This window comes from Mus caroli, unplaced genomic scaffold, assembly GCF_978045245.1.
Source record: "Mus caroli unplaced genomic scaffold, Mus_caroli_1 scaffold_8, whole genome shotgun sequence".
NCBI classification, from domain to species: domain Eukaryota; kingdom Metazoa; phylum Chordata; class Mammalia; order Rodentia; family Muridae; genus Mus; species Mus caroli.
The window spans coordinates 66,899,342-66,960,279 of record NW_028227263.1 but is presented as its reverse complement, the minus strand read 5'-3'; the positions used below and the strand labels follow the sequence as shown (position 1 = coordinate 66,960,279).

Below are 60,938 nucleotides of genomic sequence, written 5' to 3'. Positions count from 1 at the left end.
CTGAGGTTTCACAACGGTCTCCCATGCACCTTGCCCAGCCATTCTGAATGGGAACCTGTCATGACAGGTAAAGGTACAGGTGTGGACATGCTGAGTGACAAACTCAGATGCAGAAAAACCCATTCAGTGTAAGAGTGTGGATCCTGGCAAAGCCAAGACACTCCAAACCTGTAAGGCAGCTCTGCACGGAGAGCAGCCTGTGAAGCTGTGCATCTTGCAAGGGCTTACAGTGTGTTTGTGTATAAACGCGCAGACTCCTCGAGGCTCACTGGGTGCAGTCATATGTCCTTCAACTGTAAGGATACGGTCTCCAAACTTGATACAGGCAGCTTGGTCACTATGCAGAATGCAGTGGCATAAACTGAGGTCGCCACAGCTTTACCCTGTTGGACACACTGTTTGCTGTACTGTTACCATGTAGTACCTAACTGCATACAATAATATGCTAGGGGAGGCAGGTCTGGGTTCACATTTCTTAACTTTTCACAAGGAGACTCTGTCTGTATATTACTGAGGGGAAAAAATGTAAGCTTTCTTTTCTTCTTTTAGTTTTTATTTACATGTACAATCGATTGTTGTTGTTTTTAATGAGTGAGGAAGACATAAGCAGAAGACTCAGGAGTTCAAGGCCATCCTCAGGTACATAGAAAGTTTGAGGCCAACCTGCGCCACATGAGACCTTATGTTAAAAACACAAAACAAACAAAACCCAGCCAGACATGGTGGCACGCACCTGTACTCCCAGCAGTTGAGACTTCAAATGGAGCGGGGAGGCACAAGGCCCGTGAAGGCTGCACAAGATGCTGTTGTAGACCAACTGGCCAACCCACAGAAAGCACCTAAGGAAGGGTGCGGAGTCTGGGAGCCTCTGTGTGCCCAGGCACTGGCACAGCTGGCCAGCAGAGGTGGAGCTGCATTTAGTGGGATGCAGAGGTGTGGCCACAGCGCTTCTCTTTGTGTTTTCTTACTTTTCTGCAAAGTCTATCTATGTGTGAGTTTAGCAAAAGAAAGAGGATGGAGGGCTGGTGAGATGGCTCAGTGGGTAAGAGCACCCAATTGTTCTTCTGAAGGTCCAGAGTTCAAATCCCAGCAACCACATGGTGGCTCACAACCATCCGTAGTGAGATCTGACGCCCTCTTCTGGAGTGTCTGAAGACAGCTACAGTGTACTTACATATAATAAATAAATCTTTAAAAAAAAAGAAAGAAAGAAAAAAAAGAAAGAGGATGGAGAAGAGAAGAGAGGTGAGGTGAGAGAAGAAAAGAGCGGTCCCTGCGGTCCCTGCCATCCCTGCCGTACGCTGGATGGACACCTCCCCTTCCCCCCCCCCCCCCGTCCCTCCCTCTCCCTTGCAGCACTGGCAGATGCCCAGTGCACGCTCACCTCCCACTTCACAGATGCTGCAGGTGAGACTGAAACCTGGACTGTGCTGGCCAGGGATTAGGAGTTGCCTCCATTAGGCCTTGTTGCCCTGTCCAGCTTAGCCTTCTGATCAGAGGGAAGCAGAGAGTGGGCTCCAGGCCCCAGCTATGGACCAGCTCCTGTGATGTCTGTGACCCCAGCCCCTCCCCAGCCAACAGCACCCTTTCACACCTTCAACACATATGCACTGGTTCTGGCCCAGGCCTGGCTCCAGTCAGTGCCCAGTGTGAACACAGTGTCCTCTTTCCCTTCCAGCCACATCCCACTGCCTGCCTGAGATCAAACTCGAGCACATCATCTCCCACCTCTCTGCACCCCATCCTGGGGTTCCAGTATCCCTTGCCCTACCCAGCCAGCCCCAGACTCCTGGGTCTGTCTCATGCTTTTCCTTTTGTCAGCAACCCCTCCTTCTTCTATATGTAGGAAATACACAATTTCAGACCCTCCCTTAACACAGAGCCTTGCCCTAATTGCCTTCTCTGATTTTCTGGGGCACCTTGCACATCAGGTCAGCTGACCTCTCAGTCCTTCCCCGCCCCCCCCGCCCTCCCCCCCCCCCCCACTCAAGAGCAGGCCACTTGTCCCTTAGCCCTAGCCCTAGTGTAATAAATAGCCTATAAATCAAAGCTAGTGGGTAAGAATCTGGCTCTAGCTGCCTTACATGAGAGATGGCACCTCCACGGGCAAGAACAGCACTGTGGATTTGAACTCAGAAGTGCAAAGTGCTCAAGACAGGCACTTCTGAGGCCCTGCAAGGAGAAACTCAGATCCTGGGGCTTCTTTGTGCCTTGCCCTGTGGCTGTCAGTTTCTGGGGCTCCCTGTGGTACTCTGCCAGACAAAACCTTGTCAACAGGCATCCTTGGGAGTGCCCAGCATCAAGCATCAGTCTCAGGGCCAGATGGGCTGACTCAGACCCATGGAGACCCTCCATTTCTGGTCCAGGGACACAACCCTGCCTTTACTCTGGCTCCTGCCCCAAGTATTCTCTGGGACTTTGAGGAGCCTCTGCCGGCTGTTTTGGAGGCCCTTGCACACTCCAGTTCCCAAGTTAACACCTTCTGCCCTGAGGGAGGCGGCCTTCGTGTCAACAGGCAGCCAGAAGGTGTGAAGGCAGCCAGTGCCTGGCTCAGGGGGAGCCCAGGCTGGCCCCCTCCACTGGCCAGTAATGAGAATACCACCCAGCCCTGCAGCCCCTGCCCACCTGCTCATGCTGTGCCCTTCTGCCCTCCTTTCCCACAGCCTGACACCCTGGGCCAGGGGACTCCTGGGAGAAGGCAGAGAAGCCAGACCTGTGGTCAGAGGCCGGGCTGTAATATGGCCTCATCTTCCTGGATCTGTCCCTAACTATGCACAGCCATTAAGGGCAGGTTGGGTCAGATACCTTACCTATTAGCCTCACCACACCACATACACACACACACACACACTACCCAGTGTCCTCTCTCTGGCTCTGGGCCTCTTCTCTAGGGGAAGCTCAGAGACTCCAGACCCACAAGTGTACTCTGTGGACTTGTCAGGGGCCAAAGCAGTCATCTACCCAGCTTTGCACACACCCCTCTCATGACCATCAGGGTCAGGCCACTGATTCTTTCATAAGGCAGCTGGAGGCAAGAGGATGAGTGTAACATTAGGACCACTTCCTACTCTTAGAGAGGACCTTGGTTCACTTCCCAGGCCCCAGAAGTTAGCTTACAACTGTCAAAACTGAAGGCACAGATGGTTGTGAGCCAATTGCAGGTGCTGGGAACTGAATTCCAGGCCTCTCGGGGATCACCAACACGTGCTCTGAACCACTGAGTCATTTCTGCAAGTCCTCTGTAAGGTTTCTTTGTGTGTGTGTGTTTGTTTGTGTTTGTTTTTTGTTTTCGAGACAGGGTTTCTCTCTGTAGTCCTGGCTATCCTGGAACTCACTTTGTAGACCAGGCTGGCCTTGAACTCAGAATTATGCCTGCCTCTGCCTCCCAAGTGCTGGGATTAAAGGCGTGCACCACACCCAGCTTTTTTTTTTTGGGGGGGGGGTGAGGTTTCTTTTTCTGAGGTAGACCTTTACTCTATAGCCCAGGCTGACCTAGAACTAAGAACACAGGCTGGACTGGCATCAAAACTTTACCATTCTAGGCTTCGGTCTCCCAAGTGCTAGGATTGCAGGTCTGAGCTGCCATGCCTTTTCCTATTGGACTGAATACCCATACCTAGTTCTCTAGTGACCCACTAGAGCCCCTCATCTAGCCTCCCTTCCCTGAGCAAGGGCTTGTCTCCAGGCTCATCCACTGTGGCCTCTGGTTTCGCCCCTTACTGCCTGGGTAGCAGCAGCTCCACCTCTTTGGGTGAAGGCCGTGGCATCTTGCCAATTCAAGCACAGCTTGGAGTTTGCATTCCATGCTGACAGCCTTCCCAAAAGTACTGCCTGCCGGAAGCCTCCTGAGCCTGAACCTTCACAAGGGTGCATGTGGTTCTGGCCACCCCACCTTATTACAGCTGATGGGGGCAGGTCAGCTTGTCTCGATGGCTTTGGGTTCTGGCTGGTAGCCATCACTGGGTATGGGTCTCACTCTAAATTAGATCATGCCATATCTTACCTCAAGATCCTAACCTGTCAGTGCCGGGGCTGCAGAGCCTGCGGCCTATTGCTGAGACTTGTTCCAGGTGAACATGTCCCCATCATCTTCCAGAACACTAACTCTGATTTGTATTCACTTGACCAAGCTTCACCCAGCTGACTTGGCTCCTCTCTGTCAATGAGGAAGGCCAAACACAGCCTCGAAATGCCAGCTGAACATGGTGATTTATTTTCTTTAACAGTAAAGAAATTCACAAGCACTCCATGCTGCTGTCAAAGACAGGGGTTTCTTTTGCCTCCCACATCCTCCCTGTGTGGTGTTGCACTGGGATTTTAGGACGATGGCTCAGGTTGCAGTCATTGCATAAGGCAGGATGGCAGCGGCAGAGTCTTGACGTATTTCCCAGGCCTGGAGTGAGAAGTATACCTGCAATACGAGCCAGGCAGGAGACGGAGGCAGGAGAATCACAAGTTTGAGTCCAACCTAGGCAACACAGTAAGAACCTGGATTTTGTTTGTTCTATTTTAAAGCTCTCCCAGAAGACCTAACCAATGAAAGCCACTAAGATCTAGCTGGACTTTCAATATGCAGAAGAAACCAGGCTATAGGCCTTGCCAAAACCCATAGCCACACAGCTCCCGTGATTAAGGAAATAGGAGCCAGAGGTTGGAACAGAGGCAGGATGGGCAATGAGCAGGGTGCGTACTCCTGAATGAAGCCCACGCACCTATCAATTCTGCTGGCCTGATCTAGCCTCTTCTCCCTCCATCACAGGAAGGGGAGAACCTATGCGTCCAGGACCCTGAGGTCCAGACTCCAACTTCCTTAGCCACAGCACAGCAGGGCAGACACAAGACGAGAGGGCAAGACTCAGCCCTAACTTGCTTGTGGAGCAGATTCCCATGCAGTAAATACCTGACTTAGGCACACCTGCATTGGAAGGAACACTTCAGGGCTCAGGAAAGCGGTAGGTTTTTCTGATACCTGTGGGTCAGAACCCCGCTCCCAGCAAGAAGTAGTTATGAGTCTCCGTTTCTGGTCTGGCCTGATCTGGTCTGGTTGGCCAGCACCTACAGATCTGCATGAAGCTCAGGTGACCACAGGACCAAGAATGTCCCCATTCTGGCTTCACAGAGGAAAATGGGCTGGGCCCTCCCACATCAATTACTAATTAATAAAGTGCCCTTCAGGCTTGTTAGCAGCCCAATCTTATGCAGGCATCTACTTATTTGAGGGTCCTTCTTCTCAAATGACTTTAGTTTGTGTCATGTTAACATAAGCTATACAGCGCAAGGATGTTGGGGGGATGGCTGCAGATGGGTTGCAAGCATGAAGACCTGAGATCCACATCCAGGAGGCCATAACAGTTCTGAAGAGAAGACAGAATCTGCTCCCAGCATGCTGTTCTGGGAAGGATGGTCAGTCAGAAAGACTCTCAGGGCTGCTGTGGCCTGTTGATATGGCTTGAGTATGTCCCCACAAGTTCCTGAGTTAGAACTTGAGTTCTGTCTATGGCAATGTTGAGGTGATACAGAAACTGATTCTGTTTGGCATCTACTTGTAATGCTAACACTTGAGAAACTGAGGCAGAATCAGTCCCAAGTTCAAAGCCAACCTGGGCTCTATGCATGAAGATGGTGGGGACTTTTAAGGGATATTGGAGGTGGCTGGGTTGCCCTTAAGAGGATATGTTCTCACAGAGCCCCAGTCAGTTCCTACCAGAGACAGTTGTCACAAAAAGGGCAAAATTGCCAAGAGCGGTGGTTGGCGCAGGCCTTTAATCCCACTTGGGAGGCAGAGGCAGAGATCAGCAGATCCCAGTGTTCATGGCCAGCCTGATCTACATAGTGAGACCCTGTCTAAAGGTGGGGGGGGGGCACTTAAAAAAATAAATTATCTTTTAGAAAATTAAAAAAGAAAAAGAAAAACAGGAAAAAGAGGAGTTTGTTTTGTTGTTTGGCTTTCAGCACTGGGGATAAAACCCGGGTTGTGGCACATGCTAGGCAAGTGGTCGACCACTGAGTTCCCGTTCAACCCCAGGAGGTGGGAATTAAAATGCAGGGAATCTCCCAGCAAATGAAGCAATGAGCTAAATGAAGAGATGTAAATAGAGAAAATAGAACTCGTGTGGAAATTCAATTCAAACACAGAGTGAGAGGCCTAGTTACACAAAGAAAAAGAAAAAAAGAAAGAAAAGGCTGGACGTGGTGATGCACACCTTTCAGCCTGGTCTACACAGAAAGTTCCAAGACGCCTGGAACATTCCAGAACATAACAGAGAGACCTTGCCTCAAAAAAAGAGAAGAAATTAATGTCTTGTGGCTCTGGGGGCTGGGACACTCCAAAGCACAATGCTGACATCCAGCCTCACCCATGGCCGAAGCCAGCACATGCCAAGGCCGAGTGAGCAAGTGTGAGAGCTTGCCATTTTGAGAGTAGAGCCATCATGGCCCATCACCTCCCAAAGGCTCCCCTGCCCTTGGCACTGCTGAGCTGGGGCATAGGAGTTCCCGGGGATTGACCCAAAGCCTAGTAAGTACTGTGCACTTCCCAAGGAGACCTGAGCTCATGAGTTCACATGGCTGCAGCCTCTGAGCTAGACCAAGGGCAACCACCCAGGGCGGTGACTCTGGAGAGTCACAGGGCCTTTAGTCACAGACCTGTCAGGTTTCCATTTCTCACAGTGAAATGCTTATTTGGTTATGTAATTAAGTTAATTTTTTTAAGTGATAACATTTACAAAGCACTGTTTACTCCAGGCTGTGCCAGTAAAGTCCATTCTTGAAAACTATTTTTTTTTTTTAAGAAAATAGTATTTCTCTTTGTAGCCCAGGCTGTCCTGGAACTTGCTCTGTAGCCCAGGCTGGCTTCGAGCTCACAGATTTGCCTGCCTCTGACTCCCTAGTGCTGGGAGGTTTCTTGAAAACTTTTTAAAAATTAATTTATTTATAAATAATAAATGATCTCGTGCATGTATGTACACCACATGTGCCCGTTGGATCCACTAGAATTCAGGTTACTGATGGCTGTGAGCCACCATGGGACCTGGGACTCGAACCCAGGTCCTTTGCAAGAGCAACAAGTGTTCTTAACCACTGAGCCATCTTTCCAGTCCTCTAAAGTATCCTTGTCATACTCACCTCGACTGATATTTTAGATTACCTTACCCTTCTGCTCAAAAGTCACAAAGGCTCCCCCGTGGCCTTGAGAGTAAACCCAACTCAGCCTGATTCCAGACGTGCCTGGCCCTCCCACCTCCAGGACTTTCCCTTCTGGAATGTTCTCCATGCCCCCTCTCCCTAATGAAACGATGCTCTTGGTTCAAGACCCAGCTGGACCTGCTCAGCCTTGGTGGCTAAGGCCTGACTGCGCCAAAAGCTCATTTAACCCTTAGCTTTCTGTCCTGGAGATGATGCAGGGTATGGGTGCCTTTGCAATTGCAGTTGATGCTCAGGAGAGCCTGTCCTTGGCAGGTTTTATTACCTCAGCTGTTTCTCACAGAAGTTCTGGGAGCAGATGCCATACTTAGCTGTTTTGCTAACCAGGACAAGCTCAGGCAGGCTAAGGGCCCTGCACATAATAAGCAAGTGTGTGCCCATAAACACTTTGAAACGTTAGTGCCTGGGTTTGATCTGTTTTAGTTTTTTGAGACAGGGTTTCATGTAGCCCAGGCTGGCCTCAAACTTCTAACGACTTGAACTCCTGATCCTCTGGCCTCTACCTCCCAAGGGCTTGGATTATAGCCATGAGTGGTCACCGGTGGCAGTACTGGGTTTTTTGTTTGTTTGTTTGTTTGATTGATTGACTTTCTTTTCTGGAACAAGTTCTTGTTGGGTACAGGTTGACCTCACCTCCCTCCAATTCTCCTGCTTCAGTCTGCCAAGTGCTAAATTACTGGTATATGGACCACACTTGTATCAGTCCCTTCTTTATAAAGTGTAGGCACAATGAAAGCCCATAGCAAGCGCTTTCAGGATTATTCCGGGGGGGCGGGGGGGGCAGAAGTCATTCTGTGCAGCAATTCCTACTGAGATGAGCTCAAAGAAATTAGGTGGCTTCAAGGTGACACAAAGCTTCAAGTTGGCTTTGGCATCCACCTCCTTCCATTTCCACTTCCCAGCCTGGAACCCTCCAGGCTGCTGGGTTCCATTTTTAGTGAGTACAGATACTGTGGTCAGTGAGAGTTTCTAAGTGTATACAGCAAATTAGCTAATGGGGGAACCTGAGGAAGTCCCACTGTGCTAGTCGGAACCAGCACAGGCATAGCCCATTAAAGGCTAATGATGAAGGGTGGCCACTCTGTAAGTGAACCAGAGGCACAGGATGGACATTCAGGTACCCAGCAGCCATCAACCGTGGTGGTGGGTTCGGGTGTATTCACCCTGCAGTAGCAGGGCGGAGTGAGGGTGGGGGCTCGGTGAGAAGCTTAGCAACTCCATCCAGATGTGAATTGTCTCTCCCACACTTCCCGGCAGCAGGGGCCTCCATTAGAGCCTTCGAGGGGTCAGAATCCACACCTCTGCAAATGGGCCCGCTTTCCCAGGGCCCCCCTGCCCAGACCTTCCCTGGGCTCTGTGGGTTTTGACACCTCTCTGCAACCTGGCAGGGGACCACCTCACACCTTTAGTCCAGATAAAAGCTAGGACCTGGAGGTGACCGGTCCAGCTTCCCAGAGTCACACCAGCCATGGCCCAGTCGCCTCCTCCTCAGAGCCTCCAGGGTCTTGACCACTGGGTCTTCTCCCAGGGCTGGGGCTGGGCTCAGCAATCGGACTCTACGTCTCCGGCCTCGTCCTCAGATTCGTCCGGTTCCTGCCCTTGCTACGTCACCCGTCGGTCCTCGGAGCCCGCGGGCGCGGCCCGCAGCGCGCGCACTACCCAGGCCGTCCCGACGGCGCCCCGACGAGCGCGCCCCGCACCGGCAGGCGGACAGCGGCAGAGCGCCAGCGAGCGCGAGAAGCTGCGCATGCGCACACTCGCCCGCGCACTGCAAGAACTGCGCCGCTTCTTGCCGCCGTCGGTGGCACCTGCAGGCCAGAGCCTGACCAAGATCGAGACGCTGCGCCTGGCCATCCGCTACATCGGCCACCTGTCGGCCCTGCTGGGCCTCAGCGAGGACAGTTTGCGGCGCAGGCGCCGACGGAGTGCGGACGCCGCGTTCTCTCACCGATGCCCTCAGTGCCCCGACGGTAGCAGCCCCTCACAGGCTCAGATGCTTGGTCCTGGCCTGGGATCAGCCATGAGTAGTGGGGTATCTTGGGGTTGCCCGCCTGCTTGTCCTGGACCTCTGATTTCACCTGAAAACCTTGGGAGCAGGATCTCCAACGTGGATCCCTGGGTGACACCTCCTTATTGTCCCCAAATACAGTCACCCTTACACCAGTCCCTAGAAAGAGCGGTTAATACCTCCCACTGGGCACCACCCCAAGCATGTCCTGGCATGCAGATGTCCCCAGAGCCTAGGAACAAGACTGGACACTGGACCCAATCCACTGAACCTGCAGAGCTGACTAAAGTGTATCAGGTAGGTCCTAGGACCCCTGCCATTTTCCATGGATTCAGTTGGAACTAAAGTGGATGGTCTCTCGTTTGTACAGGGTCTCCTACTCTTCCGGTCCCAGGTTATCCAATGAAGGGATAGATGGAAATAGCCTTATTGACACCTGTAGGAGAAGAGATGAGGCCCTGGGAAGTTATAGCCACTGCCATAATTGCCACCTCTGCTGTGCAACAGTCACCACAGCTTGGTGAAGAGAGGATGGCCCTGGGACTTACACAGAGGCCAGGGTGGAAGGCGAGGGCCTTCTCTAGCAGGAAGTTCTAAGTTCAGTGCATGAGTGAGGCCCAGGGGTATTGGCAGCACCTCCTAAATAGATCCTTCTGGAAGTGATGACCTGAGTGTTTTCTTTGAGATTCGTTCATCCATAAATGACTTGTGGTCCATAAAAAATTATAGCAATGACTAGGTTTTACCAAGCACTCGCTGTTTGCTTTGTACTTTACCTGTATCTGATTATACAGCTCTATGATGCGTTATGATGCTAATGCAGCACTATAAAGTACTAGCACCCCATTTTACAGGTGGGAAAACTGACATGAAGAAACTTCTCATAGCAGAGCTAGGATTTGAAAGTTGGCAGTGGGTCCCCAGAACCAGGGTCCTTGATTTCTATGGTCCACTGTATGGGTTCCCCTGAGGCTATGCAGGCAGCACCAGCTACACTGGGGAACCAGCTACACTGGGGAAAGAGCCAGGTTTGAAATCTCCAGTCAGTGACCATGTCATACACCCTTCCTGTTTCTCTTGCAGAGTCTTTCTGTGTCTCCAGAACCCTGCCTGTCCCTGGGAAGCCCACTTCTCCTGCCCCGCCCATCATGCCAGAGACTACAGCCTCAGCCTCAGTGGAGCTGCTGGGGCCACGATGCAGAGGTGCTCTCCACCTCTGAGGATCAGGGTTCCAGCCCTGCCCTCCAGCTTCCTATGGCCAGCCCCACCCCCAGCTCAGGCCTGCAGCTCAGTGGCTGTCCTGAACTTTGGCAGGAAGACCTGGAAGGACCCCCACTGAATATTTTCTACTAATATGGCCTTACCTGCACCCTGCGGTGTGGATTTGGGCTGCCTTGGAAGTGCCTTTATCTGCTCTTCTGTGACATTTTGAGGTCTGCTTAGCTATGGCCCCCCCTTTCCCAGATGACCCCTTTCATGGAAACAGTGTCTGGGGCAGACAAACATTGGGTACCTCCACTGTTTTGAGAGGGCTGAGACAAGACACCCCCCGCCTCTAGGTATCTTCTAGAGCAGTGGTTCTCAACCTTGCTAAGGCTGTGACCCTTTAATACATACAGTTCCTCATGGTGTGGTAACCCCCCAACCATAAAATTATCTTATTGCTACTTCATAACTATAAGTTTGCTACTGTTATAAATCATAATGTAAATCTCTGTGTTTTCTGGTGGTTTTAGGTGACCCCTGTGAAAGGGTCGCTCCATACCCCACCCCCCCAGGGGTCATAACCTACAGGTTGAGAACTACTATTCGAAAGGCTCAGCACTCTGCAGAGCACAGGCTGAGCTGCTCTGAGTACGGGGTGGCCTGAGTGTGGAGGACAAAGGAGGTCCATGTCCTGCTTGCTGGAGACAGCTGGCCAGAATCGTATATGCTGGTTTTTATAACTGTTTTATTATTAAAGAGAAGAAAACCAACAAAAACTTGTTTGCTTCTGGTTTTTCTTAAATTGATATATGTTTCCTTGCCTTTTTTTAAAGGGAAAGGTTTTTCTGTTGAGCAGATAAGAAATCTGCCACTCCAGCCCTTCTGCAATCTAAGCCTGCCAAGGTTGATGTGGGCCTCAGAGGTCACTTTGACAATGTTTGCTGTACCTGACTGGGCACAGGGGCACAGGGCCAGGAGCTGCACCTGGCCTACAGTGATAGGTGGCTGTCTTACTCAGGGTTTCTATTCCTGGACAAAACATCATAACCAAGAAGCAAGTTGGGGAGGAAAGGGTTTATTCAGCTTACACTTCCATACTGCTGTTCATCACTGAGGAAGTCAGGACTGGAGCTCAAACAGGTCAGGAAGCAGGAACTGATGCAGAGGCCATGGAGGGATGTTCCTTACTGGCTTGCTCAGCCTGCTCTCTTATAGAACCCAAGACTACCAGCCCAGAGATGGTCCCACCCACAAGGGGCCCTTCCCCCTGGATCACTAATTGAGAAAATGCCTTACAGCTGGATGGCATGAAGGCATTTCCCCAACTGAAGCTCCTTTCTCTGTGATAACTCCAGCTGTGTCAAGTTGACACAAAAAACCAGCCAGCACATTGGCTGAGCCTTGAGGGTGTGTGTATGTGCAGTCATGAGCAAGCATGGGGACACTAGATGCCCAGACACGTGGGCTGTAGGGCTCTTTCACAGTTATAAGAACAGTGGTGCTAGGCACCTTTAACAGCAGCACTCCGGAGACAGAGCTAGGTAGCTCTCTGTGTTGAGGCCAGCCTGGTCTACATATGGAGTTCCTTCCCAGGGAACCAGGGCTGCACAGAAAGAGCCAGGTTGTCAAAAAAAAAAAAAGAAAGAAAGAAAGAAAGAAAGAAAGAAAGAAAGAAAGAAAGAAAGAAAGAAAGAAAGAAAGGAAGGAAGAAAGGAAGAAAGGAAAAAAGGAAGAAAGGAAGAAAGGAAGAAAGAGAAAAGAAAAGAAAAACAACCAAACCAAAAAAACAAAAAACAAAAAAAAAAAAAAAACATTTTTCTTACTTGTTTTGTTTCAAATGATGCTGAGTCACCCCTCCCAGCTAGGCCCAGTTTTAGTTTTGTGGACTGCTATGACAAATGCCACCAACTGGGTAGCTTGAAGGACAGAGACTTACATTAGTTCTAGACACTGGAAGCCCAAGACCAGAGCAAAGGCAGGTTTAGCTATTTCCTCACTTACCTTGCAGAAACCCTCCTCCTCCTCCTCCTTTTATCTGTGTAATAATAATCTCATACGGGAATACCAGTCCTGCTAAGTAAGTAAGTGTGTGTGTGTGTGTGTGTGTGTGTGTGTGTGTGTGTGTTGCATGTGAGTGTGCACGTGCTCACACGCTCACATGTGGAGTCCAGAGTAAGGCCTAAGGATCTCTTCCTCTATCACCACACTTCACCTTAACTGCCTTGAGCTAGAGTCACTTCTCACTGAACCAGAAGCTCACTGTTTGGATTCGCCTGACTGGCCATCTCAGGATCACTGTCTACGCCTCTCAATGCTGGGGCAGCAGACACACCTAGCCACTCCTAGAGGTCTTCTGTTGTGTCTTATTTTGGTTTTTACAAGAGTCCTGGGGATTCTCCTGCTTGGAGAGCAAGCACCCTGACAGTCATTTCCCCAGTCCCTCCTCCCCATTCAATCTTAAAATAACTTTCCCCAAAGTCAGTCCCATCCTGAGGTACTAGACTGAACTTGCTTTCTGTCACTGTAATTAAATTAGAAAGAGAACATTATTCTTGGCTCGTGGTTCTGGAGGCTCCAGCGGTTCCAGTCTAGATCAAGTTGCTTTTAATTTTATGGAAACAAGGATGCGTGGCAGATCAGAGCACTCACTCTCAGAACCCAAAGAGAAGGAGCCTGGGGTCCTCCAGCAAGGTCTCACCTTCCAGTGGTACCATCCCGGGTACCAAGAGGGCAAGGGCACATGCAAGGTCGAAATCAGAGCAAGGGGCTTCTATTTGAGCTTTAAGGAACCTCATTCATCCTGATGCTAAGTGCCAGAGGAAATTACTCCCCATTAATCAGGCCAATTATAGGGAGACCCATAATCAGTGCCTGGGTTCTAAATACAAAATGTAAAGATGAGGATTGCACATGGGGAACCATTTCGTTCTTCAGTTACTAGACCATCAGTCCTGTTGCTTCGTCTTCAGTAAGCCTAACAGGCTCTGGGAAAAGGAAATGGTGATCTATTTGCAGCTGATGTTTTGAGTTGGTTGGGGGAAGAGACTGAGAGTTGAAGAGGGAATATCAAAGGAGGCAAGATTAAATGGAACCTTGTAAGATCGTGATGAGGGACTCAACTTCCTTCCTGGGTAGCAGATTCTCGGACTGAGGGTTGGCTCAGTTGGTATGGTGCTCGCCTCACATGCAGGAGGCTGAATTCAATCCCCAATACCACATAAAACTGGACATGGTGGTAATTCCTGCAGGGGGAGAGGATGGAGGCAGGAGGGTCACGCTCAGCCACATAGCAAATTCAAGGCCATCGTGGGATGCATCAGACTCTGGATCAAGAACGAGTCACCAAAACACCCTAGGTGGAGAAAGGAAGGGAGGAAGTTATTGGTTCCCTGGCCAGGATCTTGGTCATACATGGGAGTCTGTCATGTGTGAGGACCCTTGCCCTATGTCACAGCCCATTGTCTGTTGACCTACTGAGCCTCCATTTCCCCCTCTCCTAAAGGGAAAACTGACTTAGGTGATTATCACAGACCCGTTCTTTTTTCTCACCTGTTAGAAGTGATCTACTTCCAACTTCAGGGTCTGACAGTCCCTAGAGACTGTCACTCACTCATCCTGAGAAGATGAGAAGACTCCACAGTGTGTGTGAGTGTATGTGCACACAATACACATATATACACACATAGACACATATACACATAGACACACATACACATAGACACACATATACACACACATACACCTAGGCACACACACAGGCCCCACTTATTCCAGTGCACTGAAATCATCTCGTCCTTACTGAGGAACTGGGGGTGAACTTTGAAACTCACAAATTTTTTTTTGTTTGTTTTTTGTTTTTTGTTTTTTTTGTTTTTCGAGACAGGGTTTCTCTGTGTAGCCCTGGCTGTCTTGGAACTCACTTTGTAGACCAGGCTGGCCTCGAACTCAGAAATCCACCTGCCTCTGCCTCCCGAGTGCTGGGATTAAAGGCGTGCGCCACCACGCCCGGCACAAATTTTCTTTTGAGGATGTTTCTTCAAATGTGACATGGAGCTCATAACAGACTTCACCTGCCCTTCAGGGTGCCTATATTTGGCACATGGTGACTGCTCAAGAAATAGAATCTTTGCCGGGCGGTGGTGGCGCATGCCTTTAATCCCAGCACTTGGGGGGCAGAGGCAGGCAGATTTCTGAGTTCAAGGCCAGCCTGGTCTACAAAGTGAGTTCCAGGACAGCCAGGGCTATACAGAGAAACTCTGACTCCAAACAAACAAACAAACAAATGGAATCTTTGAGCGTGGGCTCAGCCCCTATGACCCAGTCAGGTGGCTTCCAAACTCAATTGGGTCTTGAACCACCCGACACAGCGTCCAGCTTAGAGAGGGACTTGGAGGTCCAGATGGGGTTGGCTGCAACTGTTCTTCCTCACATGTAAATTTTCCAGTTGAGGAAAGAGAACAACTTCCCATAGCTCTCAGCAAGATGTGGGTATCCCGCCTGTGACCAGTCTGCTGCTCCCTGCTTCCCAACAGGATGCAGGTGTTCATGGTGGTCTCATTAGATTTGATCCCAAGGCAGAACCAAACAAGTGCCAAAGCTTCCTACGATTCATATTTTCATAGGGCAAGCTCCCAAAGCAATGGAGGGAGGTGTTCCCTGCTACAGTCCTCAGCACTGAGGACCCATAGGGTGGTGGGGAGAGGACCCACCTACCAGCTACAACAAGATATGAGCATCTTCTGGAGTTCGGCAGCCTCAGTTTCCAGTTCCTTTCCATGTGTTCACCACCTGTGGGGACCATGCACCCCAATCAACCCAACCAATCACCTGGCTAGCCAGCCTGATGCTCCTGGTGTAGCAAGAGCCACCTCAAGTAACTGCCTCACAGTCCTGCCTCACAGACCTGTAATGCCTCTCTGTGCCCACACCCATCCCTTGACTTTGAGTTTCATGCAGACTGCCCTGAACTACATCTCAAAGCAGCAAGAATGGCAATGTCGCTGCCTGTCTGGATGACTGGGGAGCCTTTTATCATCTTTAGAAGAGGAGTACTGCCTGAATACTCTTATGGCCCTGCAAAAAGATACCATGCTAGCTCTATATGCTGGCAGTTGAAGCTTGGAGCAGCAGGCATGATTGGCTCAGAATCGAGGCTGCACTAAAGGTTAACCCAGCCAGGTTCATCCCTAACCTTCAGATGCTATTAGGAGACCACTGGGGCTGCTGTCTATTGGAGGCATCTTCATCCCTGCTGGCAAGGAGGCGTTCATTTTCCTGGCAGGCAGAGGCTGGATGGGCAGTTGGCAGCCTGCATCCTAGTTAGTCTCTGCTCTGTGACCCTGGCCAAGCTCCCGTGGACAGGCTTTTGGCTCTGGGTATCTGAGCAGCATCTCAGGGACTAGTGTTCTCTGGCCACACAGGGCCTTATGAGTGCCAGTATTTTAAGGAGTTTGTAGGTGTGAGTGTCACAGACTCTAGCTCAGCTCCAAGTAAAGGATAGTTTACCACTAGCCTGCAATGATAGAGCCAGAGGCCAGCTCCTGTGCTCTCAGGCCTGTGTGACTGTGTAGCTCTCCAGAGTCTAGTATGCATTAGGCTTGATCCACAGCACTGAAAAGGTTCAATTAAAAACAGAACAAAACACCTGAGATTAAGATGGTCTATGATCATTTACCATCAGCTAGGAAAGAGGGTGCAGGTAGAATTCCCTCTCAATCTCTGTCCCTCTCTCTGTCTCTCTGTCTCTGTCTCTGTCTCTGTCTCTCTCTCCTAAGCCAATTCTCCCCTCTGATATCCACAGAGCCCAGAACCCACCAGGGACCCAAAATGGTGAGACTCACCCCTCCCCCTGCAGAACGCCAGAAGGTCAAGTGCTAGCCATGGCTGCTGGGTACTGGCGACAGGAAGGGTGGATGCTGGAGTGGAGGAGCCCGGAGATTTAATCTAGGGCAGCCCAGGGAGCCTCCGGCAGGCCCTCCTCACCAAGGCTGGATACAGGATCTTGCCCTCCCTTGCCTTTTGATATGCAGATAGAAGGGGAGAAGTTGGGAGCTTTCCTGGCCCCAGTACCTGATCACCCCCTTCTCACTTGGGAAGAAGGGCTGCCTGGAGCCAGATGGGGCTAGGAATGGTGGTACTTGCCTCTCAAGGGTAGACCACATGTGTAAAGTGTCACAGCCATATTGTCCACTAGAAATGGAGAGAGAGCGGTAAAACCATCCCAGCTGCTTGGCACATGCAGCAAAGCTGAGCGGACTGCTGCAATGACCGTCTTTCTATCTCTAACCTTTGCATTTTGGTCTCTGCCTGCTGCGTTCCTGGGGACTGTCTGCATTATGAGAAAACTTATGTCTGAGTCTTCTTAGGAAAAAAATCCTAAAATTAACTTTATTTGGCCCCTATTTGGAAGTTTTCCTTATGGCCTGGAGATCACTGAGCACAGGTAAACACACAACTCTATGAGGAATCTTCTTGGGGCATCTGCCCCTGAGCAAACTCAAAGGGCATCGTTGGTGCTGGGCAAAGAAAGACGACTGACAAACCCTGACTAGCCAGGAGAGACGGTTACAGATTTAAGGCTTCCCTGTACCATATGCTTACAGCTTTCTGAAAATGTAGTTTACAGATAGAGGGCCCTAAAGGCGACATCCTGGAGGAATAGAATTCAGTAAATTAGATAGATTTATTACAATAAACTTTTCCTACTTTATAGTGTAAATGATGAAACATTGTAAGAGAAGTTAGGTATTAGTCTTTGCTATTTATGAAAAGATGAATCCAGATACGTTCTATTTGTCTGGAGTGCTTTAAGACTGCATACACTGCCAGGCTACAAGCAGGCTGTCATGTAATAGATGTGTTTGTTTTGGAGCATTTATTCTTTAGATTCTTTAAGTTGGAGTTATGGGGCTAATAATAAGAATAAGATCTGTTCTGTTTGTATTTTCTAATTGTAACCGAATTTGTAACCCTGGACATATAATGAAAAGCTAGACATATGCTCTGCAGCACTTGGATAATAGTCTCTTTGTTCTGCGAAACTTGTATAAAAAACCACCTCGTTGCTAGTCAGTCAGATTAGAGGATAAAAAAAGGTCTGATTGCTAGTCAGAGCCACAGAAGCAGCCTGATTGATACCAAGTGAGAACTGCGAATTTCCCCTGACCTGACCATCGCCTGACTTCCTCCCTCCCCTCCAATCACAGATTCCTTATCTCCTCTGCTGAGGCTCCGTCAGCAAGGACCTTCTGACAGGGGTGGAGAAGGAAGGCACAGGAAGTCAAGGTCACTCTTAGTTAGCTACACAGCAAGTGGAGGCCAGCTTGGGCTACATATAGAGTTCTAGGCCATCCAGGGCTTTGAAAAAAAATTCCAGTTGGGAAGTAATATTTGTGGGTAATCATTGGTGTCCCAAGATCACCAGTCAAGGCGGAGACTGGGTGAGCTTTCTACAACCAGGCTCTGACAGTATTTTTGCCCGGGGGGGGGGGGGGGGGGGGCACACACCTGACTCTTCACGTGGGCCCCCAGAGTAAGAAGAGAGTATCCCTGCCTGTCTTCTGCATCTTTTTGCCTAAAGCTATCAGACCAGAGGCTGGAGAGATGGCTCAGTCAGTAAAGAGCCCACCTCACAAACATGGAGATCTGTGCTCTGAACCTCAGCACCCACGTACAAAGCTGGTTACAGTGGCGCATGCGCGTCAGTAACTCCAGCTCTGCAAGGTGGTGACAGGAGAGTCAGCAGGGCTCAGCAGGCGAGCTCTCACAAAAAAGAAATAAGTCGGTGGCTGGTGGGAGAGGAAGACACCTGATGCTGAATACCCCTGGCCTCCACACGCATGTATACACATGCAGAGACATGTGTGCTCACAGACACCACACCCGGGTGCCAACAGAAGAATTAGGAGGACATTGAGCAGCTTTGCAAGCCTGGTGACCTGAGTTTGATCCCCTGGAACCCGAGTAAAAGCAGAAGCAGAGAACCAGCTGCATGAAGTCACCCTCCACAGGAGGGTCCGGCTTGTGAGCCACCCCCCACCTCCACTTTGAAAACTCCTTTGGGTTAGATTACTGAACTCTGCCCATAGGAACACTAACTACACAAAAACTGGGGGATGTCTGGACATTTTCATCTCTCTTCAGGGCTGAGAACACAGAGAGCAAAAGAGGCACTTTACCCTCAGCTTTTTTACAGTGTCCCATTCCAGACCCCTAAGAGGGCATCACAAACTATCCTGTCACTGTCTGTCCTAAACCTGCGGTCACAGGCAGCGCCTCAAAGACCATCAGTGTATAAGGGGATCAGCCCTTACACAGAACCAGCTTGCCCCTCTCAAGCAGAAAGGGCTTTGTGGATCTCCTTGAAGAACCAAAACAAGAGCCCCTCAGACCACACCTAGACTAAGACTGCTTGGCCGTTTCCCTCGGGCCTGTGGCCCCAGTTCATTTTGATTCACTTATGCCAAAAGCTTGTGTCAGAGATAGAGTTGGAAGTCGCTGGCCCCTTTGCCTGCCCCTCCAGTGTGCTTGTTGTGTTTAAGATTCTCCCTCCCTCCCTCCCTCCCCTCCCTCCCCTCCCTCCCTCCCTTCCTCCCTCCTCAGATAGGGTTTCCCTAGGGCTCCAACTCCTAGTCCTTCTGCCTCTGTGTGCTGGGAACAAGACTGACTGTACTGCTCTGCCTAGCTTGCTCATCTTTTTAACTTGCAAGCAGAGCCCAGCCTGGTGTTGGGACCGACAGAATTGTGGACTTTTGCTCTAAGGTTCTGGTGATCGCTTCATTTGCTAGCCCACCCCCGTGGGGCGGGGGCGGGGGAGGCAATAGGTATCACGCACAGGAGGCTGTCTACAGCACCAGCCGCTCCCAAACTCTCCTGTCCCAGTGCCTTGTTTGCCTCTAACCCTCAGCCCAATCCTTCTGTCACTCTGGAACCTGGTGAGGGGGTGCATGCCTTTGGTCATGACCTCAGTAGAGGTTTGGGGCCTCTACTGTACTGCCTTCTTCCATTATCCTAGGTGCCCGTCCCTCTTTGACACAATAGGAGGCCCACAGCCAGCACTCTGACATTTGGTAAGGTGGATGCTTCCCGAGACCCAGCTCTTACCATCCCGTTCCTCATACCCAACTCCCAACAACCAGTAAACTTGCAGCCTGACACTGTATGGGACAGGAAGGCATCCTCCTTCCTCCCCTCCCCACATGCCCTCCCCCCCGTCCCCCCCTCCCCCCCAGTTCCCCATCTCAGCTTCCCTAACCATTGTGGTAATCTAATGCTCCCACTGAGTGACAAGTCTGGTAGCTCATTTTAGAAATTCTTTATTTACATTTTTCTCTTAAAAATATATATAGATCTTGTGCCCTGTTGATTCTTTGGTTCTGGATCTCGTGGGGGTGGGTGTGGGGGTGGGGGTGGGGGGCGGGGATAGTAAAGCATTCAGGGAGTCTCTTTCCAGGCTGCCCTTTGTCCAGTAAATCTAGCCTCAGAGCTCGGCTTCCCTGAGATCAGCCCCAGAGGCCTGGGCCTGGGGCAGAGTTGGCATGAGGGTGCAAGAACTGGGAGGTTTCCGGCAGCCTGACAGTTAGGAGCTAGGCTGGCTCCACAGACTGGAGACTTCATCCTTGAGAGTAGGATGCTGGTGTCTGGAGCTCTGAGGACAGAGACCCTGCACAGGCTGCTGAGATAGTAAGAGGTGTCACACCGGGATAAGTGGTTCTCAGAACCAGGAACTAACTGCTGTTCTCTGTGAACCACTTGAATACCACATCTTTGTTCTCCTTCACCCAGTCGATGTTGGCCCTCGTCTTCTCCAGGGCTTGCTCCAGAGCCCGAGTGCCGGTGCCAAAGCCTGTGGCTGAGTTATCCGCTTTAAACTGCTCCAGCTGTTTAGGAAACCAAAGCATCAGATCTGAGCTGGTTCTCCAACTCAACCCTGAGAAGAGGGGCTCTTCCCAGCCCTCTGACTCTCACCCCACTCACAGGCCCCTGAAGGGGGGGCATATCTTGCTCCCCGGATAAAGGGCTCAATCCTTCACCTCTCTTTGGGGTCAAGTGCTCACCTACCGGGAAGTTGTGAAGCCACAGCCGCAAGTGGGATCTGCTCAGAGGGTATTGGGCTTTATTATGCAATATCTCAATAAGTTAGGCCTGCGTTTCACCTGAAGCAGCTCACCCCAGCAATGAGCCAATGAGATAGGCACCCACATGGGAGCCACAACTGTGGACATTTCTGAACCTCAGAGGATGGCGTTGCTTCCGTGACTCAGTGGTTTTTTACAAAATGTACCAGTAAGGGTGCTGCTTGGGGGTGGAGCACTTGCTAAGATGATGGAGACCCTGGGTTCCGCTCTCATCAACAGTGAAGTGGCGTAACAAGTACAGGGAGAGGGCCTGTACTCTGTGAAAACTGAAAGCACTATCAGACCTCAGGCTGAGCTACAGCTCAGTTTGCCCAGCATGTGGAGCCCTCCTCCATTCCATCCCCAGCACCAGAAAAACAAAAGGAAACTGGTTAGAGCTAACGATCCAGCAAGACTTCATAATATAGAACCAGCGGACAACATCAACTGTACTCCTAAGGACAGCAATGAAAACCAGGGAAGGCAGAGAAGTTTTCACTTTTAACAGCATCAAAAAATTACGTCTACACAAGTGAATTCCAGGCCAGCCAGAGCCACATAGTGAGACCCTGTCTTAAAACATAAAATAATTAAATAAAAGGCGTAGAGGGGTACAGGTAGGTGCTGATCTGCTTGCTGCAACAGCAAGGCCCTGAGTTGAAGCCCTAGCATTGCAAACACATTTTTTTAAAACAAATTGTCCTACTCCGGGCGGTGGTGGCGCACGCCTTTAATCCCAGCACTTGGGAGGCAGAGGCAGGAGGATTTCTGAGTTCGAGGCCAGCCTGGTCTACAAAGTGAGTTCCAGGACAGCGAGGGCTATACAGAGAAACCCTGTCTCGAAAAAGCCAAGAAAAAAAAATTGTCCTACATGTACAAAAATATCAATAAAACTCTTTAAAACACACAGGTATTGGAGCTGGAGAGATGGCTCAGCAGTTAAGAGCACTGACTGCTCTTCTAGAGGTCTTGAGTTCAATTCCCAGCAATCACATGGTGACTCACAACCATCTGTAATGGGATCTGATGACTTCTTCTGGTGTGTCTGAAGACAGCTACAGTGTACTCATATACATAAATTAAATAAATTTTTAAAAAACATTTAAAAAACCCACAGGTATAAAACTATATGATACCCAAGTGTAAGCAAGGGAAAATAACACATTTTTCTGCAAGTGGGAAGCCGAGGCAGGGCGATTACTGAATGAGAAGAAAATGTTTGCAGGTCATGCATCTATCTCAAAACACACACACACCTTCGCACAACCTTCATACAACACACACCTTCGCACAACTTTCTTACAACACACGCCTTCGCACAACCCAGCGATGGAAAGGCAGAAGCTCAATTTAAAACCAGAGAAAAGACGGGAATAGAAGTTATTCCAGTGATATGCAAACAGCCAGCAAGCTCCTGTCCTTAGTCATCCATACACTGCCCAAGGACCCTGAGAAACTGGAACTGGCCTCACTGAAGGCAGGAATGTTGCAGTAGTGCATTTGCTCGGGGTAATGGAGAACTTCTGTCCTGGTTCCTCCCAGCCCCATGGGCCCAGACGAGAGACTCAGACTCCAATTATTCTTACATATACCTTTGCTGTATAGCTAGGCTCTTCTCTGACCAGATCATAACTTATTATAACCCATTTACTCTAATCTCCATTCTACCACGTGTCTGAATCTTCATATCTCCCTTGCCTAACTCTCTCTCAGCATTCTCCCTGCCTCCCGCCTTCTGTTCTACCCTTCCCTATAGGCTGTAGGTTTTTTAATTGACAGGCAATGCATCCATGCAGTACAGGAGATATTCTGTCTACAGGACAAAATTTTAGCCGTCTCTTTAAAAGGTTAAATGTGGAGTGAACAATTGAGTGACAATTCCTCTCCCAGCCATATGGCCAGGAGGAAAGGAAACAAAAAATATGCAGGAATGCTCACAGCAGCACTGTCCGTAACAGCTCAAAATGGGAAGAACTGAAGTGTCCATCAGCTGATGAGTTTGGATAAAGAAGTTGTGGTATATCTAGACAATGGAATACTACTCAGCCATACAAAGCAACAAATCTTTTAAACCTTAGGCGCTACGTGAAGCCAGACACAAACAGGCCACATATTACAGAAGTCCATCCCAACTCACAGAATTTACGATTCTATTTTATGAAATGGAAAGATAAAGTAGATTAGTGGTTGCCAGCCAGGGGCTAGGGAAATGGAACAAATATGAGAAGAGATGGCTAGCAGCTGCACGCTTTCTCTGGAGCGTGGGCGACAAAGATCTGTTGTCCAATCTTGCAAAAATACTAAAAAGCACTTAACATGGTAATGCTTAGGGTACGTGAATTGTAACTCGGTTTTCTTTTTTTTTTTTTTTTTTCTGAAAGGAATCTAGGCACACAATCCTAGTTACTTCAGAGACTCGGGCAGGAGGAGTGCTAGAGCCCAGGAGTGCAGGCTCACTCTAGGCTATCGATGAATAAATACAGTTTTAAAGTTCCAAGGTTTTAAAAATGGAATCATTAATATCTACAAAGTCTCTCAGTCCTTGTTCCAAGAGTAGAAGCCACCACCTTCAATGGGGAAAACCAGACAGAGCCCAGGGCGTGGAGAGGCCTGGCTACTTACCTGCTGCAGCTCGAACTCAGAGGAGAAGCGCCGGGTCACTCCCTGGATGAGATTGGCAAAGGAGAAAGATCCTCCGCCGTAACTGTGAGGTGCGGGGAGATGGACATGAGCAGGGGCCAAGACCCAAGGGACTCTCTCTGCGGGTGTCAGGAAACTATAGCACCCCACAACCATTCTGTGAGGGAGACCTAAGGAGACAAATCCCAGAACCCCAAGAGACCCTCCCAGGACATGCAGGAGGCAAGTCTTGAACACAGCTCAGGCTGTAGGTCCCTGACTCCTTGTCCCTGGACACAGTTTTCTTTCTAAATGGGAAAGCTCAGCACGGGGATGGGGAGATGTATGGGTCACCCCAGCACACCCAGTCTCAGCCTTTAATAGTTCAACACTCCAATCAGACTCACTTCTCAAACAGTTTCTTCCAGTTGCTTCGGACAAAGTCCCAAACCAGAGGGTGCCCTGCCACGTTGCTGGCAATGCTGATGATGGTGGAGGTGGTGTCCTGCTTCCGGATGTAGTCCGGGTTCAGAGTGTAACTCAGGTACCTGTGGGCAGCAGGCCGAGGGTATGGGCCACTTGAGGACCACAGTCCCGGGATACAGGGTTGGGAGCCTGATGTCTCACACACACAATCTCTGCCTCTCACATCACTCAGCATCCCCCTTGATGTGTGAAGAGTTGTGGGGCGCTTGATACTACCTCCCCTCTGGAGGTGGGAAACTGAGTCACCTACACAGGGTCACAGGGTCGCTGGTCATGCAAGTGTGTGCTACCCAAGGACCTCTCTTGAGAGCAGATAAAAGAAGGAAGGAATTCCTGTCCTCCCAGCCCTCACGCCAGGTAAAGTGGCCGCGCCTCACTCTGATGATGAAGAAGTCTCAACTGAACTGTTTCTCACGAACACTGATGGAGCAAAGAATATGATTCTTACGTGTTTGGGGGTCATGGGTGTCCTGTAGAATCGGGAGCAATGCCTAGCTATAGTCTCTGGAACTTTGCAGGTCTGGACTATGAAAAGGCTACCAGGGTGGAAGGAGACCTCACCCAGGAGTGGGAGACCCTGCTGTGAGGCTCAAAACAGAGCCCACAGCAGTTAAGAGTTAGGGATCTGGCCCTGACCCTGACCCTGCCTTAGTCACATACTAAGCCTATGAACAACTAATTATTTTGCCTCTGAGCCTCCCTGTCCTCACCATCACGAGGCTAAGAAGCCCGTAGGAAGAGGAGCATGGCATGTGGGTGGGGCCAGGCTGAGTCTGTGGGTGGGGCCAGGTCCTCACCTGTTCAAAATCCACACATCTTTGCTACAGGCCAAGGCTGACCGGAGTTTGTCCGCTTCGTTCACCAGAGTTGCGGTCCGGAACTGTTCCCAAGCAAAGTTCCACTCTTCCTCGCCACCAAAAGCAATGGCATTGCAGTAGACAGTAGACCGAAGGTTGGGGTGGATCCTGGAGCGGCAAGGAATGGGGAGCAAGGAGTTGCCTATGACTGGCCTGGGGCTCTATTTAGGCCAAGGGGCAGGTGAGGACAGGCAGGGGAGGCACGGAGGGAATACTCACATGTTATTATTAGGGTTTTTCATCCACTGACTATAAAGCTCAACGACCAGGTCCCTACACTCTTTGAGACCACTGGAACAGGCGGTGCTGATGGCGTTAACTTCATTGTACCTGTCCCAGGGGTGACATGTGGTTAGTACGTTCTGACCAGACTCCCACCAAGACTGTCCTCTTAACACAACCAGGGGCCTAATTACTAAGGCTCTGTGATCCACTTGACCCTTTGGGACATTTCCTATTCTTTTCCTGCCATTGGCCTGCACTTTCTTGGTTCCCAAGGCAGCTTTCCGTTGGGCTTTCCGTTTGAGTCTTTGTTAATAAAGTCAGGAGTGAGGATGTAGTTCATTTCGTAGATGTTTGTAGTGTTCAGGAAGCCCTGGGTCTGATCCCAGCCTTGTATAAACTGCGTGTGGTGGTGCACACCTGTAATCCTACCACGGGAGAGGCTGAGGTAGGGGGATCAAAACTTCCAGGGCAGCCTGAGCTACCTAAGACCCTGTGACAAAGAAACTCACAAAACTCAAAAGAAACCAGGAGAGCCCACAGGCCAGGTAGACTTTCAAGGCAGGGTCCCAGGTTTCTAGGTGGGGTCTCTCCTTGGCTGGTGGCCAGGCATTGAAAGTTCCAGAGGGGAACACTGCCGGGTGGTGTTCTCAGCCCTTAGGTCCTATGGGTCCTCCAAAGCCACACAAGGCATCGCACTTACTGCTCCATCAGCGTTGGAGGACGATTGACCCAGTTGTTGGTTCTATTTTGGAAGTAGAAGAAGAGAGGCGTGACTTGCTTCTTCAGATACCTCTGTGGAAAGAACATAAGAGTCGTGTCAAGGGGCCCAGGCTGACCTGCATGGGTGGGCAGCCTCTCCGTAAGCATGAGTGGGGGCTGGCAGGCAGGGAGAAGTCAGGGTGTGTCCAAGGCCAGCCCCTCCAATCTAGGTTACAGGTGACTGAATTGGTGTCTTTTCTCCTCAAAGACAGACTGACTCAATCCCAACCCTCTTTGTCCCCCCATCATTGCTTCCGACTATAATGCCAGGTCTCCTCCATGATCTTACTGTGAGAAATCTAGGAAACACGGGCAGGCAGAGGGTGGACCCAGACCAGCAATGTCATCCCTCTTACCCTTGCATCCTTTCTTGGCTTGCCTCTAATTCTGTGTGCTTTTTTTTTTTTTTAACCTAATCTCACATCAGCCTCATGCTGTCATTAAATTAAACTTTTTTTTTTCAGCTTCTGATTTGACTTTTGTAACAAACTGAAGTCATTATCCAATGGCAAGAGGAACTGGCCTCTCCCCTCCTCAAGAACATGTCAGTAGCAGTGGCTGTGACAAACACAGGACAACTGGGAAGTGAGATGGGAGATTGGCTCAGTCTGGCAGAGATGAAGAATTTGATTTGCCACCAAGCTTCTGCAGAAAAGGGCTTTGCTAGCCAGACGGTGGTGGCACACACCTTTAATTCCAGCACTCTGGAGGTAGAGGCAGGTGGATCTTTGAGTTTGAGGCTAGCCTGGTCTACAGAGCGAGTTCTAGGATAGCTAGAGAAAACCTGTCTTGAAAAAAGCAAAAATAAAAAGAGAGAGAACAAGACTTGCTCTAGGGAGGTTCAGAATGTGAGGGCACGGGGAAGGCCGGGGCTGTGGGTAGGCTGGAATCCAAGTCTGCCAGTCCAACTCTGGCCTGGCCCCTGTGTCCAGTGGCAGCTTGCCCTTGTTCACAGGAGGTGCTGGACCAGAGAAGCTGGGGGTGCTAGGCACTACACATGATGAGAAGGGTTACAAGGAGGTCAGAGGTGGAGGTTCCATCAGTTCCCACTGACCCTGAGAGTGGGCACTGCCAGCTTTACTACACACAACAGAGGCCAGGCACACCAGATACCAGACGATCTTGAGAGAATACCCAAGACCTATGAATATCTATTTGATTTCCTTTTCTTTTTCTTTTCTCTTTTCTTCCTTCCTTTTTCATAGTTTTAAAAACTTCTGAGCTGGGCGTGGTGGCGCATGCCTTTAATCCCAGCACTTGGGAGGCAGAGGCAAGCGGATCTCTGAGTTCGAGGCCAGCCTGGTCTACAGAGTGAGTTCCAGGATAGCCGGGCTACACAGAGAAACCCTGTCTCAAAAAACCAAAAAACAAAACAAAAACAAACAAAACAAAACAAAACAAAACAAAACAAAAAAACAAAAAAACAACTTCTATTCTGGGTTGGTGAGATGGCTCAGTGGTTAAGAGCACCGACTGCTCTTCCAGAGGTCCTGAGTTCAAATCCCAGCAACTACATGGTGGCTCACAACCATCCATAACGAGATCTGACACACTCTTCTGGAGTGCCTAAAGACAGCTACACAGTATACTTACATATAATAAATAAATAAATCTTAAAAAAAAAAAAAGAAAGAAACCTGTTCTTTGATAGTCTGGTGTGAGTATATAATTAAGTCCAGTCCTTTTTCTTGATTTTTATGCCAGAGGCCAGGTTCAAGGCTTTGCACATAGTGTGCACACATTCTCTCATTAAGCCAAATCCCAGACTCCCAGCCCTTCACTTTTGAGTGTCTCCAGTGAAGAATTATTTGGCCACCATGTCTTTCCACAGTGAGATCTACAGGTGACAGACTACAATGAGCTTCCAATCCTTCTTTGTCATCGTCATCACCATCGTCATCATCATCATTGTCATCACCAAGAAATGATCTCACTATGTAGCCCTGGCTAGCCTGAAACTTGCTGAGCAGACACCAGGCTGAACTCACAGTCAGAGCACCTCCTACCTCTGTCTCCAGAATGCTGGGATTAAAGGCATGCGCCACCACGCCCTTTTGTGGGCCTTTGCCGGCTATTCTGTTCCAATTTGGTGTGGCTTCGGGTCACTCTTTATTGCCTCACTCTTAAATCCAAAAAGGCCTCTCAGCCTCCTACTTGACCAGAGACCAAGACAAACAGAAACCTCAAGTCAACAAAGGAAAAAGGGAGACTTCAAAAGCTGAGTAACTGACTACCCTCCCAGGGAGAGGAGAAGACACAGTGCAGGACACCCGGGGCCAGAAGTGGGAGGGAAGAATAAAACATCCTGCAGGTGGCAGACCAACACTTAGAGGACCACCACCACCACCACCCCCACCCCGGAGGGGGGAGAGTGAAGAGTCACCAAGCTGGGAACTAGGAGGGACATGAAAGCCAGGCCAAAGCCAGAGAGAAGCCTAAATACTCAGACTTCCAGAGAGACAGGAAATGGGCAGCAGGAAGGGAAGAAGTTCAGAGAGGCAGCACACAAGTTCTGACCACAGCATATCTATGTCCAAGCCAAAGGGACCCAGGCTAGCCCACCAGGTCTGCTGCCAGAGCCCAGAAGTTTCCAGGAAGCAAAACTGATCACATGCCAAGCACCGGAAAAGACAAAAAGCTCTGAGCAATTTAATTTCAACAGCAACTCGAGAAGGCTGACGTCGATAGTTCAAGACCTTAGACATTCTGAGGAATGGTTTCCAATCTAGAAACTTCCAAAGCCAGCTGAATTCTCAGTCCAATGTGAAAGCAGAATAAAAACCCTGGCTAAGCATCTGCCTGAGAAAACCCATGGCCACAAACCGTCTCTCAAAACTCTCAGAATATGTTCTCCCTTAAGAGAACCTAGAGAAGAGAGCCACGGGGCTGAGGAAGCAGAGTGCCGCTCAGGCAGGACCTCCGCGTGGACATGACAGAAGACTTCGGGAGATACATGAACTCTCCTCTGGGCTCCAGCTGGCTGCGAAGACTGACACAGCTGTATGCTGGATTGCTGGTTTGATAAGTATTGTTGTTGAGCTCTACGGTGCCAGCTTGAGAGGATCCTGGGTAATCGTGAAAAAGTTAAAAGGCTGTTTACCAAAATATGCACTTGCTATCCTAGGGAGGTAGTGGAATTAAAAATTCCCAGAACATTCGCAGACACACACAGACACACACATACACACACATCACACACACTCTATAAACCACACACACATACCACACACATCACACACATCTCACACACACACACACACACACACACACACACACACACCACACAGCTAGAGACAAGAGGGTCCCTGGGATTTCCTAGCTGGCCAGGAATAGTGGGCCCAGAGTTAGTGAGTTCAAAAAGTAAGGTGAAGGAAACAAAAGTGCTTGCTGCCCAAGCGGGAGGAAGAATGGAATCCAAGTCCACAAAACCCATATAAACAAACACATGCCTGTAAGCATATAAACACATATAAACACATGCCTGTAAGCATGGTGGGCAGACACAGGTGCTGGCTAGTCAGCCTAGCCAAGATGGCATTGACCTCTGGCCTCCATACATACATAAATTTGCGCGAGAGCACACACACACACACACACCAAATTCCCAACAACAAAAGTCTCTTAAATGTGGTCTACAGAGCTATGAGCATTCCATCAAATGAGCACTGCGGTATAACTCAGCCAATCCCAGCTGTTAGTCACTTATTTCTGTTTTCTTTGTCTGCTCTTTGCTCTTTTATGAACATCCCATGGGTGTGGCCCCATCCTGAGCCAGGTCCAACAGGCTTATTCTCTCCAGTGGGAGCTTCACACACACATCTAGGCAGTGCTATGAACTTGTCAAAGCCTGTAAGACCAGTGCTTTACTGCCAGCCTGGGGGTGGGGTGGGGTGGGGAGATATGCTGTGGTGGCCACGTCCACACCTCAACAGAGACTGGTGCTGCTGGGAACAGCTGCCTAAGGCGCAAGGCTGGTAACAGAGGCCTTTAGCCTTCCAGTGAAATGGTCTACCTAAAGTGTTCATTTCCCATGTTTCTAATGGGCAGACTTTGTGAGGAATCTTGTCTTCTTTTCTGTTGGGGGTGGGAGGGAGAAGGAGGCACCCATACTGCTAGCGGTCTCCATGCCTGTTCCTTTTAGATCCATTACCCTGTGACCCTCCCCAAGAGCTTGGCCAGGTAGTGCACTGCCAGGTGGTGCAGGTTAGACCCTGGGATACCAGCAACTCATACCTTCATGGGGCCGTAGACCTCCGAGCGGTCGAACATGAGTGTGAAGTAGTTGAGGCTGCTCAGGGCAGCCTGCCAGGGCATGTACTCCGTCTCTTTGACCAGGAAGAGGGTGTTGTCCAGCGCCAGGGTGATGGCTATCATTTTAGCACTGGGGACAAACAGGAGGCCCCAGATCAGCACCCACTCAAGGCAGCCACACTCTGGGGACCCTAGCCCAGGTTCTCAGAGACACACCTCCTCTTATGTCTTCTGACCCTTTTGTATTTTCCATGGGAGAAGGAGTGACACAGATGCTTTGTGGCGCCACCATTGGGGTCCAACCTCAGTCTACTGCCTGTCATGTTCTCTTGCCTTACAAACCTCATGTTCTTTAGTTCTTACTACGATAATTTTTATTTTTTTTTGAGAGAGGATGTCTCTATGTAACCCTGGTTGTCCTAGAACTCATTGTGTAGACTATGCTGGCCTCGAACTCACAGAGATCCCACCCCCCCACCCCATCCCCCACCGCCTTCCAAATGCTGGGACTAAATGGGTGTTCCACCATTTATACCGACTTGTTATAATGTATACTGACTTCCCCAAAGCCACACAACTCAAAAGAGACCTAGCTCAGAGCTCTTAACTCTGCTGAACTTCTCTTGGATTTTTTTTTTTGGGTGGGGCGAGACTTTTATTTTTGTGTGCACTACATGTGTGTCTGTGTGTGTTCCTGTGGATGTGTGCCTATGTGCCTGCAGGTATGTGTGAATGTATCTATGCATGTGGAGCCAGAGGCCATTGTTGGGTGGGGGTCTTCCTCGATTATTTCCATCTTATTTTTTTGAGACATGAGTCTCTTACTGAACCTGGAACTCATTGAGTCCATGAGGCTGGCTGGCCAAGCTCAGGAACCTGCCTCTCCCCATTAGGGTCAGAGCTCCGGTGGTATAGAACACTGCCATATCCGCTTTTATGGGCTCAGGGCATCTAAACTCCATTGCTCTTACGCTGCTGAGTGACAAGCCCCGAGTCATCTCTGCAGACCCTTCTACCGAGGTCTTCTAACTGGACCCTTCTCCCATCTTCTGGCTTAGGCTATTTGTGAGCATTGGGTCCACAGGTGACTCTGGAAAATGTCACTCGTGTCAAAGACCTCGCTCGACGCCTCACCATAACCACCGTGAGCGAGCATGTTATCCTGGGAGGTAGAAGTGGTGTTCATTAAGTATCATTGTGCCCATGCTCTGCTTCTTCCATCCTTCTCAAGCCAGATTTTTTTTTTAAAGCACCAAGCACAGGCCTGGTATGCACACAGCACTCGGGCAAGCTGGGGCTGTGGGTGGAAAGTGGGCAGTGGAGTAGGAGAACCCTGTGTTTGGCTGTGGTGAAGCGTGGGGCAAGGTGCTCTAACACTGTCAAGAGTCCTCGTCTGTGACGTGACCATGTGGGGACCATGGGAGACTGCTCCGGGAGCACCTGACACAACACCCGATGGGCACCCGGGATAGCAGGGGGAGCACGGGGTCACTGGCCGCCAGTCCCAGGTTTCTGTGCTCAGCCAGGAGGACACTCACCTGGCCAGGTCGAAGGAATCATGGATAATTTGTGCGCGGTTGATGACAGGGATAACCTAGATAGGGAAACAGCGTGACTCTGGGCTCACACCACGGGGTAGACTTTGAGTCTGATGGCTCATCATGCCGTGGGACACAGAGCGGCAGGGATACCCACAGAAAGGTCTGTTTGCAGCTGATTCTGAAGCTTCTTCCAGTTGTTCTCATCATAGTTAACCTGGTAGTAGCCGGTTACGTTAATGTTCAGTAAGATCCATTCATTGGAGGATGTCTGGAACTGTGCACTCTGGTCTGTGGAGTAAGACAGAGAACAGGGCTGAGTGGAATGTGCTCAGAAGGTCATGGAGGACCCTGAACCTCCTCCTCTCAGCATCCATCTTGTCTAGCCAGCTTCCACTGGTACCCTGTGTATGACACAGTTCACTTTCTGGGCCTTCGCATGGAAGTGACCCCCCTTCATTCCTGTCTCACCACTCTGGGCACCGAAGCCAGACTCTACAGTTGAGTGTTAAGAGAGTGCCTGGATGTTTCTGACTGCGTGCCTTCCTTCGCCTGCTTCTGAGTGACTAAGCCTTTTTGCCTTTGACTACTCAGTGCCTGGCCACATAAGACAGCTCCTTGTACCTGCTAGTCACTGTCCTAAGCGTTTTACAGGCATTCTCTCTTGTGATTCTCATACCACTCAATGGAGTGGAAGACCAGAGATGAACAGTAAACTTGCCTGAGGCCACATGGAAGCAAGGTGAGAACTGAAACCCCACAACCCCACCCCACCCCACCCCACCCCACCCCACCCCACCCCACTCCCTGAAGAACACAGGCCAAGAGCCAACAGACAAGATGGCGCTAGATTACTTTTCTCAGCATCCAGCCAGTAGTGATTCTCCTGTCCACTTTTGAGAAATGGAATGGGCGTGATCCAGAGGTAACTGTAGTGAGAGACCATGACCCAGAGTGATGATCATTAACTCTTGGGCACACCAGCCTGGGGTACCCCTCTCGGGTGCCCACTGACAGCCCAACACTGATAGCAAGTGTCACCATGCTCCTAACAGCACATGATCGCCTCCCTTGTGTCCCACCCTTCCCAGGGACTCTGGTGGCAGCATCTGCTCACTTAAACTCGGAGGGGCGGGTGACGTTGGACTTGGGGTCCAGGAGGAAGTGTTTCTGGGAGATTTCTCCTGTATTGGTGTTCACAGTGATAACGGGAAAACCCATCTGTAGAATCCAGCGGTCCATGATAGTGCGCACCGTGGCTGGGAGTTGGACAGTTTTCTGTTGGTTCACGGCCTGTTCAAGGGACATAGTGTGGCAGTCAAACCACTATCTTCCCACGCCCACCACCCACGTAGCCTCTGCAGATTCTGGTCAGCCTAGAAGTGTGGTGTCACCAACACAGAGAAGTGGGGCAGAGGACAAGGGACCCCATCCAGCTCTGTCTCTCCTCGTCTGCCCAGAGCTAGCTGGGTGGAAGAACCCCATAGCTTCTAGCTAACTCCATTGTAGATACACCTGTATGTGGCCCCAAGAGATGGCCCATGCCTTCTGAATGTTTAAAGAAGAACAGAGAGGAGACAGATCATCGCCCAATGTCACAGGCAGGAGCAAGGGACAGGGCTGTGGGGTGGGAGGACAAGTACCCCCCAATAGAAGAGAACGGGATGGCCTTGTTAACTGTCTTCTCGGATCTTTTTCAGCTTTTTCAAATGCTTTGGGCAGGGCTTTTGGAATTCCAGTAAAAAGCCAGTGGCATCTGGTAGTAACTGGAGCTGTGAACCCCTGAAAGCTGTCAGAAGGCAAAGTTGGGGGGGTGAGTGGGGCCATAGGAGATGGGGAAGGGAAGGAGGCAAGCTGTGCTGGAGGACAGGAAGGCAGGTGGAAGAGAGAGTACCATAAGGCACTACCCAGTCAGCTGTCAGAATCTGGGTAGAGAGGTTAACCAGTGTGCCTGCAGATGGGATGAGGGTTGGGGTAGGATTGAGGTAGGGGCTATGAGATTAGACCCTGCCCATCTGTGACTCTGCGGACATCCCCTGCCCAGTAAGATGGCCTTGGGGCCCAGAAAGACACAATATAGCTGCCAGGGAGTGGTTAGTCAGAAAGACAGAGTCCTGGGGCTCTGGAGGAACAAAGATGGAGGAGAGGTGGGCAGGGCCAAGGAGAAGTGGGCAAAGTCTACAGAGAAGACTGGAGGGCATGGGGTGGGGGGAGACAAAGTGATAGGGACTCATGGGGACGGTGGACTCCGGCCCTAGGGAGAGGCTGGAAGGAGAGCAGCCTCTGGGCAAGGCAGGGGGACTGGGAAGCTGGGGAATGGAATGTGAGGCAGGCTGGATTGGAGGGTCAGAGTTTGCCTCCAATGTGCAAGGATGTGCCAGGTCGAGAGGGCCATCGGGCACAGGGCAGCTGGGAGGGGTGTGTCAGTTCAATGGCTTGTTCCAAAGTTCTGGCAGAAGTGGAAAAGGAGGAGTGGGGAGAATAAAGGGGAGGAGAGGGAGTCGAAGGAGGGGGAAGAGGAGGAAGAGGAGGAGGAGGAAGAAGAGAAGGAAGGGGATAGAAGTAGTAGTTTGGGCATAAGAGCCCTGAAGTTCATATTCAGTACTAAGTGATCCACAAAACTCGCCATGGTGCAACTAAACAAGAACCTGAGTGGGCCTGCCCTGGTGGTGCAAGCTAGTGGGATATGCTGAGGAGGTAGAGGCAGAGGCAGGTGGATCTCTGAGTTCAAAGCCAACCTGGTCTACAGAATAACTTCCAGGACAGCCAAGGCCACACAGTGAGACTCCGTTCCAACAAAACAAAAAGCTGGATGTGTTGGCATGCATCTCTAATACCAGCACTCCTAAGGAGAGATGGCACTCAAGTGTTCATGAAGAGAAACAAGATATCCCCTGCCTCAGAAACAAGATGGGAGAACCAACTGAAGAGAACACATTTAAAAATAATAATAAAAGAAGAAAAAGAACCTGAAGTGGGCTATGAACAGAGGCTTTACCCACCCTCTTTAAGGATCCATCTTTATACCCATTTTATAGACAAGCCACTGAGGACCCAGACAGTTTGCCTGGATTTCTGAGCACAGCAGCTGGGCACAGTCTCTCACATGCTGTCCCCAGGGACTTTGGGCCTTAGTACCTGAATGGAGAAGGCTTGTTACCTACATTTTGCAGGTGTTCCCACAGGTCCAGATAAACGGTGTTCGAGTACTGGTAGGTGTGGAGATAAGACTGTGGAGATGACAGACCTTGTTAAGGGCTGGGTTATACTCAGGCCTGTGGAGGGTTCTGCTGGGAAAGCCACCATGCAGAGGGGTCACCTGGAGCTGTACTCACTGAAAGGCCCTTCTTAAACAGGTCCTCTGTCAGGAAACTGGACAGCATCCTGATGACTGAGGCTCCCTGGGGTTGGATGAGAGGGGGCTCAGCAGGCCAAGCTGGCTACCAGGGTCAAGCATTCCCAGAGTGGCAGGCAGCTGGGATGAGGCTGCCTGAGGGATGCACCCCTTCCCACCCCAACTCTGTGACTCCCGGGGGCAAGGGGGGTGGGCAGAAGCCAGGACGCTTCACCTTGCTGTAGGTGATGCTGTCAAACAGCTCCATGATCTGGTCTGGTGTTTTGATCTCGTTGGCAGGACTGGACAGTGGGTGGGAGGAGGCAAGGGCATCCACGGCCATCACACGGTACACATCATTCAGTACCATGAGGTCTTTCTGTGGAGTCCCCAGATGCCATCAGGAGCTCAGAAGGGGTGTCACAGACACTCCCGCTCTTCCACCTCGGCCCAGCTCCCAGAATGGAGACTCACCAGATTCCAGTTGGGCTCTGCATAGTCAGCACCCAGATATTCCACATAGGAGGCAAAGCCCTCATTCAGCCACAGATCATTCCACCAAGCCACAGTCACCAGGTTGCCAAACCACTGCAGGGGACACAGACGAGCCGTTGAGTCTCAGAGGCCTTGCCATCACTAATCACATCCACCTGGCACAGGCCAGGTGAGGACCTGACACCCCGAGGCTTTGCTCCTTCTTGGGGCTCCCACAGCTACCCACCTGATGGGCCAGCTCGTGAGCAATCACAGTGACCACCCGCTCCTTGTTACTAATGGAGGAGGACTGAGAGTCAAAGACCAGGGAGCTCTCACGGTAGGTCACCAGACCCCAGTTCTCCATGGCTCCAGCGTTGAAGTCAGGCAGGGCAATCTGGTCTGTGGAGAGGATCCCGGTGTCAATGGGAGGTGTCTGAATGGGCATCCTGGCACTACCTCCATGTAGGCCCCATGGTCACTTACCAGACTTTGGTAGAGGGTAGGATGTATTATAATGTTGGGCAAAGAAATTTAGGATGGGGCCTGTAACATTCAGTGCATAATCACCCTGGCCCTCATCAATGGCACTGGGCCGAGCCCAGATTCCAATCTGCAGAATGAGAGGAAGGAGGTCAGATTTAGGGTCCTCTGGGATCATAAGGAGAATGGGTAGAGTCCCAGGATACAGGGAGCTAGAGGTCCCTGATAAGTCAGGATGGAGACCAACTAGATTAAATAGAGGAAACCGAGCACGCTCACAGGCCTGTAAATTCAGCATTTAAGAGGCCAAAGCAGGAGGGTCACAAGTTCAAGGCCAGCCCAGGCACCTTAGTAGACCCTGTCTCAATACTTAAAACAGAGGGGTAGATGGATGGCTCAGTGGCTGTGCTGACTAATTTTATGTCAACCTGACAGGCTAGAGTCATCTGAGAGATGGAACCTCACTTGAGGCCATGCTTCCAGAAGATCTGGCTGGAGACAAGCCTGTAGAGTATTTTCTTAATCAGTGATATTAATGTGGGAGGGTCCAGCCCATTGTAGGTGTTGCGACCTCTGGGCTGGGTGGTCCTGAGTTCTAAAGAAAGCAGGCTGAGCAAGCCAGGAGGAGGAAGCCAGTAAGTAGCACCCCTCCGTGGCCTCTGTACCAGCTGCTGTCTCCAGGTTCCAGCACTGCTTAGAGTTCCAGTCTGACTTCCTTCGGAAGATGGACAGCTACATGGAAGCATAAGCCAAATAAGCCCTTTCTTCCTCTGTTTGCTTTTGGTCCCCGTGTTTCATCACAGCAATAGTAACCCTAACTACAACGGTGGTCAAGAGCTCTTCAGGAAGATCTGAGTTCAATTCCCAGCACCCACTGTTTGTAACTTCAGTTCCAGAGGACCTGATGCCCTCTTCTGGCCTCCAAGGCATAGAAGTGGTACATGGATGTACGCATAGGCAAAGCACCCATACAATAATAAATAAAAAAATAAATTTGTTTTTTTTTTTTTTTTTCCGAGACAGGGTTTCTCTGTATAGCTCTGGCTGTCCTGGAACCAGGCTGGCCTCGAACTCAGAAATCTGCCTGCCTCTGCCTCCCGAGTGCTGGAATTAAAGGCGTGCACCACCACGCCCTGCCAATAAATTTGTTCTAAATTAAAAAACAAGGCACCACGCGTGGTGGCACACAACTTTAATCTTGGCACTGAGGAACAGAGACAAGTGGGTGTCTGTGAGTTTGAGGCCAGCCTGTTCTACAGAGCAAGGTTCAGGACAGACGTTCCTCAATTTTACACCTGAGAAACTGTCTAGAAAGCAAAAGAGTTCTTGGGATCACTCATAGCTGGGATTCAACAGCCTAATAATTCAGAAGCTAGCACTGAGAAGATCTGAGAAGGTCCCTCAAGCCAGGGCCAGATCCAACTCATGACATACAGTCCCAGTTTCATACCTGGACACCATTGGCTGAGACGGAGCTTATATTTTTGAACTCGCTCACGATGTAGGCCAGCAGGTACGTGGACATCTTAGGGGTGGAGTGGAACTCAGTCACGGTCCAGGAAGGGTCTTCCGGATAGGGCTTGGACTCTGGGCATGGGATATGTAAGTGTGTGGGCTTCCTGCTCTGCCCAGTTCAGGGCAAACCCAGGACAGCCAGGCTCACCTTTGGGAAGCATATTAGACAGAGCTATGAGGTTGCTGGGGTAGATGAGTGTGATGTTGAACATGGCCTTCATGGCTGGCTCATCAAAGCATGGAAAGGATTTCCGAGCATCAGCAGCCTGCATCTGTGTTGTAGCCACCACTCTGTCCAAAGCAGTGTTGTTAGAGAAGAAGTAAGGAGCATAGTTTTAGGGTACAGAAGATGGCTGCCCCAACCTGCTTACTCCCCTTCACCCAACCCCACACAGCCTCAGGATCCTGATCAACAAGCTGCCTTGAGAGACGAAAGCTTCCAGATGCCATCTAAGCCCTGGCAGGCTTCACGCCGGTGTGAGCCGAGGGGGGTCCCGGACAATTTTCTCTCTTCTGAGCCTCAGTATTCCTGTCCATCCAGGGAACCCTTTCATACCACAACCCAGTACCCCTAGGAACTGCCTCCCCCTACAGATGAGCAACGGAGCTATGGAGGTCTCCTGAAGTCTCCAACCTCTCCCTTTCCATAAGCCCCAGATGCAGCCCTGTGTCAGACCGTGCCCACGCCCTTGAACCTTACTTCTTGACGCCTCCTTCCATGTACTCGCTGCGGTAGAAGCCAGCCAGGTCATCAGCCAGTTCCCCCTGGAACTCGCTGTCCATCTCGTACTGACGGCCCTCTACCAGGGACCCCTGCAGGTACACCACCAGGTACTCAGTACGCTCTACCAGTTCCGTTTTATCAATGTTAGGTGCCGGTGTGCCGTCCAGGGTTCGCAACACCACCCTGTGGTTTCCTTTGAGGGTGTAGTTGAGCTTTTTGCTGTGGATGATAATGACATCCGTGGTCTGGTTGCAGGTAAAGCGAACAGTACTGTTGCCTTGGAAGATGTACAGGCCCTGATTGTTGGGGGTGAGGTAGGGTCTCAGGATCACCCGGTAGGAGTCAGGTATAAGAGTCTTAGGCAAGCGATACTGGTTCCAAGGCTTGCTTTCATCTACAGCAGGGGTGGTGGTTGTGGTGGTGGCTGAGGTGCTGCCCGGGAGCGTGGGGGCTGTGGCAGAGTTCTCTGCATTCCTATTCTTCTCCTGAGCGTAGACCACCGACAGAGCTATGATGGTACACACCGCTGCCACACCCAACAGGATGCCCAAGATGCCCAGGGTCTTGGAAATGTAGAACCCCTTGGCCATGATGCCGGTGGGCAGGGAGCTCGGAATAGCTCAGGCCAAGAGGAAAGCAGAACAGCCCCGGGGCCAGCTTATATCCTCACAGGGGGTGGAGCCCCACTGCCTTTGGGTCGGACAAATATTAACCAGAGCTCAGGCGAAGGTCACTAGGCTGGACAGGGGTACGCTCTGCCCAGGCTCTGGAGAGATCAGAAATGAAACAGTGTGCAGAGCTGGCTTCGGGGGTGGGGTAGGGGGTGGGGGTGGGCAGGGGAGATACCTGCTGTAACCAACACAGTGTGTGGTTACGACTGCAGGTGGCCTGGATGGGGAGGGGGCAGGGGGGGTGGGAATCAGCTAGAGCCGGGGCTGAAGGGCAGGCTGCAGGCTTGGCACCTAGAGGCAGGGGAAAAGGCAGTGACGATAATCTACCTGCAAGAAGAAATGGAGAGAACAGACTCATGAGGACGGAGGTTAGACTCAGGAAAAGATTTCCCAGGCTCGAGAGGTAAGGCAGGAAGAGCAGAATGAAGCCAGTTCCCAGCAGGCCATCAAAAGCATACCAGCTCCACCTCTGGGTTCCTCAACAGATGCCAAGGGCCCCTTGGGACAGTCTTCAGATTCTCCCCCTTTTCCTCCTGACCAACTTCTTTCCTCTCAGCTCTCCAAAGAAGGCGAAATGAACCCTCTCCTCTCTCTCTCTCTCTCTCTCTCTCTCTCTCTCTCTCTCTCTCTCTCTCTTTCTCTCTCTCTCCTCTCTCCTCTTCCCTCTCTCTCCTCTCTCCTCTCCCCTCTCTCTCCTCTCTCTCTCTCTCTCTCCCCTCTCCCCTCTTCTCTCTCTCTCTCTCTCTCTCTCTCTCTCTCTCTCTCTCTCTCTCTCTCTCTCTCTCTCTTTCTCTCGTTCCTCTCAGAAGTAAATGACAGTGTTTCCCATTCAGGTTTACCTAGCACATGAGCCGTCCCATGGTGGACACTTACAGCTAAGCCTTCCTCCCCACAGCACAGCACTACCCTCGGCTCTCTGTCCTGGGTAGACATGAACACTTTACTTAACCAGCTCTGTCAAACATGCCCTTACCCTTCTCCTTCACCAGCCCCTGCCTCCCAGACAGCCACCCTGGCTGATGATCATCCTGACGTTGATCCAGCTCACCCCCTTCTCACAGCCTCTAGCAGACCCTGATGTAGTCTCATGAATCCCCTGCTTCCAGCAGACCCCTTAAAACTACTCATCACACGTCGCCAGTACACGCCACTGTTTCAAATCTTCCTTTTGCTCAATAGAACTCAGGCCCCACCTTCCTAAGGGAGCCACACATGGTATACAGAAATCAGACCACCCACTCCTCACCCTCACCCCAGGAACCTGCCCCCTGACACAGACACACATATACACACAGACACACACACACACACACATTCACAGTCCATCTGCCTTCATCCGAGCCTTCAACTGGCCCCTCTACCTATGGTCCTTGGCCTGGATAGACTTCACTCTGACCTGATCAGCTTCTATGGATACTTCACGTCTTAGAGAAGCTGCCCACCCTCCCTGACCCCTCCAGCCCGGATGGATTGGACACAGCACCGTGTACCCCTTCTTCAGATCCCTATAGCTCAACATGAGTTTCCCCTCTGTGTGGTGGTAGGTAACATGGGCTATGGACTTCAAGCTTATAAGAATAAGACCTTGGCTATTTCTGCCCCCAGAAATGGTTCTGTGCCAACCACCTAGTAGGTACTCCATATGTATCTGTTGTGTAGATAGATGGCCACATATGTGACTGAGCAAGTGAATAAGTCATCCCAGAAGAAGTCCCTTTTGAAGTTCCCCAGCCTTCATCTCCACCCTGCCCCTGTCCAAAAGGCATCTTAAGAGAACTATTAACGTCCTCTGAGCCCATCTGATCCTCCAGGCCTTCATCCACCTGCCACCCTGGCCCCTGGCCTCTAGGAAAGTGTGTTGAATGAGCATGTGGTAAGGGGATCAGGTGTGTGGAGCTGCCTTCTACTCTGGCTAGCCAGGCCAGCATCTGTGTTTGAGGTGTCTGGAACTTCTGATGGTCTACCTTTCAGGCTGGGGGGTACAGAGAGCTCTCTGGTCTCCCCCACCTTTGACAGCAGAGCCCCAGGGCCTGAGTCTGGACATCACTGCAGTGAACAGCACCTGTACCTATCAGGCCTGGGCTGACGGCCAAGGGGCATTAGTGGGAGACTCTGTTGGAAAGGTACACAAGATTGCAGCGATATGGGCTGAGGCCTCAAAGGGTTTCACATGAGGTTTCAAAGGGTTCCCCCAACAGAGCCACCTTGATGGTGCCAAGAAATAGCCAAGGTCTTATTCTTACAAGCTTGAAGTCCACACCCTGGGAGCCATGTCCCCTTACCTGAACAGCAGGCAGACCCACAAGTCCATTCGGCTAATCCCGTCTCCAAACAAAGAGCTAGCTTGGCCCTCCAGTCTCTTCCTGTTTGCTTTGGACATGGACCGAGGGCCAGCTGGCCGAAATCTGGGCTCCTCTGCAAAGGGCCCTGGTGTCTGGATGTGGCTTAGCTCCAGGAATGGCACCAACCCAGGTTAGGGGTGAGTGGGTGGGCTTCACAGTTCCTCACTTTTGGGGGGCCTCTAAGAAAAGTCTCTCTCCATAGCCCCTGCCTTGGCACAGGCTCTTCCACGCCCAACAGGCTGTGGAGGCTTTAGGGTTCCTGTCACCCTGCCCTGACAGCGTGCTCAGCAGGGAGATCTTCCTGGGTGTGTGGGTGAGGCGGCTCTAACTGCCTTCAGAGTGAGACTGAGACTCTAGTTCAGGCCAACACCATCCCTGGACTTGACCCTCTGGCTGCTTCTCTTCACACCCAGAGCCAGCTTTTCTCAGGCACCTGAGCCTCTTAGTTCTGTCCTTTGTTCCTCTGGTCCTTTGGCCAGAAATACCCTTCCTGTCTTTCTAGTCAAGCTCTTCTTCATACTTCAAATCCCAGCTAAAACAGCACAACCTTGCCGTGCCCTTGATGCCACACGCCTGTGACCTCCAGTTCTCATCTCTTTCACATATGTCACTTAGGGAAAGACCCTGGCTGTGGCAGCTCCCTCAGCAGACAGCCTGTGCTTCACCACCACAAAAGTGACAAGACGATAGCTAAGGCACCCAAGGACTCAGACCCTTGCTTTGGGGACAGCTCCACCTCCCACCCTGCGCTCTGAGACTGTGCACAGAAGCATCTTCGTCATCGTCCAGGACATCATTTGCTTAATATTTTTTCTCAAAACAAATTCACATTAATTAGCCTGATGAGCAATAAGGACCTGGATGTGGTATGTTAAGTTACTTTATTTTCCCCCTGATTTAAGCTCACCTCATCCCGCTGGTGAAAACTACTCATCAAGGTAACCCAAGACTACCTTGTATAGCTGCTGCTGCTGTTGCTGCTACTGGAGAAGCTACCATGCTGTCCTGCCTGATCTGGGCTGTCACTACTTCAGTGCAGGCCTTGTCTGCAGAAAGCAAGTCTCCTTCCTTCCTTCCAATGCCTCCCCCATGTCTGGCAGGTCTCAACCACCAAACCCTATCTAGGACACACACACACATACACACACCACACACACACACACATACATTTACCACATATCATACACAAACACATACTACACACACAAACAGACATATACACACACCACACATAAATACATACATGCCACACACATACACACATCACATACGTACACACATGCCACACACAAACACACACACATGTCACATACACATATCATATACAAACACATGCCACACACACATACCACACAGCACATACCACACAGCACACACATACACACCACAACCACCACATACACACACACAAACACACCACACACAAACACACCATACACATACACACCCCACACACTCACAATACACAAAGCACACACACACCACACACAAATATATTTATATATACATGCCACACAAAAACACACACATACACATACCACATACATATATTATACATAAACACACACCAGACACATACACAAACACACACATACTCACACCACACACAAACACACACTACAAATATACATACATGCCACACATCAACACACATGTACACGTATCATACACAAACACACACATACAAACATACTATATACACACATATACCCACAACCATACAACACACACACAAACAGACACAAACATAGGCACACACAGGCAAGCACACCACACATACACACACACTAGGTAGTCTGGGCTCCATACCACATCTCAGTTTATCTCAGTTTAGCTCTCTGAGTTCTGGTGTGACTACTGTGAGGCTACACAGCAGGGAATTCAGGGATAGTGTGTAGCCTCTCTTTCCCTCTGAAGTAGCAGTGTGTAGAGCCAGGGTTAAAACCAGGCCCCAGAGCAGGACCATCCTGGCTGATGGCCTATCCCCATGTCACAGCTGGATTGGGCTGGGCTGGGCCAATCTCCAGGGTGCTTCCTTTGGGAGCTCTGGACACTCCATTCTGTGGGAACCGCATTAAACCCATGGCAGGTTGACCTTTATGAGCCAGGGCAGTGTCCCTGTGGGGCAGGGACAGAGGGGCTTTGTGGGGCAAGCGAAGTGCACTACTCATACAGTCCCACACTTTCTTTGATGGAAGTGGCTTTAAAGGCCACAAGAAGGACAGATTCCCTTCAGTCAGAACATGATCAGGAATGGGGAACTGTTCTGGGAAGTGATACTCATAAGACGGGGTCAGCAGAGACTGCTACAAACACAGTTCTGCAGAGGGCCCTTGCCCTGCCCTCATAGGTGTAATCTATAGGATCCCTCTCGACAGGACTCAGCCTGAGGTGAGTGGCTACCAGCCTGCTGGGATTTGGGGTTGAAGGGCTTCAGGGTGAGCACCTTGCAGCGGCCCCCTCAGGTACTCTGCAGGGCTTATGCATGTGACCATAGGTTCAAATCCTGTGGAGTTGGGGGAGAGTACCATAATCAAATCCAGAGGCTGAGACTGAGGCAGGAGGATTGCCTAGAGATCCAAGCCAACCTAAGCTATACAGCTCATTGCTCAGGGATTCCACAATCCACCAAAGCCACAGTCCTAGTTCCTGTAGCTGGCCTGTCACATGTAGGAAAAGCTACCTTCCCTATGGGGAACTGTGGCCAGTCTTCCTGTGTGGTGCTGGCCCACCTCCTTCTTACTAGCCACCCATGCTGACAGAGGTGGGAGGCCACCTGCTCCAAGTTCTACTTTCACAAATAAACTGGCCAAGGTCCTGACATCCCTAGACCTCAGATCTGTCAGTCACAGAAGTGCCCCGAAATCTCCCAACGGCACATGTCACTGGTATCCTCAGAGCAGGATTGGGTTTTAAGTCACCAAAGCTCAGACTCTCCAGGGCAGGCAGCCTGCCTTATTGGAGGTAGTCTATTTGGAAAGACCCCTCTGCTGAAAAAGCTTGGGTTGCCACCAGCTCTGCTCTCTGGAGGCCACAGCAGCAGAATCCTGGCGCGCATCCAGGAGGCATGCCTATCTATGCATGGGATGAGCACAGCAACCAAGGGTCTAGGATAAAGTCTAGTTCCAGTCTCCTCACAGAGGCTGGGGCCCAGGGCCAGGGCCGCCGCTCTAACCCAACTGGGACTGTAGAGCAGAAACATGTGTCTTTGCTCTGTGACTTCCAGGGGTCAGGCGTGCGCCCGTCTGTTCCACTCGCGCCATCCCTAGTCCTCTATACTTCAGCTATTCTGTATCCTCTAGATATCTGGCTCCGTCCTCTATGTACCCCTCACCACCCGCCCTCTAAGCCTTGAGTCTGGCCGCCAGACTCCAGCTACCGTTCCTGGGCTCCAGTCACCCCTTTTTCTCCAGGCGTGGCCATCTTCTGTCACCAAGGCCGGAGCTTCCCTAGGAGCCCTGCAGACACCTGGAGGCCAAGAGCCGCTGGCACCCTCGGGGACTCACTCTAACAGCTTCGGCAGCTCCCGGACCTCAGTTTACCGATCTGAGTAGGGGCAGAAGCTTCAGTTGGCTCCCGCATCCCAGATGCCAAGCCCCACACCCGGTGTCCCCAAACTTCCGCAGCCCATGGCTGCCTCCCCACACTTGCCTAGGACTGCACGCTTCTCCGAGCTGCTCCTGCCTTGCCTCCGCCCGCCTGGTCTGGCGGGTTAAAGGGAAGTAACCGGAGCCCACCACCGCTCCGTCCGGACTACACCCGCCCCGTTCCCCCCCCCCCCCCGGCTCCGCCCGCGCTCCTCCCCGCCTGCAAGCAAACAGTCGCTCCCCCGACGGTGCGGCCCCTGGCCCCCAGCGCGCCAGACCCAGACCTCTCGCCCTCACCCACCCACACTTCGCGCCGCCGCTGTCCTAGTGTCTCGCCCACCACATCTGGGAGACATCTGCAGCTGGAGGGAGGGGCTCCCAGCCTCCCCAGTTTACAGGATAATCCCCACAGTTCTGGAGGCTTTCCACAGAACTTAATCTGATTATTTTTTCTTTTCTTTCTTTCTTCTTCTTCTTCTTCTTCTTCTTCTTCTTCTTCTTCTTCTTCTTCTTCTTCTTCTTCTTCTTCTTCTTCTCCTTCTCCTTCTCCTCCTCCTTCTCCTTCTCCTCCTTTTTCTTCCTCTTCTTCTTCCTCCTCCTCCTTCTCCTCCTCTTCCTCCTCTTCCTCAGAACTTATTATGTAGTCCAGGCCAATCTCAAACTAGCAACAATCCTGCTTCACTGCTACACTTTTCCCATGTGCCTGGATCATCCACCAATTCTAACTTTTTCTTTCTTTCTCTTTCCCCCCCTTCCTCCCTTCCTCCCTCTCTCCCTCCCTCCCTTATTTTCTTCTAGTACTGTTGTTTAAGTCCAGTGCTTCATGCGTACTAGATAAGTGCTCAGCCGTGAGCTACATCCTCAGCCCTTCTCTTCTCTTCTCTTCTCTTCTCTTCTCTTCTCTTCTCTTCTCTTTTCTTTTCTTTTCTTTCTTTTTTTCTTTTTCTTTTTTTCTTTTTTTTTCTTTTTAAAGGAAAGGTCTCACTGAATCATTCAGGCTGACCTTGAACTCACTGTAGCCCAGGCTGGCCTTGACTTCAGCCTCTCCAGGCCAAGCTCTGGCTAACTCCTGACACCTAGGCTGTCTTCAAGAAGTCAAAGTCGCCGGGCAGTGGTGGTGCACGCCTTTAATCCCAGCACTCGGGAGGCAGAGGCAGGCAGATTTCTGAGTTCAAGGCCAGCCTGGTCTACAAAGTGAGTGCCAGCCAGGACAGCCAGGGCTACACAGAGAAACCCTGTCCTAAAAAACAAAAAAAAAAAAGAAGAAGAAGAAGAAGTCAAAGTTATCAGAAGCCTCTAGCAAATAAAGGATTGCACCCCAGAGTTTATGCTTCTTGTCCCCATTCTGCTTGGAGACACTGTGTGTGCCAGGGCACTCCCTCCCTGGGCATCTTTTTTATTGGCAATTCAGGGTACCATTTCTATTAGTTTCCTATTGCTGCTACAATAACACAAACTTTAAAAGACACATGCTTATTCTCATACTGTTTATAAACCAGACTCACTGCACTGAAACTCAGGGTGTCCGTGGGAAGCTTCCCTTCTGGAAGCTCTAAGAGAGAGCATCTTTGTCTTTTCCAATGGCTAGAGGCACCCACATTCCTTGGCTTGAGGCCACCTTTGGAGCGAGGAGGAGTGACTGGTGCTTCGACTCTCGGCTTTGTCATTCTGATACTGACTGGCTTCTCCCATGCGATGCACCCATCTCCCTGTTCCAAGGGAGCCCCTGAGCTGTCGAACCCCATATCTCTACTTACCTGTAGGAACTCCGATTTAGAGGCACTGTAAATGGTTAGGTCAGCTCTTCCTCTACACTCCCATTCCTCTCCATTGCTAGACAGCTTAGCTCTACCTCATGGCCAGGGGGTTGCTATGCAATTGCTCTCCAACTGAGTCACACCTTGTCCCAGACTGGCCTTGTTTTCTTCTCAAACTGTCCCTTCTTTTGGGATCAGATGGCTGGGCCAGGGTGCCTTTAGGCAAAGCCATGAGGCAATTTTAACTGTTCTGCTGGAATGCAGCTTTTCTAGAGTTGTGAGTTGCCTGCAAAATAAGAGTCAGTGGGCCCTGGAGAGCTCTGAGAGTCAATTTCAGATTTCCTTTTGCTTCCAGACCCACGCCTGCCTACTTCCTCTGTCATATCTGGCATGGCTGACAAATCAAAGATGGGCTAAGGCAGGCCAAGAGAGAGTGAACTCTGGACATGCTCCCCCTTAGTCTTGGACAGGGGATGTATTGAGAGGAACCCTGCAGTAGGAGAAGGGCTCCTGCTCTCTGAGGAAGGAGGGATGTATTGAGAGGAACCCTGCAGCAGGAGAAGGGCTCCTGCTCTCTGAGGAAGGAGGGATGTATTGAGAGGAACCCTGCAGCAGGAGAAGGGCTCCTGCTCTCTGAGGAAGGAGGGATGTATTGAGAGGAACCCTGCAGCAGGAGAAGGGCTCCTGCTCTCTGAGGAAGGAGGGATGTATTGAGAGGAACCCTGCAGCAGGAGAAGGGCTCCTGCTCTCTGAGGAAGGAGGGATGTATTGAGAGGAACCCTGCAGCAGGAGAAGGGCTCCTGCTCTCTGAGGAAGGAGGGATGTATTGAGAGGAACCCTGCAGCAGGAGAAGGGCTCCTGCTCTCTGAGGAAGGAGGGATGTATTGAGAGGAACACTGCAGCAGGAGAAGGGCTCCTGCTCTCTGAGGAAGGAGGGATGTATTGAGAGGAACCCTGCAGCAGGAGAAGGGCTCCTGCTCTCTGAGGAAGGAGGGATGTATTGAGAGGAACACTGCAGCAGGAGAAGGGCTCCTGCTCTCTGAGGAAGGAGGGGATGTATTGAGAGGAACCCTGCAGCAGGAGAAGGGCTCCTGCTCTCTGAGGAAGGAGGGATGTATTGAGAGGAACCCTGCAGCAGGAGAAGGGCTCCTGCTCTCTGAGGAAGGAGGGATGTATTGAGAGGAACCCTGCAGTAGGAGAAGGGCTCCTGCTCTCTGAGGAAGGAGGGATGTATTGAGAGGAACCCTGCAGCAGGAGAAGGGCTCCTGCTCTCTGAGGAAGGAGGGATGTATTGAGAGGAACCCTGCAGCAGGAGAAGGGCTCCTGCTCTCTGAGGAAGGAGGGATGTATTGAGAGGAACACTGCAGCAGGAGAAGGGCTCCTGCTCTCTGAGGAAGGAGGGGATGTATTGAGAGGAACCCTGCAGCAGGAGAAGGGCTCCTGCTCTCTGAGGAAGGAGGGATGTATTGAGAGGAACCCTGCAGCAGGAGAAGGGCTCCTGCTCTCTGAGGAAGGAGGGATGTATTGAGAGGAACCCTGCAGCAGGAGAAGGGCTCCTGCTCTCTGAGGAAGGAGGGATGTATTGAGAGGAACACTGCAGCAGGAGAAGGGCTCCTGCTCTCTGAGGAAGGAGGGGATGTATTGAGAGGAACCCTGCAGCAGGAGAAGGGCTCCTGCTCTCTGAGGAAGGAGGGATGTATTGAGAGGAACCCTGCAGCAGGAGAAGGGCTCCTGCTCTCTGAGGAAGGAGGGATGTATTGAGAGGAACCCTGCAGCAGGAGAAGGGCTCCTGCTCTCTGAGGAAGGAGGGATGTATTGAGAGGAACCCTGCAGCAGGAGAAGGGCTCCTGCTCTCTGAGGAAGGAGGGATGTATTGAGAGGAACCCTGCAGTAGGAGAAGGGCTCCTGCTCTCTGAGGAAGGTGTGGGGTTGAGAATGAAGGTGGTTTTCGGGAACTCAGCCTATGGGAGTTGAAAATGTATGTATAGGCTTCTTGCTGTTGTATAATTCATAGTAGTGGAAAAGAAAACATAGCTTAAGCATTCTGCAATAGGGGCTTGGCTAAATAAATTATAGTCCTCTCATATGGTGACATACCATACCATCATTAAAAACACGTCATGTTTTGGCTTGGGGCATGGCTAAATGGATAGAGAATGTTCAAGGCCCTGGGCTCAATGGATCTCTACCACTGAAGTAAATGTATGTAATATTTCATATATAGCAGAACATACATATTTCAGTGAAACCACAGGGGGATTTTTTAAAAGGGGAACCTGAGAAGAAAGAGAACCTGTTTAAGTGTTTTAGCAAATCTGAGGCCTCTAAAGAAAAATCAATACATTTGACTACATAAAGAATTAAAGTTTCAAAATAACGTGAGAAGAAAGGGGGTAAAAACATTAAAATGTCAGCATTATGAGCTAGGAACATGACTCAGTGGGTGAGTGTGCTTGCTGTGCAAATATAAGATCCCCGGCTCCCACGTAAAGAGCAGGTGTGGTGGCTAGGACCCCTGGAAGAGCAGTCAGCATTAACCGCAGAGCCATCTCTCCAGCCCATTTTGTTTGTTTTTTTAAGACATTGTCTCCTACAGCCCAAGCTGGCCAGCTTCTATGGCCAAGCTGGAACTCACTATGTAGCCAAGACTGGCCCGAATTCATAATTCTCTTGCCTCTGCCTCCCAAGTACTGGGATCATAGGCATAGGCCTGGCAAGATACTGGATAAATCTTGATAAAGTAAATAAAGATCTTAACTACAAGATTTTTGTTGTTGTTTTTGCTCCCAGCTCAGTGGTACAATACTTATCTAGCATCCAGGGGCTCAAAACCCAGAGAGTCTGAGGGGAAGCAAGGGACGAGGGAGGGGGGCTACTTACTAACTCGTGATGTATCCTGTCTGCAATCCTTGCTGAGGCAGGAGGATCTCTATTTCAAGGTCAGCCTGAGCAACACTGAAAAATCTGTGTAGCTCACAGATTTTTATCATCAACACTATCAGCAGCAACAACAACAATAAAGCTGGGAAGGCTGGGGCCAGCAGAACTCTGAGTTTGAGGCCAGCCTGATCTACAGAGCAAGTTTTAGGATAGCCAGGGCTACACAGAGAAACCCTGTCTTGAATAAAGAAAACAACAGCAACAAAACCCCAAGCTTTTGAGTGGGTAGGTGGACCGGGGGCTGAGGCAGAGCAGTGGGAGGAAGGAAAGCAGGTCCCTCCAGCCTTGCTGGTGGATGTGCAACCAGCTGAGCATCCAGGGATGGCTTGGTTTGGCAATATTTATCATGACGATCACATCTCCCTTCTACCCAGCACTTTCAGAATTGTATTCTACAGAACACATGGGAGATGAGGAACTAAGAAGGTTTTCCTATGCAACATTATTTATAGCTGGAAGTTTCCTAAATGTCCATCAGAGAGGTAAGATGAATTTAATTGCCTGCCACTGTGGATACAGCTGTAACACACAGGCTCTACACTATGGAGCAATCCCAGAGATAAATGAAGTAAGAATGTGTGTGTGTGTGTGTGTGTCTGTGTGTGTGTGTGTTGTGTATGGGGCATATGTGTTATATGTATGTGTGTGTGTATGTGTGTGTGTTTGATGACACAATCTCACCTATGGCTCAGGCTGCCTTAAAACTAACTTGTAGCTCAGAATGGCCTTGAACTCACAGTGATCTTCCCGCCTCAGCAACAGGAGGGCTAGGATCACAGATTTAAGCCTCCACACCCAGTCGGATATTTTTAAGGGGAAAAAATACATAGACCCATATCTTGTTTTCATACATGTGTATGAGAGCTGGAAAGACACAAGAAACTGACAACATGGTTTGTTTTCCAGGGAAACCGAAGAACAAGACCAGAGATTTCCCAACGTATCTGTCTCTATCTATCCATCTGTCTATCTATCTATCTATCCATCCATCTATCATCAATCTGTAAGTGTGGATATAAAATACTTATTTGTGTGTGTGTGACACACATATCATGATACATGTGTGAAGTGTCTGTTCTCTCCTTCCATCATGTGGGTACCAGAGATTGAACTCAGGTAGTTGGCCTTAGCAGCAAATGCCTTATCCACTAAACCATCTCACCAGCCCCATCCTTGTTTAACCATATGGATGAGCACAGTATTTATTTATATATAAGTCAAGTTAAATCAAGAGTTGAGCTACATAAGACCATAAAAACAGCAAGATGAAAGTCCAAGGTTTTGGTTGTTTGTTTATGTGTTTGTTTGAGACAGGGCTTCTGTAGACTAGGTTGTTCTCAGACTTGCTAAGCAGTCAAGGACGATCATGGTTTCTTGGTCCCCCTGCCTGTTGCTGGGCTTCATTCAGGTGTGCACCCATGCTCAGTTTATAGGGTGCTGGAGATGGACCTCAGGGCTTGTGCATGGAAAAAGCACACTACCAACTGAACTGCATCCCTAGCCAATGGTCAAGTTACAGATGAAGCGACTTCATGTCTGGGGTTTCTCTTTGACATAAGTGGGACTGAGAAACAGGGGGCACAGCATGACTGACTTAACAAAGGGAAACAACCAGCCGAATGCTCAGTGATCGAGGGTTTGGTTAAATAAATTATGGGCCTCGCTCTGAGAATGAGGCACTGGGCCATCATTTAAAAATAGTAGAGCATGGGCTGGTGAGATGGCTCAGCGGTTAAGAGTATTCCCACCACACACAGAGACACACATATGCCCCAATGCACACCACACACACACACATACACCACATATACATATACCACACCACACATGTACATATAATACACACACACACACCACATATACATATAGCACACACACATACCACACACATGTACATATAACACACACTAACACACAAACACACACACCACAGACACACACACATATACTGTGGGAACTAAAACGGGGCCTGGGAAAGAGGGGGGAGGGAGGATAGCCCACATCTGGCCAGAGTTCCACCTATGCTCTGGGCAGGTGGACCTGGGAGGGCTGCTAGTGGCCCCAGGTAGGCATCTAAGCCTCTGACCCACTCAATGGGGGGTGGACAAGGGGCAACCCCCAAAACCAAGGGGCCCAGGACAACACCCTGTGCCCCAGGGTTATGGGAAAGAGGACTGAGGGAGAGAGGTTCTCACACAGGCGAGAGTCTGAGCAGTGGGCCTTGACTGGAGCACAGGAAGGCCTTCCATTGGGAGATTAGAAACGGCTCATTAGGAGAAAGCCTATCCCATCCTCTAAGCGAGGCGGGCCTTGATGAATAGAGATAGTCTATGGTTTTAGAGCTTTATTATAGAAAGGCAGGGGGAAAGAGAGAAGGTAGAAAAGAGAGAGACCGGCCATGGCCAAGAGGAAAGAAGGGGGAAAGGAAAGAGAGAGAAGAAAGGCTAGAGAATAAGAGGAAGAGAGAGGAGAGGAAAAGACAAAGAGAGGAGTGAGAGAGTGAGGATTAAGAGAGTGAGGTGGGGCCAAACAGCCCCTCTTATGGTCTTTACTGTTGCTAGGTAACTGGGGAGGAGTTTAGCCTGAAGGTGAGAAGCTTGGGACATTGCTAGCCATGCTTCTCTTGTTGGGGCTGTGGGGGGCGGTAACTTCGACAGGAGCCAGGGTCCAGGAGACATGAGAGAACTCCTTCCGTCCCATGTAGGTGAATTATCACCACCGGTCCCGGGGTTCAACATCTAGCCTCAACTGGAAACCAGGCTGTCTGTGCATAGCACAATGCCCAACAATATACATATAACATACACACACACACACACACACACACACAGAGCAAGGTCCTGTGTCAAAGAGGAGGAGCAGAAGATGTTGCTTAGTTGGTAGAACATTTGCCTATAGCCTCAGGAACGTCTGGAGTCCATCCCTACCAGGTGCGGTAGCATACACAGGTAACCTGAGAACTCAAGAGCTATACACATAAAATAGATATGAGGAAGGTAAATAAATAAACTCTCAAGAAAATAAAAAATAAAGAGCCGGGCAGTGGTGGCGCACACCTTTAATCCCAGCACTTGGGAGGCAGAGGCAGGAGGATTTCTGAGTTCGAGACCAGCCTGGTCTACAGAGTGAGTTCCAGGACAGCCAGGGCTACACAGAGAAGCCCTGTCTCAAAAATCCAAAAAGAAAGAAAGAAAGAAAGAAAGAAAGAAAGAAAGAAAGAAAGAAAGAAAGGAAGGAAGGAAGGAAGGAAGGAAGGAAGGAAGGAAGGAAGGAAGGAAGGAAAAGAAAAAAGAAAAAACAAACAGACAATACCACATGGGAAGACATAAGAAATGGTCTGCTCATGTGAGGGGCAGGTGATCTCTGAGTTTGAGGCAGCCTGGTCTACAGAGTGAGTTCCAGAACAGCCAGGGCTACACAGAGAAACCCTATCTAGAAAAATTTTTTTTTTGATTTTTAAATTATGTAAATGAGTGCTTGTCTGTGTGTGGGTTCATATATGCGAGTACAGGTGCCCTCTGTAGCCTAAAGATGTTGTTGGACCCGCCAGGAGCTGGAGTTATAAGTGGTTTCGAGCTGCCAAGAGCATGTGTGTGTGTGTGTGTGTGTGTGTGTGTGACTGAGATTCTCTGCAAGAGCGGGTTACACTCTTAACCACTTAGCCACTGCTCCAGCCCAGCCCTGTTGCTCCTTTCAACTTGCTTTGAAGTTAGTTGTGTCAGATGCAAATTTCTGCTTGCAACTGGATATTTGTAACTGGAGGTGATCATAGAGCAAAAGCTTAGCATCTCTGAAAGCTCTGGGTTAGGTCCCTAGCACCACTCCCCCCACCCCACCCCCCCCCACCCCTACCCCCCCCCACACACATACAAATAATTTGACACACATAAATAGTGAGATTAATATCAACAATTTTCAAAAGGCCTCACAAGGTGTTTGAGAAACACGAACATTATAAACTGGACAAAGGATTGGCATCTAAAGTTCTCAGAAGAGGAAATGAAAAGGCCAGTGGACACAGGTAAGATGGCCAGCCTTGATTACATTCAGGAAAGTGCATCAAAAACAATGAACTTCCTCCTATGAGCTTGGCAGCCGTTTAGACTCATTCCCGACATCTCGAGTTAGACAGGGTATGGAACATTCACACACTCCTAGGGGACCAGTGACTTGTTCTATTGAGACAGAAAAACTGCAAGGTATATATAAAGTTTAAATGCATACACTTTGTGAGCCCGCGACACTGTTTGGGGGAATTTATGCTAAAGATGGCTGGAGTGGGAGGAGCCAGGACTAACAGACAGGATAAGATTTATTGCCAGTGCTCCATCTTACAAATGTCTGTATGACCTGCTTGTTGTTATTGCTGTGTCCAAAGCACCTGACAAGAACGGCAGAAGGGAGGAAGGAAGGGTTTGTTTTGGCTCTGGGTTTGAGAGAGGATCCAGTGGTTCATGGTGGGAAGGCTTGGCGGCAGGAAGGCGAGGGGGCTCACCACACCAAATCTGTAGTTAGGATACAAAGAGAGTGGCAGCCGGCTTGCTCTCCCTTTTCTCACTTTTTATTCCAGCCCACGCATTCAGGAGGAGTTTTTCTCCTGGACTAAACCATGTTAGGGATGGACACACCTCTGACCTTCTGAAGGTGTCTCCTTCCTAAAAGGTTCCAAGTCTAGTGATGTTGACTATTAGCCACCATGCTATCCAGTCGGCCGATTAACACTCCACAGGAAAGTGTACCGTGGCTGGGTTTAGCCTTCCTATGTGATCTCACCTCAACTCTTAAGTTTCCCATCTCCCGCCTCCCAGTGCCGGGAACACAGGCAGGTAACACAGGGTCTGATAACTGCAGTATATTTCTAAGTCACAAAAAGCAAGTTTCAAAGGCTGGAGAAATGGTTCTTGTTGCTCTTGTTGAGAACCTGACTTTAGATCCCAGCATCTCTGTGAGTTCTACACAGGACAGTCAGAGCTACACAGAGAAACCCTCTCCTGAAAAAAAAAGAAGGAGGAGGGAGAAAGAGGAAGGAGGAGGAGAAAGGAGGAGGAGGAGGAAGAGGAGGAAGAGGAAGAGGAGGAAGAGGAGGAGGAGGAAGAGGAGGAGGAGGAGAAAGGAGGAGGAGGAGGAAGAGGAAGAGGAGGAAGAGGAAGAGGAAGAGGAGGAAGAGGAAGAGGAGGAGGAGGAGGAGGAAGAGGGGGAAGAGGGGGAGGAAGAGGGAGAGGGAGAGGGAGAGGGAGAGGGAGAGGGAGAGGGAGAGGGAGAGGGAGAGGGAGAAGGAGAAGGAGAAGGAGAAGGAGAAGGAGAAGGAGAAGGAGAAGGAGAAGGAGAAGGAGAAGGAGAAGGAGAAGAAGAAGAAGAGGAAGAGTTTATTTTGACTCCCATTTTAAGAAAGTCTATTAAGGAGGCAGCAGGTATGTGGGTAGCTGGTTACATGGTATCTGTGATCAGTAAGATGCTGAGTTCATCTTCTTTTTATTGGTCCAGGACCAGGGGGATGCTGCAGCCTACTTCAGCTAAACCTTTCTGGAACACCCCACAGGCACACCCAGTCAAACTGAGAATAAAGATGAGCCACCACGTCTACCATGTGACCTGACCCTGTAAGATAAATAGAGTCCTTAAGATAGTCAGCCTTGGTAATACCCAAGATACAATTTGCAAAACACATGAAACTCAAGAAGAAGGGAGACCAAAGTGTGGATACTTCGATCCTTCTTAGAAGGGGGAACAAAATACCCATGGAAGGAGTTACAGAGAAAAACTTTGGAGCAGAGACTGAAGGAAAGACTATCCAGAGACTGCCTCACCTGGGGATCCATCACATATACAGTTACCAAACCCAGACACTATAGTGGATGCCAACAAGTGCTTGCTGACAGGAGCCTGATAAAGCTGTCTCCTGAGAGGCTCTGCCAGTGCCTGACAAATACAGAAGTGGATGCTCACAGTCATCCATTGGACGGAGCACAGGGTCCCCAAGGAAGGAGCCAGAGAAAGGACCCAAGGAGCTGAAGGGGTTTGCAGTCCCATAGGAGGAACAACAATATGAACTAACCAGTACCCCCAGAGCTCCCTGGGACTAAACCACCAACCAAAGAAAACACATGTCTTTAGCTGCATATGTAGCAGAGGATGGCCTAACTATCAATGGGAGGAGAGGCCCTTGGTCCTTTGAAGGTTCTATGCCCCAGTATAGGGTACTGCCAGGGACAGGAAGCAGGAGTGGGTGGGTTGGGAGAGGATAGGGGATTTTCAGAGGGGAAACTAGGAAAGGGGATAACATTTTAAATGTAAATAAAGAAAATATCTAATTAAAAAAAATATAGTCATTGTTGGAGCAAGCGGGGCCAAAGGGAGCCGAGTGATGGCGCACGCCTTTAATCCCAGCACTCGGGAGGCAGAGGCAGGCGGATTTCTGAGTTTGAGGCCAGCCCGGTCTACATAGTGAGTTCCAGGACAGCCAGGGCTACACAGAGAAACCCTGTCTCGAAAAACCAAAAAAAGAAAAAATAAGAAAAAAAAAAAAAGTCAGCGGAGAGTTTTATGCCCAGCAGTGAACAATGGTACCCTGGCTGTCTCCACTGACATTGCATTTGGGAAAAGCCCAGGTATAGTTCAGCTGGCACCATGCCTCCTTTGTCTTCTCAGGCAGACTGAGCATATGCACACACCTCCTCCAGCTTTGAGGCGCTGGACGCTCCTGGGTTACCCCTACCCAATACACACATCTGTCTGTAAGCCCTTGGAGCTTTGCTGCCTGCCACCTGGGACTTCTCCACATCTTCTCTCCGTCTTGTCTTCCTGTACCAGCATTCTCCCTCTTCCCCCCACCTCTGCAACAGAGTCTATCACAGGGGGTCCAGCATATACAACAGCAGAATCAACTGCCTGGTGGACAGTGAGGCTCGGTGATCCGGCCGTTATCTCTAGGGGATGACAAATCCTGGATGGCCTGTGAGCAAAAACAAATCCAAACAGAGCAGATCCATCTTGTAGAGAAAGCACCCATCCCTGAGGCAGTGTGAGGCAGGCTGGGTAGTGGGAGGGCAGGGACATTAGGAAGGGACAGTCTGGAGGTTTCCAGAGTCGTGGTGAGAGGTGTGGAGGGAACCTGGGAGGAAGGTTGAAGAGGTGGCCGCCGGGTCACTGCTGAGCTGGTCAGATGCAGCTGGATAAGTTCTTCCTGAGCCAGTTTTCAAAAATAATTTCTCGGCACTGCTGTTTTCAAGAATTTGGTATGGCTTTTATTATGAAATTAATTGAAAACAGCTTTTTTTGGAAGAAGAAAACAAAACAGAGAGGAACATTTAGAGAGAACTTTCTCCAGAGAGACAGGAAGTGGAAAGGGGCCTGTTGCTATAGCTGCATCTGTGGAGAGGACAAAATGGGCGTGGAACCCAGTGGGAGAGGATGAGATGGGGAGAGGCACCCGGATAGCCAGGCAGGAAGGCTGAGCCCTGCACCCCTCTGCAGATCCCTGAGCACCCCGCTTCTGCCCTGGCTGAGCGCCGCACCTTGTGGGGGTTCCCTTGGGAGTTCCCGGAACATGTAAGTTCTCCATAGGCTCTGAACTTGGCAGGCAGACAAATATCTGCCACCATTGTCTGACACTCACAGGCTGGGCAACTGGCTTTGCGTGGTCACTTACCACCCCACGGCCATTGGCTTCCTCCTCTATACAATGGGACGGTCTTATCTGAAACCCTCAGAGCGTGACACCTCTGTGGATTTTGTCCCAAATGAAATATGTTTATCTTAGGTCAGCCAGACAGGGCTCCTTCATCCAGAACATCTGTCTCCTATAGGGGGGAAGCTGGGCAAGGGGCACCAACCAGATAGGATTAAAGAGTCATAAAAGTATTCCTATGACTGCCCAGGATGAAGTGTTATCCCTCCATGGAAGGGTGACAAGGGTGACAAGACCCTCCTAGGAGCCCCACAGCTTGCCGTGGCCTCCAGATTTCTGGAGTGTCTCAAGTCTGTGGTGAGGATTTTTTTTTTCCTGCCTTTTGTCTCCTACACAGAGGCCAAATCACGATCCTAAGGCTGTGGTCCTTAGAAACTGCGTGTCATCTATCACATGCCAAGAACTAAGCCCAGAGATCAAGTGACTTGCCTGGTCAATGGGCGGGGGCAGGATGCTGACCTCACCACCACAATGATAATTCTAATAGTCACATTTCCTGGACCCCATGACACACAGCCATGAACTCTACCCGTACGATTTCAGCTGCTACTGGTGTTGTGGTAGGGCCAGCCTGCAAAGCTCCCAGGCAGGGAAGAAGGGAAGCCAGCCGCCATATTCCCACTGACCCCCTGAAGGCCCTGTGTATGGTTTAGCAGTTTGTCGAACCCCATGTCAGATTCTTCAGAAATTCTTTTTCTCCCCTCTGTAGCCCCAGCTGGCTGGAACCCTGTGTGCCCTGGGCCAATCTTGAACTGACAATTTTCCTACTTCAGTCTGTCAAATGCTGATGTTACAGGCCTATGCCACCACGCCCAGCCCTTTTTTGAACAAGAGGACTCATGGTTTCATTTTGAGCTGGACCTTGCAATTCCTATAGCTGCTCCGGAGATATGGACTGATCCCCTAAGCATTTGATATCCACATGGGTAGCATTGAGGCCAACTTCCATAAGCCATGAAGATCCAGGGAAATGTAGGTCTGGGTGTCACCCGGGAACCTGGAGTGAGTTTTGGGGAACACAGACATCCTGGATCCAGGATGAGGAAGTTAAGACTAGAGGTCTAAGCCAGGCATGGCGGCACCCACATTTGATCCCAGCACACGGGAGCACAGCCAGGCAGATTTCTATGAGTTCAAGACCAGCCTGGTCTATATGGTGAGTTCCAAAACAGCCAAGACTACATCGATGATGATGATGAGAGGGAGAGAGAGAAAGAAAGAGAGAGAGAGAGAGAGAGAGAGAGAGAGAGAGAGAATGAGAGAAGGGGGAGGGGGAATAGAGCTCTCTAGTTCTATTTGCCAGGTAGTCTGTAAAACCTGGACTCCCAAGGACTTGGAATTCAAGATCATCAGCCGGGCAGTGGTGGCACATGCCTTTGATCCCAGCACTTGGAGGCAGAGGCAGGGGGATTTCTGAGTTCAAGGCCAGTCTGGTCTACAGAGTGAGTTCCAGGACAACCAGGGCTACTCAGAGAAATCTGGTCTCAGAAATAAAACAATAACAACAAAGACACAAAGACAAAAAGTGAAATCAAGGCTATTCTTGGCTATACAATGTGATGAAGGCCAGCCTGGGCTACATGAGACCCAGTCTCATGCAAAACAACAGGACTTCAGCAACCTACCTTTGAGGGAAGAAAACCTGGCTCAGAGAGGGCCTGAGGCATTCTCCAAGTGGCCAGCGTCAGCAGGGTAGAACGCCCAGGACATGGATGACCCAAAAAAGCTTGCCAATGACCTTGGCCATTCAAATCTACTGCTCAGGCGATCCCTGCAGCCCTTCCTTGGTCACCCCTCTTGCAGCCCAAGGGCCTCCCGGCCATTCCTGTCTTGAAACTGCCTTACCAGAAAATGTTGTTTTGGCCATTTAGCCTCTGTGTTTTACCCTCTTCTGTGACAGATCCCTGAGAAAATAACTTCAGGGAGGAAAGACTTGCCCAGGCCAGTCCTACCTCCCTGCCCTGGCTGGCGCTGCCGAGGGCTGGCAGAGGAATCCCTGCAATATGCCCTTTTAGCACCCCCAGGGACTGGGTTCCTGGTCTTTGGTGACAGATCACCACACAGCCTGTTAGGGGTGAGGGTGAGGGTGAGGTCCCCTGGAGAGGTGCCAGGGAAGCCAGCAGCCTGTCTTAAGGAACCTAAGGACACTCTTCAGTTTCTCCGTTTTCAAGGTCTCCCTTTGCGACTACATAGCTTCCCGGTTTTTCGGTTAGGGATACTTGTCATTGGATAGGAGACTCTTTTTATCCCCCTGAATAATATTAAGAGTAGGAAGTAGACACCGCCTCTTGGTGCTGCGGGTTAGCTCACCATTCTCATTCTTGTCCTGGGACGTTCCTCAGCCCGTCAGCCTCCACCCACCCACACAGTAGCTCCTTATGGTAGTTTCCCTTGCCTATCAGCATCAGGAAGAGAAAAATCACCAGATGTCCTACTACCTGTGAGAACATCGCCCCTTCTCACCCTGGGGAGACCTGTTCCAACCTGTCTCCCCTGCACACCCTTCCTACTCTACCTCAGTGGCCTGAAGCCTTTGTGGGAATTCTCTCGGTCGGTCCACAGCCTGTCACTCATCTTGACCCCCTCAGCTACGCCTCTCAGACCTCTATGCCACCCCTCCCCTCCCACGTGTCTGCCTCACTCACTTAGCCCTGAATTCCTTCCTGTTCAGTTTTCATGACCCCACCTCTCCAAAACCCCCACTTCTGCCAAACACACCAGAGCACCCCTCCCCATCTTGTCATCATGACCCCATCTTGTCATCGTGACCGTCCCACCTTTTCCTTGGATTCACCAGCTCTGGGATACCATCCCCCATTGCCAAGCAAGGCCAGGAAAGACCCGCCCAAACTTAATCCCTGACCTAGCCTCTCTGGGCCCCATTGGACTTGCAAGTGTATGTTCAGATGGCCCTGTCATCCTGCCTCTGTGCTGGCTGCCACTGATGCTCATCCTTGGATGGGAACCCTGTCACCATCTGCAAGCTGCCAGCCTCTCCGTTTTCCAGTCAATCTTGGATGTGCCCAGTGCTTAGCTAACCGCCATTCCATGACCTAACTCTGTTCTTAAGTGAGGCCTCAGTAGTCCCTTTTGGCCTCTCAAGCTTGCCAGGGGTCCCTCTGCCCTCTTTTCGCTGTGTAGGCCTCACAGTGCCCTTCTCCGCAACTGTTTATCAACCTTCAGAGCTCCTCCTGGGTGAGCCACACCCCAGGCCCAGCTGCTCTTGCCTCATTACCCTCAGTCAGTGTGACTACTTCCCTCTGAATCACAAAAATTCTCTTCCCTGATAAGGGATGGTTCGCAGGCACACATCACCTAACCCTCCCTGAAGGAAGAAGCCAGCCTACAGGGCACAGAGCCTCGAACTCGACTGGCTGTCAGGGTAGCAGTGTTGGGTCATGGTTAGCTGCGCTTGGTGAGCCCTCACAGGATGTCTTTTGGTTGCTCTGTCCCAGAGTGTCATGTTTGCATGTGAGGTCCCCACAAGTGCAAGCTCGCATGTAGGTTGAACACGTAAGTCAGCTGCTGGTGCTCTTTCGGGAGGCCGTGGTACTCTGGGGGTGAAGATGGGTCTTAGAGAGCGTTGGTGGGTTGTTCCTGCCTCCTGTTCATCCAGGTCTCTGCTTCCCTCATCTGCCAAGATAAGGAGCTCCGCCACAGTCAGCACTGGCACTCCACAGGGCTCCCCTGAGAGAGACTAACGCTGTGAATCCTTATTCATCCTCCTTCCCTTAAGTTGATTCCTTTGGGGATTTAAGTCACAGAGACTAAGCAGAAAAGGAACACACGGCATCCTCCTCTTTGGAACCTTCAGGAGAACGGCACCAGATGATGTGTTTATAAAAGGATAGAGATAGAGGGATATGTTCTATGGGGGTGTGGTGAGGTATGGGGAGAGGGGGTGCCTCAGTGGACCCACGCCAAGGCATCCCTTTCCCCTGAGGGACCAGTCACATGACGGTATAGTATAGACTAGAGTTTATTCAGGGCATGGGGAGGGGAGTTGAGAGGGTAGTAGAGGCAGAGAAAGGCAGAGAGAGGGAGAGAGTACAGAAGTAGAGGTCGTCGGTCATGGCCATGAGCATGTGGAGAGAGGAGGAAGGGAAGGGGGAAGGGAAGAGCTCAAGAGGGCAAGAGAGAAGCAAGCAGGAAGCAAG

General features: G+C 50.5%; 2 protein-coding genes across 2 annotated transcripts; one reads left to right on the top strand and one right to left on the bottom strand.

Moving 5' to 3' along the window:
* The first annotated feature begins 8,671 nt into the window (after positions 1–8,671).
* On the top strand, positions 8,672–10,599 carry Mesp2 (mesoderm posterior bHLH transcription factor 2). The gene is made up of 2 exons (XM_021168969.2): positions 8,672–9,508; positions 10,295–10,599. The coding sequence occupies exons 1-2, from the start codon at positions 8,672–8,674 to the stop codon at positions 10,562–10,564; spliced, it is 1,107 nt and encodes a 368-aa protein (XP_021024628.1). The 3' UTR covers positions 10,565–10,599.
* A 9,116-nt stretch (positions 10,600–19,715) lies between these two features.
* On the bottom strand, positions 19,716–40,835 carry Anpep (alanyl aminopeptidase, membrane). Its single transcript, XM_029479882.2, has 21 exons — positions 40,751–40,835; positions 37,774–38,795; positions 37,222–37,364; positions 37,009–37,145; positions 35,562–35,688; positions 35,323–35,477; positions 35,076–35,189; positions 34,837–34,980; positions 34,603–34,668; positions 34,432–34,497; positions 32,385–32,560; positions 32,123–32,196; positions 31,425–31,558; positions 31,268–31,323; positions 29,712–29,859; positions 25,420–25,511; positions 24,714–24,824; positions 24,435–24,602; positions 23,559–23,699; positions 23,155–23,236; positions 19,716–20,295 (listed from the first exon to the last, which is right to left on the bottom strand). The coding sequence occupies exons 2-21, from the start codon at positions 38,385–38,387 to the stop codon at positions 20,143–20,145; spliced, it is 2,901 nt and encodes a 966-aa protein (XP_029335742.1). The 5' UTR covers positions 38,388–38,795; positions 40,751–40,835; the 3' UTR covers positions 19,716–20,142.
* Between the last annotated feature and the right edge of the window lie 20,103 nt (positions 40,836–60,938).

What these genes read in the sequence shown, in the direction of transcription:
- Mesp2 (XM_021168969.2), top strand. Translation starts at nt 8,672, where the DNA reads ATGGCCCAGTCGCCTCCTCCTCAGAGCCTCCAGGGTCTTGACCACTGG. An exon ending in AGCTGACTAAAGTGTATCAG is followed by an intron (nt 9,509 to 10,294) that starts GTAGGTCCTAGG and finishes TTTCTCTTGCAG; the next exon opens with AGTCTTTCTGTGTCTCCAGA.
- Anpep (XM_029479882.2), bottom strand. Translation starts at nt 38,387, where the DNA reads ATGGCCAAGGGGTTCTACATTTCCAAGACCCTGGGCATCTTGGGCATC. An exon ending in GATTCCTTCGACCTGGCCAG is followed by an intron (nt 29,860 to 31,267) that starts GTGAGTGTCCTC and finishes GTTTGTCCCCAG; the next exon opens with TGCTAAAATGATAGCCATCA. An exon ending in AAAAACCCTAATAATAACAT is followed by an intron (nt 24,603 to 24,713) that starts GTGAGTATTCCC and finishes TTGCCGCTCCAG; the next exon opens with GATCCACCCCAACCTTCGGT.